The 72,089-nt window shown below is 44.7% G+C and overlaps 1 protein-coding gene across 1 annotated transcript; it reads left to right on the plus strand.

Annotated features, from left to right (window-relative positions):
• The first annotated feature begins 13,989 nt into the window (after nt 1–13,989).
• On the plus strand, nt 13,990–36,169 carry CHRNA9 (cholinergic receptor nicotinic alpha 9 subunit). The gene is made up of 5 exons (XM_063425773.1): nt 13,990–14,080; nt 31,276–31,421; nt 33,138–33,292; nt 34,388–34,920; nt 35,583–36,169. Exons 1-5 carry the CDS (start codon nt 13,990–13,992, stop codon nt 36,167–36,169), a joined length of 1,512 nt encoding a protein of 503 aa, XP_063281843.1.
• The last annotated feature ends 35,920 nt before the right edge of the window (nt 36,170–72,089 follow it).

The following is a 72,089-nucleotide window of genomic DNA, read 5'->3' on the forward strand; positions in this document are numbered from 1 at the left end:
AGTTTGTTCGGTAGATGAAATCTACCGAACACCCCGGCAGAAAAGGCACGAATAAGCCTTTCTGCAGGGAAAATACGCTTTTTAACGTCTGGTCCATAGTCCAACGGAAGCAGGCGAGCAACCAGGCTTCTCCAGTTCACAGTGGCGAAGTTGGTTTCGCCACAGTCCCTTTAAGCTGTAGTTGTTTTGGTGACTATAGTGTCCCTTTAAATGTAACCACGTAGAACTCCATCATGTATGAGCTGGTCGATGTGGTCTAGCCTCACTTCAATAATAGTAAATCAACAAGAAAAAAATTACCCAACTACAAACATTTTGCTGTTTCGAAAGTAATAAAATCAACTCCCAACTTCTGGTCTCCATCCTGAGGGGGTTAAACACCTGAGAACTTTTCTTGGATCAACAGAATGCCCCAATACACATTTACAACAATAGAAGATCCAAAGATATAATATTTATTTAATAATATAGCCGCTAATCTAAAATATAGTTACAAAAATGATGGGGTCACAACATTGGCTCACTTCCCCTGCAATGCCACTAACACATTCTAATGCACATTAAGTCTGTGCCTATCAGTGATATAACTGAACATCTCCTTAAACTCAAATTAATTCACTTAAAGACCCAGGAATCCACGATGAGCCACTAAATTGGTTTCAACCATAGTTATCTAACAGTGCCCAATTTTATCTCATTGCTAGAGTGTCTCCCTCTCACTCAATGTTAAACATGGAGTCCCCAAGGTCTAGTTCTTACTTCCCTTCCCTATCTCTGTTAACAACCTCCACTGTGTCTAAAACATCAACTGCTCCAATCTGTGCCAACAAGTGAAGTTCTGACAACTTTAGCTATGAATTCTCAGAATGAAAGACAGATTGCGACAAATAAGCCTTCTTTAAACACTGGCAAACGATTTTAATGGTATTCAGTTGAAAGCTAAAAATAGGGGCCAATAGATCAGATGTGCAGTTTATAAACCGAGGTTTATCCAATAAACTGAATTCTTTGAAAGATTTTGTGTTATGTTGTGATTTGTAGCACATGTTAAGGTATAAGGTTGGACAATAGGACATGCTTGGAGGGGCATAAGTTACGGGAAATAAAATTCATCCTTGAACTGAATTTTCTAGTCTTTTTCTCTACTAGTAATGTCCTGCAAGCACTTGAAAATAAAATGGATGATGCAGTATATACATCTGGAGAGCAAACACATCTGACTAAATGCAACATTTTGTATAATTGGTTACGTCACATTGTTCTTCATTGTCAATTCAGTACTCATCATTGCGATGTTAAAACAGTAAATTGGCTGACTATTGAATCCAGATATACTCTCTGTCTTGACTTGTTTATGAACACTTCTCTGGAAAAGTCCCACTGATATGTTTGCCTACACCCCCTACATCCTCTTTTCCACTTCCTGCTCCTTACTTTCCATTACCCACCTAAGAGGAAGTTGGTCAAGCAGTTTTCTAAAAACAGAGCACAACATACATGGCATAAATTGCCATAAAATAGTCATTACATCAGTTAATTTGTAATAATATTGTCTATTTCTGCCATCAGTTAATTTGTAATTATATTGTCTATGTCTGTATGTGCATGCCAGGATATACTTGATAACTATATACATTTCTATTTATTTTTCCTTTTAATTTAATATATTTTATAAATAAACTAATGTTGAATGGTACGTCTAGCATTTTGTTTTTGTTTTTTGAATAAGGTTAATGACAATTTAGTAATTAAGAAATACAAATACCAGTAAACAATTGGGAAACAGCGATATGAACTGGTAGATTTCTAATTATAGCTATACCAAAGACAATAACTATAGACAACTAGTTTCATATACCACCTAGTGGATCTAAAATTATACTTCTCAAAATATGGGATGTTGGGCTTCCATATAGGACCTGTAGGACCACTATAGGCACAATTCCAGTGTTGGTGGATTCTAAACTTTTAAATATTTTATATATTTTCAAACTTTCATTGCTCTTTTGTGAAGTTCTCCACACTTAAGATTCCTGCTGAAGTTCTTCTTACATTTTAATGACAGTCCCTGTATTTACTGAAATAAATGCTTTTGGAATTTTGCATACATACCCTCTTTTCTGCAAAGAGATTTTAATCTAATGGTAAAGCATTCGGATGGTAACGTGAACTTGAGGTAGAGATATTCGAAACAATTCTCCGATTGTGAAATTATCTTAGGGATATGACTTGGCAGCTAATGGAAATAGATGCATGATCCTGTAGCTTTGACTAACCTGGAAGAGCTACCACTAGTTCCACAGCTGTTCTCTGCAGGAATCGGTCTTACCTCCAGCTACACTCCATGGAATAATCACCCTGAGCAACTGTTCCAATGAAAAGCTGAAAACCTCCTCAGCTGCCCTGTAAATCACAGCATTGGCCCCTCTGACACAAGTGGTCCACGATGGCACTGCCAGAGTGGCCAATGCGGTGACCTTGGGATGTAGTGATGACATCTGATGACATTTCATGGATTAGTGCAAAGCATGCTGAGCAAGCTGAAGTTCTCTGTATACTCTGATATTACCAAAATGTAGTCAGACATCACAGATTAAATAAGAGCACTTCGCGAGTACGCAAACCATCTTGCAGAGAAGGCTAAGGAGCTTAAAGAAGATGATAATTCACTAGAGGATGTATGCACTGCAATAGATTCTAAAGTACAAGCAATTGAAAATAAAATGTATCATTATGAAACCAGAGCCAGATGTAACAATATTTGTATTAGAAGAATAGATGAGGAGGATATTAAACCAATGTATTTGGCCATGTATGCCCGAGAGACCTTTGGAGTTATTGCCTTATAGGAGGCCAAGTACACAAAAGCTCATGTAGTGTTTCTACAGGAAGCTCACTTTCGATGGGGGCATAAACCAAAATTTACCTCTCCCCAATTAGCAATATTGTATCACCCCTTAAAAAACAAAGCACTTCCATTTGGATAAGCAGAGATGTGGCATTTCTGTTAGTAGACAAAATTAGTGATAAGGAAGTCAGGTATCTGCTACTCCAATTACATATTAATAATATTGCGTAGACCTTACAGAATGTGTATGGTCCTCATGAGAACCAAACCATAATTTTGCAATCACTATTTCATCTCTTTTCTCAACACACCTTAGGACTCGTCATAATAGTAGGAGATACCAATTTTGTATAGGATACCCACTTGAACTCTGCCTCAGCACAACAAATCTCTAACGCCATGTTTATTTACCATGGGAATTAAATTCTGTATTGACATAGAAGGTCCCTCTGCTCTCCACCCACAGCAACCACAGAGCATGCACTGTGGTTGCTAGAAAAATTCCCTAGTCGGCAACCGAACGGAGCGGCCACACTTTCCCGAGCTCCGAGCTTAGGATCTACAAAATTGAGGTAAAACGGCAAAAAAGTACCAGCACCCGGCACCAAACTGTCACACTGCCACCTAAGGGTGCAATGGGTCAAAAGAACAAGAAACAGAGAGCGGACAGAGGCCCCTTCTGCCACGATATTGGAAAGATGCTGCGAGGCCCTCAGAGACCAGCATGGGATAAAATGGCATCGGGAGACGATGCCTCCTCGTACTCCTCTGAGGATCTCTCCTACAACCCTGGGGAAGGGACCCTGATCAGTCAACCAGCAATGCCAAAAGCTAAGCCACCGGTTGCCGGAGACCCGGTCACAGCCGCCCAACTTAAGGATATGCTTTCTGAACTGAGAGCGAACATAGCGGCGGAAATGGCCCATTACAAAGACGCCATAGACGGGGCCATGCACAAAATAACCCACCTGGAGGCAAAAACAGACACACACGACTCATGACTCACCGCTGTGGAAAACGCACTGGCGGAGCTCCAACAGAAACAAAAAGCCACAGCTGACAGAACTGAAGCCCTGGAGGAGCGCAGGCGGCGTACCAACTTGAAAGTACAGGGAATCCCAGACTCGGTGAGCTCGACTGACTTACATACGACGCCTGCTTAATACCCTACTGCCGCCGAAACAAGCCAAAGCGGTCAAGATTGAGGGCATGTTCCGACTGCCGAAGCCGACGTCTGCACCAGTAGAGGTGGCAGCAGACCTAATAATCAGATTTCAAACCTTACAAGACAAGATCTCGATCCGTACAGCAGCCCGCGCGGGCACACTCCTCTGTTATTCGAGGGATCAACCCTATCACTGTTCCCGGACCTCACCAGAGGCACCATCGCATGGCGCAAGACCCTACAGCCACTACTGCAGAAACTACAGGCAAAGGACATTTCCTACCGTTGGGGGTTCCCGAAAGCCCTGTCCTTCACCCATCAGGACGCGACATACAAAACCTTGAATTTCCAAGAGCTGAACTTGCCTGAACTTTAACTGACCAGCGAAGCCAGCCACAATGAGTTTGGGTGGTATGAACACCTCCACCGTACCGGAGTTCACCCCCCGCTCCGCGCAACGCAAACCGCACGCCAGGGAAGAAACCTCAAATTTAACACCCTAGTAGCTGGACTTTCACTTCCATGCCGGGCCCACAGACGGACTCCTCTGTGTACTGAACTCAGACTTAAGTTACCGCAAGTTTTTATTGTTCTTTTCTTTTAATTATTTTTTTTTTATCGCCTCTCTCCTTTATAGTTTCCAAACGTTCCTCCACCACAAATAGTTGACCACCTGTGGTCATGATCCTTTAAGGCTCACTATAAGGCCCATAATGCACCCTTAGCAACTGGGGTTAACACCGGGGACCATATTGCGGACCACCTCTACCCCTCCCCCCCCCCGCACTAGTCAAGCTGAGTAGGTATTACACTCTCACCTCTTCTCAGGATGGGGGCCTATACATTCACTCATTTAGGGGCTCTGACATACTGGCCGTCTATTTAAATGAGAAAACTTCCTGAGACCCCCTAACATGTTTCTCACGTGTAATGTTCATGTCTTTCCCAACTCATTAGCATAACCTTGTGCCCCTGGGGATCTTACTAACGGTGTCTCGTAACCCATAACCAAAGCCACACTAATCTTACTCTACCAACCCTATAAAAGTGTTGGACTATGCCTGCCATGTACTTGTTCACTTTGTATGCATTGCGCCTGTATTTGTTGTTGTGGCGAAACAGGCCATTTTGTTATATGCTACACGCAAAATAAAAATAAAGAATTTAAAAAAAAAAATTCCCTAGCCAGCGCTTCTATATCTGGCTAGGGGTACAGAAACCTTTCTGGTGAAATAGAGGAAGGCATGGAGGTGACTGTTACACAAAGAGTAATACTCACAAAGCGTGCTGAAACAGAGGAAAAGTGAGTAAATCAATATATTTTACACATCAGTGAATATGGGAGCGATTTAAGGTATGTGGACATTTTCATTTACACTTTTCATTTGCACCTTAAACAGTAATACTAAGTTACATGCCAAGCTATTAGCAAATGGATTAACCCTGCTCCTACCCCATTTAATTAACTATGATTAAATCAGTTAAGGTTTAGACAACACCAGATGGGTATTGAACACCTCCTGTCAAAGCCTTTTCCTAGCACTTTTCCTAGAAAAGGCCCTTGATCAGCTGAATTGGACATATGCATGAAACAGTTTCTTCATATGGCTTTCCACCAGATTTTATACATGGTTTTATGGCACTATATCAGCATAATTCAGCAAAACTATTTAATTGTATGTTCACTTCCACCTCTTTTTCAATCACAAATGGCACACTATAAGGTCGCCCCTTGTCCCCCTTCTATTTATTCTCACAGTTGAACCCTCCCAGACATTTTAGGTATCAAGGTCGGTCAGAAAGAACACATTTTTTTACCTTGTCTAAATTTAACATTACACTGTCCAATATAATGTCTCTACCAACAAGATTTGATGAGCTATCCTATTACAAATTGTAGATTATACTAGCTTTAGTGTAACTATAATCTTAATTTTATTAATGACAGGAGGCGAATATTTGCTTAAGTCTCTCTTTACTAGAACTCTACAGCAGCACATTAACATAGAGAGAAAAACACCAAAGACAAAAACATAAGGCATCTATAAAAGGCTCCTCCCAACCAACCATTTCCTCTTTCACGCTGCGACAAAACATAAGGTAAACAAAAATGCCAATAAACCAATTAAAGAAAGAAACATAACACAACGATGAATGCCGTCTCTAAGAAGACTTCGAATAACAGAAGGAAACTTGCTCTTCATCCAGCGAAACCGGAGATTCTATGAAATGTAGTCGAACCATTACACTGAAACGAGACAAACAGAGTCGAAAACACTGATTAGTGAATGAAATGTACTGAGAAAACATAAATCCCACGGAACAGTACTGATAGTACAGAAACATAAAACCCAGTATATAACTATCGACAATACAAATATAACAGACACCTCCCCTAACTTCCCCAGACATCACCCCAGACTACCAAATCGAGCCCAGGTGACTCTACAACCAGCAGAAAATCAATCAAACAATCAATCTAAACAAAGGGAGGGACAGAAAACCGGGTGGGAAATATTCGCCTCCTGTCATTAATAAAATTAAGATTATAGTTACACTAAAGCTAGTATAATCTACAATTTTATAACATGACAGGAGGCTTCATATTTGCTGTTTTAACGCTCCGACAGCAAAACCAAAGAAGCATGGTCCAACGGTCTAAAGTAAAATTGGCGAAAAGTCTCCTCACGGGACCAGTCCGCCGTACGCAAAATGTCCCGAAGAGAAGCACCTGCCAAGAAAGCTCCGGAAGGTGCGGCGCCTCTAACCGAATGCGCTCCAAAGGTCGCATTCACCCCCGCCAGTGTCCATAACCATCTAATCCAACGAGCCAGGGTAGGGGACGAGACCGCCTTGTGGGGTCTGACGTACAAGATTAACAACTGTCCAGAAAGAGAAGAGCGAAGTGGAGCGGTAACCGCTACATAGCGAGCCAGTGTCTTCGCCACACAGAGTTTAGGCAAATTCTCGAAGTAAGGATACGACATGGCCATCGAAGCCGACTTGGTACGTCTAACCACCTTGAAGGAGACCCCTTCTGGTGAGAACGTGAAAGCATCGACATTGAAGGCCCGGACATCAGAAACACATCTGAACAAAACCAGACACAACAAGAGGGCAGATTTCACTGAAAGCTGGCGAAGGGAAAGATCCTGATTATCTGGCCATTCTTGAAGAAACACTAAAACCATTCGTACATCCCAGAGGGCAGAGTACTTAGGCGCCAGAGGACGTGCCAGCCTCATCCCACGTAGAAGTCTGCAGACCAGTGGATCCTGGCCGATGGGAAAACCTTTTAAGCGGAACATGTGCCGCCTAGATAGCTGACCTAGCCACGTTAACCGAGCGGGATGACCGACCCAGGTCAAAGAGGTGAGACAAGAAATTCAGCACACTAGTTACAGGGCCTGTAAAGGGATCGGTATTCCATTCCAAACACCAGCGACACCAGGAACCCCATGCTGAGAGATAGCACCTCCTCGTTCCGGGAGCCCAGGAATCCCAGAGAAGGTCTCTAGCCGATTGCAATAATGCCTCGACATTCCAGGTACCCCTGAAAGAGTCCAGGCCACCAAAAGTAGGTGGCCGTCCCTCACTAGGGGATGAGGGTTGCCCCGGGAGTCCGAGAGGAGCATTCGAGATGATGGTAAGAGAAGAGGATCCCGACAGGAGAGATCCAGGAGCTCCGGAAACCAGGCTTGACTCTGCCATAGCGGAGTCAGCAACATCAAGAACACACGCTGACGTCGAACTTGTAGCAATACCCTGGGAATCATAGCGAACGGAGGAAACGCATACGCTCCCTACGAAGGCCACACCTGGAGAAACGCGTCCACCGCTGTGCACGCTGGATCCGGGAGCCAACTGAAGTAGCTCTGGGTCTGGTGATTTGTCCTGGAGGCGAATAGATCCATTGTGAATGGACCCCTCTGATACTTGAGTCCGAGAAAGACGGTCCGAAGGAGTTTCCAGTAGCTGGCATCCCTCCAATGTCTGGAGAACCAATCCGCCGTCAGGTTCGACTCCCCCGGAAGATATTCCGCTTGTAAGGTGATGTTGCGTTGGAAACAGAAACTGTAAATCTCCTTCATCACCTCTGATAGTGCTCGAGACCGAGCGCCCCCCAAGCGGTTGCTGTACTGCACCGCTGAGACATTGTCCATCTGAAGGAGGACGCAGCAGTCCGACAGGTGGTTCGCCAGGCTCCGAATCGCAAATGAACCCGCAATCAACTCCAGGCAATTGATGTGGAATTCCGATTCCTTGTCCGACCACGTGCCCCCCGTGGACCCGGTCGCGCACGTGGCACCCCAGCCCCAAAGGCTCGCATCTGATTCCAGCACGAAATCCGGGGTTGGTCCGAAGATTGCCTTGCCGTTCCAGTCGGACATATGCAGGAGCTACCAGCGCAGTTCGGTCTTCACGTCCGGAGACAGGGAGATCATCTGGTTGTAAGAGGGTCTCTTGCGTAGAAAATGAGCCTTCAGCCGTTACATGGCCCTGTAATGTAGTGTGCCCGGGAAGATCGCCTGTATCGAGGCCGAGAGGAGACCCACCACGCAAGCTAACATTCAAAGGGGAATCCGGTCTTGCTGTAAAGTCCGTCTTCGGTCATCGACTTTGAAACCCAAGAATTCAGATTGACCACGAACCCCAGGTGTTCCAATAAGGAGATCGCAGAGCGAGTCTGATATCTGAGCCTGGAGGGGTCCTCGCAAAAGATCAGCAAGTTGTCCAGATATATTATGCAGTGAACGCCCTCCGACCTGAATCGGGCGACCACAGGCTTCAGGAGCTAAAGCACCAAGGAGCCGCGCTGAGGCCGAAGGGAAGGCATGTAAATTGGCACGGAACGCCCTTCCAGACGAAGCGAAGGAATCTGCGACAGTCCTCGTCCACCGGGACGGAGAGGTAAGCGTCCTTCAGGTCCAGCCTCGTGAACCAGTCTCCCGTCTGGAGAAGGTCCCGAGGATGATGAATGCCCTCCATCTTGAAGTGGTTGTCGACCATGAAGGTGTTCAATTCTCCTAAATTGATCACTGGGCGGAACTCTCCGGACTTTTTCTTCACTAGGAAAATCGAGCTGAAGAAGCCCCCCAAATCCGGGGCCCGTTGAACTGCGCCTTTGGCGAACAGTGCCCGAACTTCCGTATCTATCAAGGACTGTTGTACTCTTGCGATGATGGGGGTCCAACCTGCGTTGGAGGGGAATGGAAATCTATGACATAACACCGTACCGTCCGAAGGACCCATACATCTGAAGACACCTCCCGCCACCTGTCTCTGCAGTAAAACAGTCTGCTCGCATGCAATGTAGGGTGATTGAAAGTGGCAGGAGTTACACTCACCTGTAGGAAATTTTGCCTGTCCTCTGGCGCGGTATCCACGACCTCTATCTGCCCCCTGAGCGTAGGGGGTACTGGATTGGTATGACGGAAAGAAGGACGGACCACGGGATCTGTCCCGGTCTGACCCGGTCGCGCACGTGGCACCCCAGCCCAAAGGCTCGCATCTGATTCCAGCACGAAATCCGGGGTTGGTCCGAAGATTGCCTTGCCGTTCCAGTCGGACATATGCAGGAGCCACCAGCGCAGTTCGGTCTTCACGTCCGGAGACAGGGAGATCATCTGGTTGTAAGAGGGTCTCTTGCGTAGAAAATGAGCCTTCAGCCGTTACATGGCCCTGTAATGTAGTGTGCCCGGGAAGATCGCCTGTATCGAGGCCGAGAGGAGACCCACCACGCAAGCTAACATTCAAAGGGGAATCCGGTCTTGCTGTAAAGTCCGTCTTCGGTCATCGACTTTGAAACCCAAGAATTCAGATTGACCACGAACCCCAGGTGTTCCAATAAGGAGATCGCAGAGCGAGTCTGATATCTGAGCCTGGAGGGGTCCTCGCAAAAGATCAGCAAGTTGTCCAGATATATTATGCAGTGAACGCCCTCCGACCTGAATCGGGCGACCACAGGCTTCAGGAGCTAAAGCACCAAGGAGCCGCGCTGAGGCCGAAGGGAAGGCATGTAAATTGGCACGGAACGCCCTTCCAGACGAAGCGAAGGAATCTGCGACAGTCCTCGTCCACCGGGACGGAGAGGTAAGCGTCCTTCAGGTCCAGCCTCGTGAACCAGTCTCCCGTCTGGAGAAGGTCCCGAGGATGATGAAGTGGTTGTCGACCATGAAGGTGTTCAATTCTCCTAAATTGATCACTGGGCGGAACTCTCCGGACTTTTTCTTCACTAGGAAAATCGAGCTGAAGAAGCCCCCCAAATCCGGGGCCCGTTGAACTGCGCCTTTGGTGAACAGTGCCCGAACTTCCGTATCTATCAAGGACTGTTGTACTCTTGCGATGATGGGGGTCCAACCTGCGTTGGAGGGGAATGGAAATCTATGACATAACACCGTACCGTCCGAAGGACCCATACATCTGAAGACACCTCCCGCCACCTGTCTCTGCAGTAAAACAGTCTGCTCGCATGCAATGTAGGGTGATTGAAAGTGGCAGGAGTTACACTCACCTGTAGGAAATTTTGCCTGTCCTCTGGCGCGGTATCCACGACCTCTATCTGCCCTCTGAGCGTAGGGGGTTCTGGATTGGTATGACGGAAAGAAGGACGGACCACGGGATCTGTGGCGGTCTGAAGACCAGCCGCGGCTGGAGACACGACCCCGCTGTCGTCCAGCCCGTCCAAAAACCCGGGATGTTTGCGGCCAAAATACCTTCTTAATGGAGGATTGTGCTTTATCCAGGGAAGTAAACAGATTGACGTGCTTATGTAGTTCCTTAATGAAGGGTTCCCCAAACAGTAGGCCTTTAGCCAGGGGGCCCAATTCTTTCGACCCCAGCTCTGATAGCTTGTTGTCCATACGGATCAAAGCCGTCTTCCTGCGTTCAGTGCAGAGAGCCACATTAGCATTGCCTAGAAGGCAGATGGAGCGTAGCGCCCAGTCCCGCATGACGGCCGGGTCCAGGCTCGTACCTTCCGTGTAGGCCTCGTCCGCCAGGGCCAACATCCTGCACAAAGGGCCCAGCATATCCAGTTGTTTATCTTGCGCCGAGCGGAGGCTACGCTCCACCCCTTTCTTGGGGTCCCGACCCGTAAGATTCAAGTACGAGGCCACCAGAGGGTCAAAATACAGGGTCGCTGCCACCTTGTCCGGCAGGACGGGCCTGGGGCATTCCGCCCGCAGTTTCTTGCGGGCCTCCCCTTCCAGAGGTCTGTGGACCCAGTAGTGCACGAATTGTGCTAAGTGGTCGGGCAGCGACCATTCTGAGGACCTGGGGTGCCGGATAGAGTGAGGGTCAAACAGAGGTTCTCCTGTAGCATCCAGAAAGGTGTTGTCCCCCGGCACCACCGTTGTCATCCTCCCAGCGCCAACCGGGGCCATCACCACGGTCCTCGTCCCAATCATCTTCTTCCTCTGAAGGAGATTGGTCTGCCCGCCACTCATCCAGCACGGCCATGGTAGGGGGGGGTAAGGAGGCCTCCTCCCCTGCGCCCGATAGACAGCGGCGCCTGGCCGGTGAGGTTGATAACCTCGAACCATGTCGCTTCGCCGCAGCCTTGCCCTTCCGGGAGCGTGGTTCAGGGCCTTCACCCTTCCAATAGCGCATCTGCACACTTGCCTGCTCTCTCTCCGGAGAGTCTGACTCAGCTGAGTCTTCTGCCAAATGAGGGGTTCCTCTCACACCCCTGTCCGCTTGTGGTTGAGGGAGGGCCCTAGCCAGGACTTTCTCCACAGAGGCGGTCACAGCCGCATTAATCAATGCCTGCAAATCCTGCTCCTGTGCAGAGGACTCCATAACGTCTGAGGTGATGGTACATGATACCTAAGGAGATAGAGAACAGGTATCACTAGCAGGCAGTAGGGGCAGCACCCCTAGTATTGGCAGAGGCAAGTAGTAAACGCATGCAGGCCCAACACGCATTGTCCAGGGCACGGAGCCGTCAGGGTAATAGCATGCGTAGTATGGCACAGACAGAGCAGGCCAAATCATGGGGCACAGACAAAGCAGGCTAATCAAGGGGCACAGACAAAGCAGGCCAATCATAAGGGCACAGACAAAGCAGGCCAGTATATGGGCACGGGTATCACCGGCCCAGTGGTATATGAGGCAGGAACGTATATCCTTATGGTAGACATGCAGATCTATCTTGACATATAGGACGAGCAGGGTAGAGGTGTAACCGGGACCCCAGGCCAGTTCCTTGGTCAATGAGAGTGTAGCTATGCCAAGCGGGTCCCATGCAGGGGGCATGTGGTGAAATGCACAGAGCCACTTACAGCCCAGGAAACATGCAACAAGAAGGTCCACAGAAAATCATGCAAAGCTATGTAAAACATGCACTGAGACAGAAAAACTGCAGGCAGCAGTAGTGAACCCCAAATATGCTAAGAGTAATCCTGATAACAAGTAGAACTGACCCCCCACACAGTGGCAAGTGAGCTGCAAGGCGAGCATACAACAACATAAAATTGGGTGTCCTTAAAAAATAAACGACAGACGCGGCAGCCGAGAGAGAGAGCCGCGCACCCCCGTGTCCGACCACGCGGTCGCGGGGGGAGGGCGCTCAGGAGCGGAGGCTCCTGCGGAAATAGTCCAGCACCCTGCGCCGCTCGGGTAACAGCCAACAAGCGACCGGTGATGCGGGCAGGGCAGGGAGGCAAGGAGAGGATTCCCGCTCAGCGGACGAAGTCGGCGGGCAAGAATCAGTATAAAGAACACGTGGGACCGCCGGAGTCTTACTCCGCGGTCCCGATGGTCGGCACGGGAAGCGGTCCGCAAACGGAAACACGAGCCCCAAGGAAAACAAATGAAACAAAAAACAAAGAAAATAATTACAATAGTAATGACACAAATGAAACAATAAAAATAAAGAAAAAAGGGGCAAAAAACAGATAGGCAAAGCAATGCCCACAATAGAAATAAGGACAGTAATACTGTAAACTCAACACATGAGAATAAAATCACAAATCATATACAATAAGACACACAGCCATCCATAAAGAACAGGAGGCAGTGGTACTCTGACCTGTACTGTCTGCGGAGCAGCAAAGAAAGAGGAAATGGTTGGTTGGGAGGAGCCTTTTATAGATGCCTTATGTTTTTGTCTTTGGTGTTTTTCTCTCTATGTTAATGTGCTGCTGTGGAGTTCTATTAAAGAGAGACTTAAGCAAATATGAAGCCTCCTGTCATGTTATAAAATGTAATACATCCAAAACCCAAGCTCTGACAATCAATCTAGCGGTTTCTCTGGTGCAAAATATGCACTGAATGTCTCCATTTCAATAGAATCCAATTATCTGGTTTACCTTATCACAAAAATCACCAAATCATTTTTGACATTATACAAATTTAATTTTCTTCTCCAAAGAAAGATCAAATTGTATCTAAGTAACTTGTTTCCTTCAATATGGTCCCTCTAATGAGTCACATGACATCCCACATGTCATCCCACATTACCTACCATTTGACTGCAGCTTCTGCATTGTGGGATCTGCATGCTTCACTAGTGAGTGGGAGTTTGTGCATGAATCTGGTAAGATTAACATAAATATATATGTAGCCTTACATGGGAGATTGGAGAAGACAAACAGCTATTTTATGTAAATTACATACTAACAATTTGCTGGCATTTTGGGTCTGGACTGCCCGTATGGGTGGGACCAGTCTGATATGTTTCAGAGAAGTTCTCTCTGTAATGGCACAAGATGAGCAAAAAACAGCTTGAGAACTGAGCGGGGACCGACCAAAGGGCAGGCTATTTCAGTTGCTGCCCGTTCTCAGTATTCTCTTGCGACCCATTTTTTCTCTACATACTAACAATAATTTCGTATTTATATTGTGCCAACATATTCAGCAGCTCTGTACAATAGAGGGAACACAGACAAATAATGAACATAAACTTAAGCAACAGAAGACCCTACCGTGAGCTTACAATCAGTACTTTTATACAAAGTGCTTAGCGAGATAACTCATGAGCGTACAATCTAAAGCTAATAAGGCAGACTTGAGACATGAGGTTGCAGAGGAGTTTGAAGTTGATGGCCAGAGATCGGGGGACATATGTAAATACCGAATAGCTTGTGAGATAGTTAAAAAGTTAGAGGCAGCTTAAGGAGCATGCTGTAAGAAGAGTAGAAGCCAGGGAGGGCAGGACATTTGTGGTAGCAAATTTTTTGAATGTTTGATTTTACTGGGAATCAAGATGCAGTTCTGAATTCTGAATCTGGAGATAGAATGAATGTAAAGGAAGTTGAGAATCCACAAACATGTATTTCTGGGATGGGAGTGGGTGGAATGTATACAATTTGGTGTGATACTGAAATATTTTGGCAAAAATACTCTATTTCTCTAAAAATTAAAATGTATATCCATTTGTTAGACTTTCACATAGCACTATATTATGATAAAATTATGAGTGCACCAAAAAAGTACTTTTGCAAGTTGCATGACAAACCACTGTAAATAACTGTGTCCCAAAATACCATAATCACTGCTATGGGTCTATCTTTCCCCTCGTAGCTCCACTCAGTTGCATACCTCCCAACCAGCAACCCCTTTTCCTTGCCCATTTACCAACTTCAGAGAGCCGGAGTAAACTATTACCGCCAGCGGGAGCTACTGGCATTTTCTCTGGAACTCCAGCTCAGCTACTGTCTATTTTCGCCCATGACTTATCGAGCGGCCGGTCAAAGGTTTATCAGGGTGGCGTTTCTTCTACGAGCATGGAATCAGGTGCTATTTTTAGGGATTGGGCGCTTGAAGACAAGCTCTCTGGGGATACTACATCTTATTGTTTTTATATTGTATCTTTGGGGTTATTTGTGTAAGCGTCCTTTGAATCCAGGAGATAAATAGTTTAACCGAGAGCTGACTCAATTATCTCCCAGACACAGAGGCGCCTGGGCAGGCTTACTGCATGTTGAATAGAGACACCATGCTGGGAGTCTGTGTATATAACCCTGTGCTTTTCCCGATAATGACACACTACTTTTCACCCTTCATCAAGTCTAGGCTGATGTTTGGGTGGGAGCTATAAACACTTTCACTCTGCGGGAATAGGGAGAACTTCAACAAATATGTGATATATATCATATATTTATTATATATTTTGTTTGCAGCGACAGCAATGGGAACATTTTATCTCCTGTATAGAAACACAAACTATTGAAAACTAATATGCCAACCAGGAAGATAAGGATGTCATCAGAAAAACAATTAAGAGAAATAATAAATCATTTGTTCTTATAGAATGGTAAAAACATAATGCTGATCAATTGTTGTCATTGCAGTCTTATTATTTTTACTGTTGCCGGGCTATTTGCTAAAGTGTGAATTCTAATTGGAGGCCACGGCAGCAGAACTGAAAACATAGGTGAGAATTTAACTTCGGCTAATTTGACTTTTGAAATTCACTTTGAATTCTCATTCTAGTGAATAACCCTGTTAAATTTCAATTGTGATCTGATCCAATACAAAAAAGCTTATTACACTTCGTGATGTGAAATATTTTACATATCCTACATATTGTCCTTATCTGAAAGAGTTAATATAGTTAAACAAGTGACTGGAGATGTTAAATAGATGTGGTTATTTCCATGCAATCGAGAACAGGATTTGGGAGCCGAACACTCTGAAGATTGAGATATAAATCAGTTTAGTATTGCTGATACAAAACTTTGTCTTAAGAGCAGACACCGCGCGAGCCACGTCGCATTCACCCATCTCAACATCCGCAGGAGAGACTGTGTGAACATCTCTCTTACACCCTTATGGCAGGAAACACTTCAAAGCAGCCACCAAGCATGTGACTCGGGGTCTCTGAAATTGTGTTATATGTGAGACACAATGTGTATATTGCGACGTGACAGGTCGCAAGACATTCAAACCTGGCTTTAACGTACATTGCTGGAACTCGCTTGGCCTTAAAGGAGAACTGTCACTTCTGAGATCCCTATATTTACCAATTATGTATTTGTGAGATGTGAAAAATAAAATTAAATGTAGAAATCGACAATTCTGCATCCTGCAATTGGGCACTATTCCCTGTCTCTACTACTGATGACAGAAAGTTAGAAGCTTCTGTTTACTGTCCGGAGCTAAGCCCTGCAGTGCCTCAGCTGATCAGTCTCAGCCTATGAGCTAAGCTCTGCACTGTACAAATGTACCCGTTTTGTGTAATGATGAACATATAGATGTGAAGGCTCTGCATCGTTGGGTAACTTGTGCTGAGTCATTCTTGAAAATCTGAATTCTATTGTCTTGATAGGTAGGGCGCTCCAAGTGTTTGCTGTCTCTGGGAATAAGACCAGTGTTGTTGATGTTTAGAAATTTAGCTGGGTCGCGGTCTAGAGGTTTTGTTGTGTTTGTCTGGGCCAAGCCTGTGTGCCCATTCAGTGATGGAAGGGGAGTCAGAGGTAATAGCAATTTGTAGGGTATCCAGTATCCAGGATTAAATGGTGGCAGTGGCGAAACTACCGCGGTCGCAGGACCCACCACTCCAGGGGGCCCGCATGTGTTGCGGCACCGGCCCACGCTGTTAGGGCCACCCAATGGCAAAGTATTACCAGGGGGCCTGGTCAGCGCTGCGGTGCTTTAATAGCTGACTGGGGCACCTGTGATTACATGAGAGCTGGGAGGAATTGACTGCCCCATCACTTCCTCCAAACAACCACTGGGAGCCACTGGGAGGAAGGGAGTCAGAGTGGGAACTCTGACTTCCATCAGGCTGAGCCACTACTGGACCCCAGGGAAGTCACCCTCCTGCATCTAAAAGGTAGGAAACAGGAGGGTGATATAATATTTTGCATATGTGTGTGTTTGTTTGTATGTATGTGTTTGTGTATGTGTGTCTGTATGAATGTGTGCCTGTATGAATGTTTCTCTGTATGTGTGTATGTATGTGAGTGTGTCTGCCTGTGAGTCTGTCTGTGTCTGTATGTGTGTGTGTATGTATGTGTGTATGTGTGTCTGTCTCTGTGTGTGTCTGTCTCTGTGTGTGTGTATATGTATATTTATGTGTATGTGTGTTTGTATGTGTGTATATGTATGTGTGTGTCTGTATGTCTGTGTCTGTGTGTCTGTCTGTGTGTGTGTGTGTGTGTGTGTGTGTGTGCGTGTATGTCTGTCTTTGTGCCTGTGTATGTGTGTGTTTTGTATGTATGTCTGTGTGTGTGTGTGTATGTCTGTATATGTGTGTCTCTGTGTATTGTTCCGTATGTATGTGTTTGTATGTATGTGTGCCTGTATGTGTGTATGTGTGTGTCTCTGTATATGTATGTGTGTCTGTTTGTGTGTCTGCATGCGTATATGTTTGTCTGCATGTGTGGGGGGGCAACGAATTGGAGGGGGAGGGTAGACGTATGGATGGTGTGCCGGGGGGTAGACGTTTGGGGAGGGGGGCCGAGGGCAATTTTTGCACCGGGGTCCTGTGGTTTCCTGTTACGCCTCTGAATGGTTGGAATAATATCAGCCAGTTTCAAGGCTTCAGGGAAGCCTACAAATATGAAAGTGTTTCTTCTACTCTTGTTTTCTACATCATTCAATTTGTCTTGTAAAGAGGTTAAGATATTTTCTTGTTGTCAAATGGTGGATTGCAGTTGGTTTAGTTCATTTTCTGTTGTGCTTTGTCTGGTTTTCAGAAAGGTAAGTTGAGTAGAGTGAGTTTGAAGAAGATTGAGTGCACTATCAATGGATTCTTTAATGTCCTTGAATTGGGATTCAAAAACTAGTTTGAGGAGATTAGAAACCTCTCAAGCTGTAGAGAGAGACTGTTGGTGTCCATGTCCGAGCCTGTTGGTAAGAGAGATGAAGTGGATGGCGGTGGAGGCTCTTTTAGGTACCGTTTCTTGGCTGATCTTTGAAGTTTACTTTAAGGTCTTTTGTAAGGAGTTTTGTCTATGCATGTATCCATGACGGTGGAGTAAAAAATATAGAAGGAAGGATATAGAGAAAGAAATATTTGAAGCTATGTTGTAGAATAGTGGTCCAGTATGTGTGGTGTTAAGGAGAAAGGGGTATGATGGTAGAAACGTAGAAAGAATTAAGGCTTGAATGTGATGCTGATTAAAACAGTGTCTTACAGAGCAAGTTCAAAACTATCATGGGTGGCTACAGGACAAATTAAATAAAATTTTCTGTAAATGTATGCAGGGGTTAATGAAGGTTATGGAGGACACCAAGGGAAGTTGCTACCAGCTAGGTAGTGGTGGGAAGAAGCAGTTAAATATGAAAAAAAATTATATATACTTGCTTTTTTCAGTCTGCAGAGTGTAGCAACGGTCTCATTCAAAGCTAAAGCTGCATGTCCCATTAAATAAAAGAATGCAGTATTTAAGCCCTGTATCTATACACACACACACACACACACAGACACATACAAACTGACATACATATATATATACTTCACTTACAAAAGAAACTTACATATACTTTCATTTCAGATGAAGGCTTCCCCCGAACACTCAAAAATATTATAAATGTTAGTCCTGATCGGAAAAATATTATACTGAAAATGATAGGGTTGCACACTCCTACTCAGTTGTTTTATGTGTCGTTAAATACTGAAAACAGCAATTCTCTGCATTAGTCATGCAATATATTTATACATCACGTAGGTTGGCGTTGCTGACATACTGACATATGTCTATATTCAGCTGCTCTCCTATACATACGGTTTTATATAAGATGCGTGTCCATACGTTGCAATCTGATTAGCTGTTTTTCTTTGTCAGATATCTTACCCAGTTACACATTGAAGACTGAGCTAAGCATCCTCTAGGTCTTGCCTTGATGATATTTATAATTCTTTCAACTGGATCAGTTGTCTATGAAGTTCTCTTGCTAAGGGCATGAACCCAGTTCCTGGCTACAAATGCGTGGTAAAAGCTATCTTTCCAGTTATTCAAAAGATTATAAAGAGCCTAATTAAAGAACCACTAATATCACCCAGACCACTTCATCTCAATGAAGTGGTCTTCATGCATGGGCGTAGGAACCGGGGGGGATCGGGGGACGCATCCCCCCCAGCAAATCATGCGGGGGGGACAGGTTATGGGGAAATCCCCCCCAGCTCTGCCGGCCCCCTTCATGCTGCAGCCGCCCGAGCGCTCTGTAGAGAGCCTCAGGCGGCTGCAGCTTTGAGGGCGCACAGCCCGGGCGCAGCATGAGGAGAGGGGCTGACAGGAGGGAAGCGCTTAGCGCTCCCTCCTGTCACTCCCTCACTGTAGCGTGGCCGAGCCCTGTATGGTCCGCGGGTACAGGGAGCATATGTCTCCTGTATCCGGCCGGACTAACAGGAAGTGCACACTGAGTATGCACTTCCTGTTAGTCCGGCCGGGTACAGGAAACAAAAGCTCCCTGTACCCGCGGACCATACAGGGCTCGGCCACGCTACAACAGAGGTAGGGGAGGGGGGAGGAAGAGAGTAGGGAGGGAGGGGGGGAGAAAAAAGAGAGTGACAAGGGAGGGAGGGGGGAGGGAGAAAAAAGAGAGTGACAAGGCAGGGAGGGGGAGAAAAAAGAGAGTGACAAGGGAGGGAGGGAGGGAGGGGGAGAAAAAAGAGAGTGACAAGGGAAGGAGGGAGGGAGGGGGAGAAAAAAGAGAGTGACAAGGAAGGGAGGGAGGGAGAGAGAGAGTGACAAGGGAGGGAGGGAGGGGGAGAAAGAGAGTGACAATGGAGGGAGGGAGGGGGAGAAAGAGAGTGATAAGGGAGGGGGAGAAAGAGAGTGACAAGGGAGGGGGAGAAAGCGAGTGACAAGGGAGGGAGTGAGGGGGATAAAGAGGGTGGGGAGGAAGGGAGGGAGGGGGAGAAAGAGAGTGACAAGGGAGGGAGGGGGAGAAAGAGAGTGACAAGGGAGGGAGAAAGAGAGTGACAAGGGAGGGAGGGGGAGAAATAGAGTGATAAGGGGGGGACGGAGGGGGAGAAAGAGAGTGACAAGGGCGGGAGGGGGAGAAAGAAAGTGACAAGGGAGGGAGGGGGAGAAAGAGTGACAAGGGAGGGGGGAGGGGGAGAAAGAGAGTGGGGAGGGAGGGAGGGGGAGAAAGAGAGTGACAAGGGAGGGAGAAAGAGAGTGACAAGGGAGGGAGAAGGAGAGTAACAAGGGAGGGAGAAGGAGAGTAACAAGGGAGGGAGGGGGAGAAAGAGAGTGACAAGGGGGGACGGAGGGGGAGAAAGAGAGTGACAAGGGAGGGAGGGGGAGAAAGAAAGTGACAAGGGAGGGAGGGGGAGAAAGAGTGACAAGGGAGGGAGGGAGGGTGGGGGAGAAAGAGTGACAGGGGGAGAAAGACAGTGACGAGGGAGGGGGAGAAAGAGTGACAAGGGAGGGAGGGAGTGGGAGAAAGAGTGACAAGGGAGGGAGGGAGGGTGGGGGAGAAAGAGTGACAGGGGGAGAAAGACAGTGACGAGGGAGGGGGAGAAAGAGTGACAAGGGAGGGAGGGAGGGGGAGAAAGAGTGACAAGGGAGGGGGAGAAAGAGTGACAAGGGAGGGAGGGAGGGCGAGAAAGAGTGACAAGGGAGGGGGAGAAAGAGTGACAAGGGAGGGGGAGAAAGAGTGACAAGGGAGGCAGGGAGGGGGAGAAAGAAAGTGGCGAGGGAGGGAGGGGAGAAAGAGAGTGACAAGGGAGGGAGGGAGGGGGAGAAAGAGAGTGGGAGGGAGGGAGGGGGAGAAAGAGAGTGACAAGGGAGGGAGAAAGAGAGTGACAAGGGAAGGAGGGGGAGAAAGAGAGTGACAAGGGGGGGACGGAGGGGGAGAAAGAGAGTGACAAGGGAGGGAGGGGGAGAAAGAAAGTGACAAGGGAGGGAGGGGGAGAAAGAGTGACAAGGGAGGGAGGGAGGGGGAGAAAGAGTGACAGGGGGGAGAAAGACAGTGACGAGGGAGGGGGAGAAAGAGTGACAAGGGAGGGAGGTCGAGAAAGAGTGACAAGGGAGGGGGAGAAAGTGTGACAAGGGAGGGAGGGCGAGAAAGAGTGACAAGGGAGGGGGAGAAAGAGTGACAAGGGAGGGAGGGAGGGGGAGAAAGAATGACAAGGGAGGGAGGGGGAGAAAGAGAGTGACAAGGGAGGGAGGGGGAGAAGGAGTGACAAGGGAGGGAGAGAAAGAGTGACAAGGGAGGGGGAGAAAGAGTGACAAGGGAGGCAGGGAGGGGGAGAAAGAAGTGGCAAGGGAGGGAGGGAGGGGAGAAATAGAGTGACAAGGGAGGGAGGGAGGGGGAGAAAGAGAGTGGGAGGGAGGGAGGGGGAGAAAGAGAGTGACAAGGGAGGGAGAAAGAGAGTGACAAGGGAAGGAGGGGAAGAAAGAGAGTGACAAGGGGGGGGCGGAGGGGGAGAAAGAGAGTGACAAGGGAGGGAGGGGGAGAAAGAAAGTGACAAGGGAGGGAGGGGGAGAAAGTGACAAGGGAGGGAGGGAGGGAGGGTGAGAAAGAGTGACAGGGGGGAGAAAGACAGTGACGAGGGAGGGGGAGAAAGAGTGACAAGGGAGGGAGGGAGGGGGAGAAAGAGTGACAAGGAAGGGGGAGAAAGAGTGACAAGGGAGGGAGGGAGGGCGAGAAAGAGTGACAAGGGAGGGGGAGAAAGAGTGACAAGGGAGGGGGATAAAGAGTGACAAGGGAGGCAGGGAGGGGGAGAAAGAAAGTGGCAAGGGAGGGAGGGAGGGGAGAAAGAGAGTGACAAGGGAGGGAGGGAGGGGGAGAAAGAGAGTGGGAGGGAGGGAGGGGAGGAAAGAGAGTGACAAGGGAGGGAGAAAGAGAGTGACAAGGGAAGGAGGGGGAGAAAGAGAGTGACAAGGGGGGACAGAGGGGGAGAAAGAGAGTGACAAGGGAGGGAGGGGGAGAAAGAAAGTGACAAGGGAGGGAGGGGGAGAAAGAGTGACAAGGGAGGGAGGGAGGGGGAGAAAGAGTGACAGGGGGGAGAAAGACAGTGACGAGGGATGGGGAGAAAGAGTGACAAGGGAGGGAGGGAGGGCGAGAAAGAGTGACAAGGGAGGGGGAGAAAGAGTGACAAGGGAGGGAGGGAGGGCGAGAAAGAGTGACAAGGGAGGGGGAGAAAGAGTGACAAGGGAGGGAGGGAGGGGGAGAAAGAATGACAAGGGAGGGAGGGGGAGAAAGAGAGTGACAAGGGAGGGAGGGGGAGAAAGAGAGTGACAAGGGGGGGACGGAGGGGGAGAAAGAGAGTGACAAGGGAGGGAGGGGGAGAAAGAAAGTGACAAGGGAGGGAGGGGGTGAAAGAGTAACAAGGGAGGGAGGGGGAGAAAGAGTGACAAGGGAGGGGGAGAAAGAGTGACAAGGGAGGGGGAGAAAGAGTGACAAGGGAGGGAGGGGGAGAAAGAGTGACAAGGGAGGGGGAGAAAGAAAGTGACAAGGAAGGGAGGGGAGAAAGAAAGTGACAAGGGAGGGAGGGGGAGAAAGAAAGTGGCACGGGAGGGAGGGGGAGAAAGAGAGTGACAAGGGAGGGAAGGAGGGGGAGAAAGAGAGTGACAAGGGAGGGAGGGGGAGAAAGAGAGTGACAAGGGAGGGAGAGAGATTGACATTCATCACACACACACACACACACACAATCACACAATCATGCAACCCTTACACACACAGAAACACACAATGCATTCCTTACACACACTCAATGCACCCCGTGCACACACACACACACACAATCATACAACCCTTACACACACAGAAACACACAATGCATTCCTTACACACACTCAACGCACCCCGTGCACACACACACACACACACACACACAATCACACAATCATGCAACCCTTACACACACAGAAACACACAATGCATTCCTTACACACACTCAATGCACCCTGTACACACACTCAATGCACCCCTTACAGACGCACACACTGCATCCCGTACATACACAGAAACACACCTTACAGCCCTTACACATACAAACACAGATTCACACAATGCATTCCTTACACACATATCAGGACATCCCCTACACACTTCACCCCCTGTGAACAAACTCATTGGTGGAACATGAAGGTGGACCCTGGGACCCAGACCTTGAGCTGTGTAAAGGGCCCCCAAAAAATGGAGCTGCTTCCCGTTCTCCCAGAACATTGATTTTTGTGACCACAGTTACAAACAGCCTCCAGAGAGCCTGTTCTACACCAGACCAGTGGAGCCAGACTGCAGCTAGAGCCCATCGTCATCCTCATTTGGTTGTAAGTAGGCAATCTAGCATATTATTCGTGGCACTAATCTCTAATTTACCTCACATTAAAGAAACACTATAGTCCCCAGAAGCACTGCAGCTTAATGTAGTGGTTCTGGTGTCTATAGCCTGTCCCTGCAGGCCTTTTAATGTAAACACGGCGGCACTCCAGCACTGGCGTTAGTTAAAATGGCAGAAAATTATTGGAAAGGGTTAGGGGGGCTACTAATAAGGATAGGGGGAGAGGGGTAGGTAGAAAAATAATTGGAAGGGTTTAGGGGGGCTACTAATATGGATGGGAGGAGGGGGGAGGTAGAAACATTATTGGAAGGGGTTAGGGGAGTACTAATATGAATGGAAGGGGTAGGGTGGGTTCTAATATGCATGGAAGGGGTTGGGGGGGTACTAATATGCATGGAAGGGGTAGGGGGTTAATATGCGTGGAAGGGGTAGGTGGGGTTCTTTTGTGCATGGAAGGGGTAGGGGTGGTTCTAATATTCATGGAAAGGGTAGGGGTGGTTCTAATCAGGAGGATCCCGGCGCTGTATCCGGGTAAGTAAAACCCCTTCCCTGTAGTGACCCTTTAATGTTATTATTTAATCATTTATATAGCGACTGCAAATTCCGTAGCGCTGTACAATGGGATAAACAACTCCTAGTTTACGGAATAAGAATATACCCGGCGAGTAAAAATGCTATCCCCCCCAGATTTTTTGGGGTTCCTACGCCCATGTCTTCATGCAGTGGTCGTGTCATTTTAATCCTGCAATGTAAAACATTACTTTCTATAGCAACTATAAAGCTTAAATTGCAGGGTTTAACATACCTCTAGTGACTGTCTTCCATACTGACTGCAGAGGCGCTTCCACTGCACTGACCAAGTAAAACTTGGTTATGTGATGCGGCAGCTCATAGGTAAGCATTGGATTCCCATGAAATCCATTGGATTGAATGTGGCACTCATCGCGCATGCACATCAGCTCCCCAATGCTCCTCTACGAGATGCATTGGTTTGAACCATCACGGAGGAGGCCATGACTAGTTGATGCTGGAAGAAGAGATGCAAACAGTGCCGAGAGAGCCTCAGCACTGGGAAAAGGTGAGTAAAACCTTTATTTTATTAATTATTACTACACACAGGAAAGGGGGCACGACTGTGATTAGAGATAGGGGCACTATAGTCTTAGGAAGACACTATTTGTCTTTGGCCACACCTCCAATCACACCTCTGAAATTAGAGTGTCCTTCTTTGTCACTTGAAATGTAGAAAGGTCTGGATTAGAATGCAATAATCAAACTGATTATCCTATGCTTTCTTTAAACTTCAAAAATGATTTGTTGCTAGGAATATGAGCATACTTTATTCAAGTCTCAGAAAACAGGCACATCAATGTAAAATCCGGATATTCAGGACAAGAATCCTTGATAAAAATTCCTTTGGGACACACTTTAATGGGTTGCATGGTGAACATTTATAATTATGGATATTAGAGGAAGTTAAAATCAAATTAAATAACAAAGGCATGGGTTCCCTTAAACAGGAAAATGCTACAACTGAATGGCACACAATTTTTTTTCCCCCCAAAACCATTTTTATTGTGAATGCATGGTAGAAGAATATAACACAAGTGACATTATCATTTATGAGACAAACCTCTGGCCGACATGATCCACAAAAGGCCGGAGGGTGGCAAACCTCTGGCCGACATGATCCACAAAAGGCCGGAGGTCCCACTCTCCGCCCACACCGTGAAAGGGTGGTGAGAGCCTGGGGAAAAGTCTGGGTTGTGAGTTAAAGGTAGGTGAATAGTATGTATTGGGTCAACACCCAGTTTGGGGCAGACTGTTTCCATGCCCTAATAGGGGTAGCCAGGAGGGGATTATATAGGATATAGTCAGGGAGTAAGTGGTGTGGCCTGTGAAGGAGAGCCACGAGTGGGTTTGGTGATGCCAGATAGGACTCCAAGGACAAGTTAGAAAATCTGTTTTGAGATTGAATCCAGTCTAGCACATGTCTAAGCTGTGCTGCCAAACTGTATTCCACAGCATTAGGCAGGTTTAGACCACCATCAGCCCTGTGTTGGTTTAATTTGGTTAGGCTAAGGTGTGCCGTATGCCCCTGCCAAAGATATTTTCTAAGATATTTGTTCAACAAACACTTGTCACTTTTCGAGAGGAGTATTGGGAGCATCTGGAGGGGATATAACAGTTTAGGAAAACTGACCAATTTGTATAGATTATCCCTTCCAATGTAAGATAAAGGCAACTTATGCCAGTGTTCAAACTCTGCAAAGATGGCCGTTAAGATTGGCGGAATATTTAATTTATATATGAGAGAGAGATCTCTATGGACCTTAATGCTAAGATATTTAGGGGCCCTCGATTGTCACCACAGAGGAAGTCCTCGAGGGAGTGGTGGCGGGGGCGCCCACTCAAGTGAAGGGCACATGATTTGGCCCAATTGACCCTTAGGCCCACCATTTCGCGATGGCACACGATTTTAAACATTAATAGGGTTATTCACTAAAGGATAAATTGCTAGGAATGCAAAGTGAATTTTAAAACATAAGCCAAATTAACTTATTAGAAACATTCTCCAAGTCAGTTCTGTGTTTAGTTTGATTATCTTGGGCTAACGTTTAAAATTCACTTTGAACTCCCAGTCATTCTCACTTTATTGAATAGCTCTGTAAATCCCTGTACTGATCACGGTGCTTTCACATGGCTGTTGGGGATATTTTTACAGCAGATGCTGAGTAAGTGGGGTGGTTGCTTAAATATTGCATGAGCGTCTTTCTTTCAGGTTACAAGTTTCAAGTCACTTAATGTAATGCATGTTTCATTAACAAAACCAAATTAAAATCCAAACATGTAGTCCTTACTATGATACACAGCCTTACAGAACAGTTTGAAACAAGAGAGCGTGGTTGTGTAAGCTGAGTGATCATCGAACCATGACATTGTCAGGTCCCTTTTGTAGGATGTCTGCTCTCTATTGTATCTGCTCCTCTCTGGTTACATATCACTGGATACTATTCCTGCTCATGATTTTTCCATGTTGGATACCTAGAAAAATAGTAAGAACTATTATAGGTAAGAAAAGAGTCTACACATCTGTATTCATATTGTATCTTCTTCGTGGAAGAACATCCAACTGGACACATAGATTATCTCTAGCATATGAGGACATTTTTGGAATTTTCGGCAGATATAATGAAGTTTTATTCAACCCTTCTGTACGGTTCCTTTTGGCTTTTTACAACAGTTCTGGATTTGAAAGGTGAGAGTTACTGAGTTTTTCTTAAACGTTCTCTGAAATCATTAAAAATTATAAATTCTTTAGGCAAGTGATGAATACTAAAATTATAAAAATATTTTACTATCACATTTAGATGTATCTTACTTTAAATTAGCCTTTTAATTTTCTCTATTTCTCTCTCCTCTTTTATTTTTTTTTTAAACAACTGTGTATATGTAAATAAGAGGCCCGTGCAAGTCACAGGATTCTGTCATATTATTTTATTTTAACAAAACAAAATAAAATCTATCCCCATCCCCATCAGACTGTTTGCAGGAAAGAATCAACAAACTTCAAATATTTTGGGTGTTTTCGAAAGGCATGTTTAAATGTAATTTTTCTTTTTCAATATGCACAATATTTAATAGGTGAAAAAATTTTGATTGTACAGAAAATCCTTTTAAAATCCTTTATCGGACAATGAGGTTACGCATTTAAATTTCCCCCACATATTTTATTATCCTCTCATGTATACATTAACCCATATACTCATACAGCAGATAAACACACTTATACATGCACACACACATACATACATACTCACTGATACACACACATACATACACACTGATAAATGCATATACATTATTATTATTTGCATTTATACATACTCAGATATTCTGACTGTGTGTCTTGCAGTGTTTATCAGTATGTGTGTGTGTGTGTGTGTGTGTGTGTGTGTGTGTGGCATTGTGTATATGTGCATGTGTGTGAGAGTGTGTGTCTGGCAGTTCCTGTATGTGTTTGTGAGTGTATGTGTATGTGTATCTGTGTGTGTGTGCATATAGATGTGCTTCTCTATGTCTCTGAGCATGTGTATCTTTATGTCTGAGAGAGTATATTTGTCTGAGCTGTGAGAGGTGTGTTGTATTGTTAGGGGGGCTGCTTGTGGTCTTGACATATGCGTGGTGTTTATAGCAAGGCGGTTGTGCATGACTGTGAATGTATTAGAGCGATTGTGTGTGCATGGTGGGACTGTGTAGGTATGAGGGTGACTGTGTGTATGGGAGATGAGTGTGTGTATGGAAGTGGCTGTGTATTTGGGGGATTGACTCTGTGTATGGTGGTGACTGTGCATATGGAGGGTGACTGTGCGTGGGGTGACTGTGTAGAATGTGATTGTGGCGGGTGACTGTGGAGGTGTAAAAATATGTGGGGTGGCTGCATTTATGTGTCCATCCTGCCTGCCAAGTATAAAATGTATATACTTTGCCCCCTTGCTAGTTAACTTTTAGGCAGCAAGAGGGCAATGTGCCCTGGTGATCCAAAGAGTGTACCTGAGGGTCTTTTGGGCTTTAAACTTTATTGGTTTAGGGGTCATGTGCTGCAGGTCTGTACCATAAGGTCTGTGACCATAAGGGAGCACTGGCAGTGATCTGCACCTGACAGAGGTGCAGGCCAGCAGCTCCCTCTCTTTTGCAAGAGCAGAGCTCAGGTGAGTAGGATTTGTTTGCATCTAATTGGTAAAGTTTAAGTGGATCCACCACTTTCAGGGATTTCGAGTGCAACGGCCATTGGGCGCAGTGGAAGTTAGGTATACTTGCCTCATGACTGCCATCACCTTATTCCTGTGGATTGCTGTAGAATATTGCATATTGCATGTTTCTATCGATTATGTATGGATGTCTGGATTGACATACGTAACAGATGGTATTAAAAAGTCACATGGTTTTCTTGTATTAGTACTCTGGAATGTGTGTTGGGGGTTTTGTCCTTATATGGCTAGGGTTAAATTCTGATGTCAGTCTGGTCACATCTATATAGTAACTGAACAAAGGGACATGAGATCTCTCTCTCTATTGGCTCTTCTGTCTGTACAGCTATGTAATGATGTAACTCTGCCTTCAGAAGTTCAGCAATTGCCATCTGCTGTGGAACATCCATGATCACGTAACATCCTTCGTTGTTTTATTATGTATCAGTGACTAAGAATAAACCATAAGAAACTGTAAGTCAGATTGCGTATTAGGACTTTTCATTAATATAAATGTATATAGAACATAGAATGTGACGGCAGATAAGAACCATTCGGCCCATCTAGTCTGCCCAATTTTCTAAATACTTTCATTAGTCCCTGCTCTTATCTTATAGTTAGGATAGCCTTATGCCTATCCCATGCATGCTTAAACTCCTTTACTGTGTTAACCTCTACCACTTCAGCTGGAAGGCTATTCCATGCATCCACTGCCCTCTCAGTAAAGTAATACTTCCTGATATTATTTTAAACCTTGCCCCTCTAATTTAAGACTATGTCCTTTTGTTGTGGTAGTTTTTCTTCTTTTAAATATAGTCTCCTCCTTTACTGTGTTGATTCCCTTTATGTATTTAAATGTTTCTATCATATCCCCCCTGTCTCGTCTTTCCTCCAAGCTATACATGTTAAGATCCTTTAACCTTTCCTTGTAAATTTTATCCTGCAATCCATGAACCAGTTTAGTAGCCCTTCTCTGAACTCTCTCTAAAGTATCAATATCCTTCTGGAGATACGGTCTCCAGTACTGCGTACAATACTCCAAGTGAGGTCTCACCAGTGTTCTGTACAATGGCATGAGCACTTCCCTCTTTCTACTGCTAATACCTCTCCCTATACAACCAAACATTCTGCTAGCATTTCCTGATGCTCTATTACATTGTCTGCCTACCTTTAAGTCATCAGAAATAATCACCCCTAAATCCCTTTCCTCAGATGTTGGGGTTAGGACTCTATCAAATATTCTGTACTCTGCCCTTGGGTATTTACGTCCAAGATGCATTATATTGCACTTATCCACATTAAATGTCAGTTGCCACAACTCTGACCATTTTTCTAGTTTACCTAAATAATTTGCCATTTGGCTTATCCCTCTTGGAACATCAACCCTGTTACATATCTTAGTATCATTAGCAAAAAGACATACCTTACCATCAAGACCTTAAGCAATATCACTAATAAAAACATTAAAGAGAATGGGTCCAAGTACAGATCCCTGAGGTACCCCACTGGTGACAAGACCATGCTTTGAATATAATCCATTGATTACAACCCTCTGTTGCCTGTCACTCAGCCACTGCCTTACCCAGTCAACAATATTGGAATCCAAACTTAAAGATTGCATTACCGGCCTATAGTTACCCGACTCCTCACAACTATCTTTCTTGTGAATGGGCACAACATTCGCTAACTTCCAATCGTCTGGGACTACTGCTGTTAACAATGATTGGTTAAATAAATCTGTTAATGGTTTTGCTAGTACACCCCTAAGCTCTTTTAATAACTTTGGGTGTATTCCATCAGGTCCCACTTACTTATTTTTCTTTACTTTTGACAGTTGAAATTGAACCTCTTCCTCTGTAAACTCACATGTAACAAATAAGTCATAAATAACCTGACCGCCTTCGTAACGAACTCCAATTATACACATCCTCTAAAATACTAACCAAGAGGATGAGTTTGCCTCCTTTGCAATTAAGCAATGTAATAAACAGCTAATAATAATAGTAATAACAATAATAATAATAATAATAGGTTGATGAGGAAGGAGAGCACCACCTTGCGGTGCACTGCTTCTAAAATATCTTTTTCCAGTCAGTGACATCACTGGTTGGCACTTTTATACATCCAGTCGTTCCTGTAACTTGCGACCGGAGCCACCAGTCAGGGCAACCTGGCTCCTAGCCTAGCAAGAGCTCACATTCTAATCTAATCAATCTAACCTGCCCAGAGACAGCTAAACTACCCAGCAGCTAAATTCTGCCAAGAAATACATTGTAACCTAACCTTATTCCTGCACGTATGCATGTACCGTCCTTGAGATTATTGCTTGGTGCTTTACAGAACTAACATAAACATGAGGCAAAAAGGAGAACTGACTGAACAAACAAATATATAGGGAAATAAAACTTAATGTACTATTGGTGATAAAGGTGGAACCTAACACAGCTGCATGCTGGGAATCATTGGTCTCTAATAACAAGTGACAGGTAATGAAAGGGAGTTAATTAATCATATTCACAATCAAACCAATAAATAATATGAAACGTCGACAACACAGGAGCTCTTTGTGATGGCTGGTGAATCCCAGGTGATTTTACCATCGTAGCGTAGGACAACATTCATGTTCACTGGCTCAGAGAACCCATCATCTGCCCTTTTAAAATGAAGGAGAATAAACTTTAATTATATGCCTTTTCATCTTGTCTATAACAAAACTCAGTTTATTTGTTATTTTAACTGTAAATTTCTGTATTATTTAAGATGTCAAACAATCCCTAATCACATTCTTCCATGTTCTTAGATATACTAAAATGGTCCATGGTGGATTTTTATAATTATTAGTATATAGATATTTAGCGCCAACATATTTGACTGTGATTTAAACAATAGATAAACATAAGACTACGCAACACTAGACTATGTCCTTCATTTATTTTGTTTGAATCAACATCAGAAATTATTTGAATCATATAAAAAAAAAACTTTTCAAATAATTTATCTTCAAAAAACTTTTTTCTTTTTTTTTTTACTTTTTACTTTTCAAACTTAAGCAAAGCTTTAAAAAAAAAAAGCCAATACCTAGTCAGGGAATAAAAAGGTATGTCCTTTTGAAATATGCCACGTTATCCCATCTCCATCCTTTAATATGAAGCCCACAGGCTTCCCGGCTTGCTCACAGTCAGACGCTGCTACCTGTACTTTCTTAATTAAATGTTTTTCTCAGCTGTTTTTTCACCGTCTAAGTTCCGTAATCATATTTACACGCATGGCCCTTGTTTTACACGGGTTCGACAATTCTCTAAATTGCTTTACTTTCACTTCAAAGGTGTTGAAGCAGCAAAAGGAAAATTTGCTCAGATGTTATTTCGGAATTTGTTTGAGGATTATTCCAATGCACTAAGACCAGTGGAAGACACTGATAAAGCACTCAATGTTACACTTCAGATCACTCTCTCTCAGATCAAAGATGTGGTAAGTGGAAGTGAATAATATCTAGTCTGTTTGTCTATCTAGTTAGCTAATTACTTGTCATTCAGACTCTACGGAAATAATGACAAAGGTAGCAGAATCAAATTCCTGTTACTCTACCCCGGAACAAATCAATGGGTCCCGCAGTTACCTGTGGAATAAGACTCCACAAATAAATCTGAGATGGATCAGTTTGCATTTGCAATGAACATTACACGATTTTTGGGATGAAGCATTCAAAATAATGCCAGGAGGATGTTGAAATGATGTCTAGACCCTATATGTATGCACAATACAATTCGCACAATATTATTATTATTATTATAATTATTATTATTATAATTATTGGTATTTATATAGCACCAATTAATTCCGCAGCGCTTTACAATATTATGAAAGGGGGACATTTACAACAAATGAGACAATTACACAATGACACAGGAACAATAGGTAGACGAGGGCCCTGCTCAAACGAGCTTACAGTATAGAGGAGGTGGCGTACAAATACACAACATTGCGGCAACGGTGACAGCCACCAAACAAGGTGGAAAAGTAGCAGAGCTGGAGGTGAGAGTGGAGTGTGGCTCTTATAGTAGAGCAAGAGACAGATTTGGATAATTACAGATAAGTTACTCTGGGAGTCCATAAGCATTTCTGAACAGATGTGTTTTCAGGGACTTCTGAAAAAATTGAAGACTAGGGGAGAGTCAGATGGGGGTAGGCAGGCTATTCCAAAAGAAGGGAGCCGCCCGCAAGAAGTCCTACAAGCGCGAGTTAGCAGTAAGGGTGTGAGCAGCGGACAGGAGAAGATCACCGGCAGAGCGGAGAGACCGAGAAGGGGCATATCTATGAATAAGGGAAGAAATGTAAGAGGGGCTAGAGTTAGTTAGAGCTTTATAGGTAAGGGTTTGTGTGGCGGAACCACCGCTTGTTCAGGTGCTTTTTACTCGTACTGTGTGTTTTTCCCTTGCCTTATATTGTACCCGCTCCCCATTCGAGAGCGCTCCTCCGAAAGGAACTCCTTCATCTCCTGAATGGGCACCACCCAATATCTCATTTAGAACACTAGTTAGAATGTTTAAATGTGAAACCCCAAGGGAAGCAATCAATGAGTGCTCCCCTGGGTGGCCGCCATTTCATATAGGCAAACGCCAACCAGGGGGAGCATTCGTATCCCAAGAGGAGATGCTTCCCTTGCAGGTTTCAGCACAAGAACCTCATGAACGGAGATTGGTCAGGGAGTGTGCCATTCTGGGATCACCTGAGGTTGGTGGGGACACTTTTGTGGCACTGGCTAGTTTGGCAGGCTTTCTGTGCCTGGGGGACCAAGGGACGGTCTCTTTTGCCGTGCTTTGGCTCCCAGGCCCAGAGGCTCCTGTGATAAAGGCCTCCCTGTTGCCCTGCAATATGTGCAGTTACCTGGAAATTGCCAGGTATCGGTGCAATACAAGACCTAGAACTCTGTGATAAGCTCCGACGGTGGGTTTTCCTGTACGTTTTATTGCTGCAAAGCTCCCGCATATCTCAATCCTGTATTACTAAGCTCCACAGCAACAAAACCAGTATTAAAACATTCTGTTATTCACAGCACTGCCACAAAATTTGGCTGAGCCTATCCCAAATGTATGCTCTCAATTCATTTCTGGTATGAAGCAATCTAAAATGCTATAAAATAAAATCAGCTTGGCACGTCAATCCAATGTCGTTAAATCCTCCTAGGATGAGAGAAACCAGATCCTGACAGCATATTTATGGATCCGGCTCAGCTGGTTTGATGCGTATCTGCAGTGGGACAGAGATGAGTATGACGGGCTGGATTCCATTCGTATCCCTAGTAACATGGTATGGAGACCAGACATTGTGCTGTATAACAAGTAGGTACCCAGAGGTGGATTATTTTTTATATTTACACGTCCAGGGAAATGGGGGGACTGGTTTTTGTTGCTAAATTCATTTTGTAACTCTGGCCCACGTTGTGCGAATTACTTTCAAAATCAACATTGGAACACATGAGAATTAACTCTATTTCATCTGAGTTCAAGTTCTAGAACATATTATAATAGTCATGTATGGAACACGTTATATACAGGTTTATTCGCTTTAGTGAGATTTCAAAGATAATTCAAAAATATTTTCAGATTGAATGCCAAAAAAGTCAACTTTGCTTTCAAGTTGGCTGCACTGGTCTTAAATTTGAAATGCACTTTGAATTCTCACTTCAGTAAATAACGAGGATAACGGCATGAGTTTAGCTAGATATGACCTCTGATGGTTAATGATGACATTGATAAAGCCTGATGCTACTTCCAACTGCCCACATAACTTCTAGCAAGGTGAATGTGCACTCACTATGACCTCGATTTAATATTTTCGGATAAGCTTTTCAAATGATTGAACAAATACTAAATCATTTAAAAAGGTTATCCAAAAATCTTAATTTGAGGGCTATATTTGAAAAACATTGCTTGATTTCCCTATTCACATAGACAGATGGCCATAGACATTCATTTGTGGACTTATTAAAATGTATTATTTTAGATCATAGGAACAAGCTGATCATTTTTAGAGAACAATCATTTTTGTAGATAATTTGAAAAGTTTTTTCCTACCAGATTCGAATAATTTCTGATATTGATTGAAACAAAATAAATCAAGGCCATAGTCTTGTGTTGAGTATAACATTTTTGTATGTAGAATAGAGTATTAAATGTTTGTAAGCTCGTTTGAGCAGGGCCTTCTCCACCACTAACTTTCCCTATCTATTTTGAATAGCTCAGGAGAATTAGTAGATGCTTATAATTAAAATCAACCACAGACCATTTCAGTAAATATAATAGCATGTAAGCCTGTGATTAGGGATTTTTTGATGTCTTACTTGATACAAAGTTAAAATAATGAATAAAATGATTTGTATTATACATGAGATTAAAAGGCATATTATTAAAGTTTATTCTCCTTCATTTTGATAGGGCAGATGATGAGTTCTCTGAGCCAGTGAACACGAATGTTGTCCTACGCTACGATGGTAAAATTACCTGGGACTCACCAGCCATCACAAAGAGCTCCTGTGTTGTCGACGTTTCATATTTCCCTTTTGACAATCAGGAATGCAACCTCACATTTGGTTCTTGGACCTACAATGGCAATCAGGTGGACATCATAAATGCTATGGACACCGGGGACCTGTCTGACTTCGTGGAGAATGTAGAATGGGAAATGCATGGCATGCCAGCAGTGAAAAATGTCATTACATATGGCTGCTGCTCTGAGCCTTATCCAGATGTCACATTTACTTTGATTTTAAAGAGGAGATCTTCTTTCTACATATTCAACCTCCTTATTCCATGTTTGATGATATCCTTTCTGGCTCCATTAGGTTTTTATCTCCCTGCGGATTCCGGAGAAAAGGTCTCTCTGGGAGTTACAGTCCTCCTAGCCCTTACAGTATTCCAGTTAATGGTGGCAGAGAGCATGCCCCCTTCTGAGAGTGTGCCACTTATAGGTGAGTACAATTTGCGTTACAAAGTCCATCATCAGGTCTTCTTGATCTCTTAGAATGTTGGTGTAGTGATTTAAAACCATTCTGGAAGACTCAGATAACAAATTCTCCAATAGAACTGAATATGGATATGGGTCTATAATGCCAAACAATATTTGTTAGAAGTTTATGCAATTATACAGGTAAGCTGTCCAAGTGATATTAACCGTATAATTTTATTAGTTATAAGACACCCACATATTCTGCAGAAACACGATTTTGGTGCACTTTGAAAATAGATACAAAACTCCAAGTAGACTATACCAAGCATGCCAAAATAACCCAACATAACCAGTGCTTGCGTGGATGTACTCTTCTTGTATTTTAAATATAGTTGTTTTTTTAATGAAGATATCTGTGTTTTCTTTATTGCACAAAATTATAAAGTATATATATATATACATATATATATATATATATATATATATATATATATATATATATTGTTAATTATGCTTTGGATCTTACATAATTTAACTTTACTTTGACTTTTTTGTGTTTTTTATGATGTCGCAAAATTTGTATAAATGTGTCAATTCTTGTTCTCTTCTTTGCTGTTTAGTGAATAAACCATTCAGAGTTGTGAAGACCTGATAATTTTATGTTGTAATTTTTGTTTATTTTAGGAAAATACTACATAGCGACTATGACCATGATCACGGCTTCTACTGCATTAACGATTATAATAATGAACATTCACCTCTGCGGAGCAGAAGCCAAACCCATCCCACAATGGGCCAGGGTTGTGATTTTGGACTATATGTCCAAAATATTTTTTGTTTATGATGTGGGTGAGAACTGCACCAGCTCCCAGAATGATGACTCTGACTCCAAATCAGAAGACAGTATTCATTCTTACGATGATTATGAGAGAGAGAATGACGTTTATGGGAACTACAAGTGCCCTGCCTCAGGGAGCGAGACTTTTGTCTGTGACTTTGACATTCAAAAAAAGCTGAACAGCCAAGTGGCTGGGAATTTTGGTGTCCAATGTGAAATGCCAGAGCGCCCGTATTGTTTTCACTGCATCCACTATAAGGTCCTGGTTAGTAACATTGAATACATCACTAATTGGTATAAAGAGCAGAAGGCAATAAGTGCTAAAGGAATTGAGTGGAAAAAAGTGGCAAAAGTGATGGACAGGTTCTTTATGTGGGTATTTTTTAGTATGGTATTCTTCATGAGCATTTTAATCATTGCAAAAGCAGTGTGAGAATTTGTCACACCCTTAAAATAATTTAATTACATTTTAAATGAATCATTACTTTTTGTTAATGGAACACTCTATCACCATTACCACTATAATGTGATGTAGTGGTTATGGTGCTAGGAGTGCCCTGGTGCCGCTTCAATGTAAGTTTTAAACCATTTTCTACCAGTGTGACTTCTTAACTGGGGTCCACTGGGCACCACCACTGTAACGGACCGTTTCACTTACAAGAGGATAAAACCCAGTTTAGGCGATAATCCCCTTTCTAGATGCACAGGCAGCTACGGCAAACACCATTCTCCCGACTGGAACCACACGAACACTGGGACAGCTGAACAAGAAAAGCAGACATCGGCTTACACTCCTGGCAGTCAGCAAACAATCCCATTCCCCCAAAGACCGAGACGGCACATCGCTTTGAGGGTTAAGCAAGAACTGAGGACTGGGACACCCAGTCTGGCTTTTATTACAACCAAGTACATACAGGACACTCCCAGGGGGAGGATGAATTTAACCAATCACATGGAGGTACCTCCCACCCATTTCCTCCCCTTAGATTAGCACTTAACATAATTAACAGGGACACATTTTTACCCAAGTTTTGGATGTACCCTAAATACTTGGGGTACATCCACAAATCCAATATCTCCAGATAGCCCTAGTCTGGAGGGACAACATATGTTAAAATCAGCCCATTCGGATAAACGGTTCGGGAGTTATGGGACTTTAAAGTATTGACCGACCGCATGGGTAAAGTATCCGAAAACAGTTCCATGCATTTTGGCCCTGCGGTCGGTCACAAACAAGGGAACGCAAACAGACGAATTACTTGGGTTATAGAGACTAAGGGGGATTCGCATGAATCCCCTAGTTCGTATGTTTCTTTCTACCGAACGACGGGTCATTCGGTAGTTTCTATACGAAATCCTGGACGTCTGGAGGTCTCAGCGGTGTTTGCCTAGTCGAGTGTCCGATTTCAGTTCCAGACACTCGACGGCAAAACACCGCTGTTCGGCAGTTAAAGATGGCCGCCGCCACGTGGTTGTTTCCTGAATGGCGGCCACCCAGAGGACACGGAACACATTACATGATTGCCAATTACCCGTTTGCAACATTGTTGCAAACGGTAATTGGAGGCACACTTAATCCTGGGTGGTCTGGTTGTTCGGTAGTTTCCTCAATACAATGAATGGAGTGATTCTACCGAACAATCAGATGAAGGCTGCATATATATATATAACCCAGGTTAGCTGCATACAACAATACATACATGACATTTAAAGTATTAAAGGCAGGATTACTGTACTACGTTCCACAGTCTTAAAGGTACAGTAGTCCCAAAAGTTCCAATATGTCCATCGCTGCTTTTAAAGGGCCAGCAGCAGCAATACAAATTATACCTGCCCAAATATAGTCTTTAAAGTGCAATATGTCCAGGGGCCATAGTCAGCGGGCAGGAGGCTAGCAGCCAGGCCTCTCCAGTTCACAGTGGCAAAGCTGGTTTCGCCACAACCACCTTCCTTCAGAGAGTCAGAAGCTCTCCGTGTGAGCTAAGCTCTTATTTGTGTAAGTTACTTGAAGGCTTCAAGCTGTCCGGTGACTGACTGTCCTTGGCATACATATATCATGCCTCATAGAATCTACCCCTGTGTCACTGTCTGACAGGACAGCAACAGAACTCTCACTATAGTAACTTAAATCTAGTTCAGGTTTTGGCAACATTCGGCACTCCAGATGTTATGGACTACATCTGCCATGATGCTCTTATAGCTATAATGCTGGCAAAAGCATCAGGGGAGATGTAGTCCACAACATCTGGAGTGCCGAACGTTGCCTACCCCTGGTCTAGTTCATACACTCTTGCTCCCAGGAGTGGCATAGGTGAGCTCTTATGGCCTGAAGGCTGAGCACTGAGCAACAGACTAAACACTGCAGACACTAGACATTGAGACCCTCTGCTTGTTTGTGAACATCACACTTGTCTGCATTGCTTTTGCTATGTCTGTGTGTCACCTCTAGGGTATAACTCCAGCCCGCACTGCCGTGAGTGATAGCTGTATAGTCTAAGGAGTCGCACAGGGGGAAATAGCTCCTATAATAGCCAATGGTGGTGTGGCACAGTTAAGTGAGTTGCATGCCACCAACCCCAGCACCCCCATAGAATCACTAATTATTGGCTGGGGTAACTGATAGTCCGACTCGACTCATAACGATGTCTGTCAGAAAGGGGGAGTGGGAAAAGTTGGCAAGTGATTTCTTCATAATTGTTAATATACACAAATTAAAAAAATAGACCGTATATTATAACATAAAGATTATATTATGGAATTAAACATGTTTTAATAACAGTTGATGTAGAATTATTAAAAAGTCTTTATTGTACTTGTATTGAATTATTGCACTAACTCCATTTCAGGTCCATATGGTAATGTAAGCTTGTCTATTTATGATGTCCCTCCGAAGAACTAAGAAGACTTTAAGAACCGTTACTTCATAGGGTTTTGTGCCTTTGGGCTAACCTGTCCTCTGAAACTAACCAATAAAGTTTTTATCTCTTAGAATTTAACATTTCATAGGGGGGACTGATGTAGAATTATTAAAAAGTCTTTATTGTACTTGTATTGAATTATTGCACTAACTCCATTTTAACCTGATGCTGTGACAAATCCTCCATTTTGTCCTCATAACCTGACTTCTCCATATGAAAACTACATTACATGACAGAATTGCTCAGCACATCTAACACAATAGACAAAGACTGTATTTTTCCATAAAGATATGACTAACCCAGGAACTGCTGAATTTCCCCTAACTCGCAACATAGTATAAATTGAAGGCCATGAGAACACTGTAGTAATGAAATGTTCTATTCATAAGAGACCTTGCACCTGACCACGAGATCTGACATCACCGACCGTGTAAAATGACGCTCAAGACCCCCTTGTCCCCACCCGTGTCCAAAATAATACCACCTCTTGGTGGGTGGACACGAAGCTAACCACTTAGTTTTTGATCCAATTAATAATATTGATGGGTGGACACTGATATAGTCACATAACATTTAATCCAATTAATGATGTTTATTTGTTATTATCTGATATTCAATGATGATGTCATTTTGCCTTTAAAAAGATCTGCATAACTGTTTTCCAGCCAGATTGCATTAAATTTTCTGAAGTGCTTTTAACCTGAACTCCATGTGTCAGTGTGAGCTTACTTCTGCGTATACGCAATTTAATCATCTCAGATTTGGACAGGAACAGATAGACATTTAAACATATTTGTTTATTTCTAAATTAATCTACATCAATTTGGCGCTTTCCAACGTGGGGCATCGGGCTATGGCCTCTGGCCGGTGAGCCGTCCTAAGGAAGACGCTGTTGGACGGGGGAATCCTGGGGGTAGGAAAGGAGACTGATCACCTCCAGGTACACGGTAGAGACTTCTGCAGAGCCACCGGTATGTTCCGGCCCCTTTGATTGACCCGTCCACGTGTCTGTGACTGCTTCCCGGGAGGACATCAAAGACAGGTAATATCTTGCCCGGTGTCTCGTTACTCACTTGTTTACCTGCATTTTAGTCTATCTGTTGCCTGGGTGTGTTTGAATTGTTTGCCTGTTTCCCCATTTTGAGATAAAGGGGGGGTGGACCTGCGGGGGATTTGCCTGGGGTTCTCTGTCTTGCTTGTTTTCCCCTTTTTGGGATAAAGGGGGGTGGACCTGAGGGGATTTGCCTGGGTCTTCAGTTTGTTAGTCTATCTGTTTGTATTTTACCCCTTTTTGGGATAAAGGGGGGTGGACCTGAGGGGATTTGCCTGGGTCTTCTGTTGCCTGTTTTACAGCCTAGCTAGCTTTTTGGTAACCCACAGCTTCGGCTGGGGGGAGTCCGGTTTTGGTAACCCACAGCTTCGGCTGGGGGGAGTCCGGTTTTGGTAACCCACAGCTTCGGCTGGGGGGAGTCCGGTTTTGGTAACCCACAGCTTCGGCTGGGGGGAGTCCGGTTTTGGTAACCCACAGCTTCGGCTGGGGGGAGTCCGGTTTTGGTAACCCACAGCTTCGGCTGGGGGGAGTCCGGTTTTGGTAACCCACAGCTTCGGCTGGGGGGAGTCCGGTTTTCTTTGGTAACCACAACCCTGAGCGCTGGGGCTGGTGGAATTCCAGTTTTCTGTTTATTTGTGAGGGGGGCTTAGTCTTGTGGCAGGGGACTCTGTTTCCTGGTGGAATTCAAGTGGGCATTGCTTGTTTTCCGCATCACGTGGTAGTGAGACTTATACGTGGGTTTTATAGGGACACTACGGGAGTGAGGATAGAGGTGGCCACGTTCTTGTGAGCTACTGTGCAGAGGGAGGCTGACGGAACTCGGACCGGTGTCAGTTGTTTTCCGTGGCCGCTGGTAGTGAGACTTATGAAAGTCGTTCTCCGAGCAGAGACACTACGGGGTTGAGGGAGGTGACTTTGGAGTAAGCACACGAGTAAAGGAAAGGAATTACTGTTGATTTCATTTGAACTGTGATGCATGCATTGTATTTCAATTGTATTGTTGTCTTGTTTGTTTAATTAGGAGTCTTATGAACTCCTGTGTCTGTCTCTAAGGATTTTCCTTACCTTTTTATCTTTTCTACACTTCCTATACTATTACACTATCCTCTACTATTTCTCTTGTGAGAGAAGTGATTGGTCACACACTTCTCACCCCACTCCAATCCGTGGCTACCACCTCGGGTACACGGAATTAGTGACTAGTCTGCGTTTTGGGAAGATGCACTTGGAGGGACCCACCCTTTCTGAGTGGCAGCTGACCATTGTAGATAATCTGTTTAATCTTCTTTCCCCTATATCTGGGATGCCTGGGGAATGGAACAGGGTTAGGAAAGCCCAATAAGGGCTGGCTAGCGCGTGTGATCTAGTTGAAAAGATTGCTAAAGTGTGTAAAATTGCTGTGCCTTCATGTGGTAGATTGCAGCTAGAATTCAGCAGGAAGGTTGGGCTGAGGAAGAACTAGATCACAAAGGGTTAAGAATATATGTATATTATAATCATTGTTTTTGTATTTTGTGTTAGCCGTTACCCTGGTAGAGGGTGGGGGTTTTGTATTGAGTTCCACTGAGAGTATTACTATATCGTGATTGACCTGACTGGATCAGGGATTATTTCAATTATTGCTATAAGTATGGGTACCCTAGGTGTATTGTCTAAATGTTGTGTTTTTGTTTCTCTTTGCTTTTGCAATAATTGTAACGTAACTGTCTTTCCAGCACTGACATGGTTAAAATGTCATGCTTGCAGTCCCCCTCCCTTTTTGCCTTCTGTGAGACAAGGGAGGGAGGAGGAGGGGGGGGGGCGTGATTGCGACTCAGTGCGATTCAGATTTGCGTTCCGTAGAGTTATCCAGAACTTAGCAATGGAATTTTTTGCTAGAAAATATTCTAATTGTGTATTTTGTTATTTCAATTGAAGTTGATAGGATCGTGTGGGGGATGTAGCTCAGTGTTTATTACGAAGGTTAGGAAAGTGAATCTGATGCAGGAATAGAGAATTATTTGGACGAGTTAAAAATGTAAAGGCAAGTGTGATTTGTTGCAATACTATGCAATGTGGATAGAGGGAATATGCAAAGTTGTTACGTTAGATTATGAAGAGGAAAAGTGAATTGGTAATTGTTTGAATCCCGTGAGTTTATTTTTTTTTTTTGCACCATGTTATTTCAAAGCTTCACGGGCTGTTAAATGTATAATGCTTTCATTTGTCAGCTGAAATGCCCTAAAAGAAAATGGCCCCTAGAACAAAAGAAGGTTGTCCTTAAAGAGACACGTCAGTCCTGGCTCCTGCCCTCACTCTGCCCTTAGTGAGGTCATATCCGCCCATATATATATCGTGAATCCTACTATTAGTTTCCCTATATCAGGAAAGTGTCTGTGAACAAGTGTGTTTTAACTTTGTATAAAAAAATAAATAAAAAAATTGATAACATGATGGAAGAGGGGTTATCTTAAAGAACATTTACTAAAAGAAAGTTCTAATAAACAAAGATTTCTTGAACAAATGGTAATACAATTAGGGATTGGTTTCAAAATGTTTTGATTTAATTGAAAAGGAACCAGTTAACATTCTAAGCATAACTATTAACAAATGAATAAGGTGGGAGTGTGTTCCAATCTGTTTTTTTTGTTTTTTTTTTACTGGATAATGTTTGCCTCCAGATTAAAAGACTGACTAACATAATTTTTGTTGTAAGCCCAGATATTTTATTATTGCATATGCATAGGAATTGAGACTTTGGGCATTATAGTATATTAATTCTAGATCTGTTAGTAGCAGCAAGTGCTTAGCCTTATGCCTATCCCACGCATGCTTAAACACTTCTACTGAGTTAACCTCTACCACTACAGTTGGAAGACTATTCCATGCATCCACTACCCTCTCAGTAATGTAATGCTTCCTGATATTATTTTTAAACCTTGGTCCCTCTATTTTTGAGACTATGTCCTCTTGTTATGGTAGTTTTTCCTTCTTTTAAATATAGTCTCCACTTTTACTGTGTTGTTTCCTTTTATGTATTTAAAATGCTTTTATCATATTTCCCCTGTCTCGTCTTTTCACCAAGCTATACCTGTCAAGATCCTTTCACCTTTCCTGGTGAATTTTACCCTGCAATCCATGAACCAGTTTAATAGCCCTTCTTTGAACTCTCTCTAAGGTATCCATATCCTTCTGAAGATATGGTCTCCAGTACTGTATCCAGTACTCTGCACTTCCCTCTTCCTACTGCTAATACCTCTCCCTATGCAACCAAGCATTCTGCTAGCATTCCCTGCTGCTCTATTACATTGTACATTGTCATTAACAGCCAGAAACTGGAGAACAAGAAATGTGAATTAATGTATAGCCATTTATAAGCTTAACAAAATCTCCATTATCTTTTCCATTTATTTTCCAGAAGACAATGTTATTTGTCTATTTCGTATGTTTTAAAGATACATTATCAGTGAAGAGTAGAATAAATTTTATCCCATTTGCGAGACATAAAAATTGTGATAATGTATATTTGTGATATAAGTAGGAATTACATTTTGAGATGTTAGATATAAATTATTAAATTAAGAACGAGAGTCAGGGATAGCGTCTGTTTCCGCGGGCACAAGACCCCGTGTGGAGAAGTGGTGGGCAAGCCATCATGGGCCACCCATGGGAGTGAAACGTTCGAGGCTTGTGGAGACAAGATGAGCATGTTAGCCTTTTATTATTTTTCTCTAGGGAAAGCTTAGGGCCAGTTAATAGTTGTTGTACATGGGCTATTTGCAGCCTCCATTGCATTTCTACCTAGTCTTGATTTCTGATGTATCCTCCATTGCTACATCACCTGTCTGCTCCCTTACCTGCCCACCCCCGCTTATTCCTCCCACCGATCCCTCCCCTTCATCTGCAGTCCCCCACTTTCCCCTACTGCCCCTCCCTCTACTCCACCTTCTCCTCCTCCTACTCCTTCTTCCTGCTCTTACTCCTCCCTCCTCTTCCTACTCCTCCCTCTACTCCACTTTCTCCTCCTACTCCTCCCTCTACTCCACTTTCTCCTCCTACTCCTTCCTCTACTCCACCTTCTCCTCCTCCTACTCCTTCTTCCTGCTCTTACTCCTCCCTCTACTCCACTTTCTCCTCCTACTCCTCCCTCTACTCCACTTTCTCCTCCTACTCCTTCCTCTACTCCACCTTCTCCTCCTCCTACTCCTTCTTCCTGCTCTTACTCCTCCCTCCTCTTCCTACTCCTCCCTCTACTCCACTTTCTCCTCCTACTCCTTCCTCTACTCCACCTTCTCCTCTTTCCTCCTCCTTCTCCTCTACCCCCCCCTACCCCTTCCTCCTGCTCTTACTCCTCCCTCCTCTTCCTACTCCTCCCTCTATTCCTCCTTCTCCTCCTCCTACTCCTCCCTCTACTCCTCCTTCTCCTCCTCCTACTCCTCCCTCTACTCCACTTTCTCCTTCTACTCCACTTTCTCCTCTCTCCTCCTACTTCTCCTCTATTCCTCCTTCTCCTACTCCTCCCTCTACTCCGCCTTCTCCTCCTCCTACTCCACCTTCTTCCCTCTCTCTCTATCCGCTACTCATTCTTCCATCTCCCCACCACCATATCTATATCCTTTATATGCTTCCTCCCTTCTTATTCCTTACCAATTTCCTCCGCTCATAGACAACTCTGCCTCTACCTGACAACATTATATTTTGAAGAAAGGTTGCTCTGGCCACTCTTCCGCCACTTCCCAGGGGGGAATACCACACTAACGAAAAATTAAAATTATTCAGACATGAAAGAACTGTTTTGGGCACTCTCAAGGAAATAGTGCGGTCCTGACCCAGATTCCCATGGAAGTAAGACACCTATAAGGGAGGTGGCTGTCCCTCATGTTTTTTCTTCACTAAGCCCCAGAAATCTCATGAAAGGAACACATGAAACACTAACAATCAATTTGCAACTCTCTACAGAGGGGGGTCAGCAAGAGAACTGTAAATAGAAAGACAAATACCCCCAATCTCACACAGAAATAGGTGAGGAAACCTCTCCTACTGCTCCTCATGGTTGCTTTGAACAGATGAAAGAAGAAACAAGACACCTTTCAACAGAGCATGCAGTAGCTTTACCAGATCCTGACTCCACTCTGTTTGCGGATAATGAGGAAAGGTACCATACTGGATTTGCTGTTGCTACAGAAGATCAGGTACGTCAAGCATCTTCACTTTCCTCACTCACATTTGCTCAAGACGCTGAACTGACAGCCTTCTCAGTGGCATACAAAATGCCTAAAGGAAGACATGCCAATACCTACACTGACTCAAGATATGCCCTTGGTGCAGCACATTATTTTGGATCAATCTGGAAGATAAGAAGCACCACTCAGCTGACTAAAAGCTGCCAACCAAGCCACAAGTGCACCAAGGGAAGTGGACAGAATGGTGTCCGCTAAAGAAACTTCTATACTCACCATGTAGATCCTACCTACAGATCTCAAGCTTCTGAAAGAATGACAAACAGCTACTGACCCTGAAGAAATACAAAGCTGGGAAAACAGAAAGGGGCAACCCTTGAAGACGGGCTGTACTCCAACGCTCTCAAGCTCTGTTTACCCAAAAAACATGTACTGGGCAGTGAGCCCATGGAACTTTATACCTATCCAAGACCCTCATGAACTCTTTGATCTCTAAATACTCCTAAGCACGTAGCTAACTCTCAATATCCCTTTCAAGAATCCAGGTGACAAAGAGCTACTGGGTCAAATATGCACTAGTTATAATAGACATTTTGTCAGGATGGCCAGAAGCCTAGCCGGTCATATATGTGACAACCAAGACCATATACCCAATAGTGCATTGTGAAAGTTGCAGAGATCACTCAGTGGATTCATTGTTCCAGATTCAAGACTCTCTCTCTCTCTGCAACATGAGAAGTAACATTTGTTGATTTTGACACACTTTTGACTCTAAAGAAAAAAAGATACCAACAAGTAGGTGTTTGATGGCCATAATAATGCCTGACCACTTGCCATCGATGGAAAGCCGAGGACCCCAAAAGGAGACCTCGTGAAGCTAAAGAGATCCAAACGCCAAGCTCCCTCAGGATTATTTGCCCATCCTGAGTTTGTGGTGATATTAATATTGACTAAATGATCCGAGTCCACCAACGCTGATGTAGCGTGGGACAGGTTTAATACTACAATGCATAAGCAAATGCGCCCTAGCCAAGGTTATTATGTCCATACACATAATACATGACAAGGTACTCTTGACACACCACATTCATGCTTCAGAACATAAAGAGGAGCACCCCTCTAAAGGGAAAGTTTGACACACATATATATATATATATATTGATGCCATAGGTGTGCCAAGGGGGGTACCAGATGATTTTGCAGTAAAAGGAAAGTTTGAGTCCATTTTCCCAACCGTCACTGCTAATAATAATAATATTTTGATTTGCATTTATTATATCTATTGTAACCAACAACGTTTACCTGTCACCATGACTTGTTGTGCCTATATTCCAGATAACACAGGTCCATATGGTAATGTAAGCTTGTCTATTTATGATGTCCCTCCGAAGAACTAAGAAGACTTTAAGAACCGTTACTTCATAGGGTTTTGTGCCTTTGGGCTAACCTGTCCTCTGAAACTAACCAATAAAGTTTTTATCTCTTAGAATTTAACATTTCATAGGGGGGACTGATGTAGAATTATTAAAAAGTCTTTATTGTACTTGTATTGAATTATTGCACTAACTCCATTTTAACCTGATGCTGTGACAAATCCTCCATTTTGTCCTCATAACCTGACTTCTCCATATGAAAACTACATTACATGACAGAATTGCTCAGCACATCTAACACAATAGACAAAGACTGTATTTTTCCATAAAGATATGACTAACCCAGGAACTGCTGAATTTCCCCTAACTCGCAACATAGTATAAATTGAAGGCCATGAGAACACTGTAGTAATGAAATGTTCTATTCATAAGAGACCTTGCACCTGACCACGAGATCTGACATCACCGACCGTGTAAAATGACGCTCAAGACCCCCTTGTCCCCACCCGTGTCCAAAATAATACCACCTCTTGGTGGGTGGACACGAAGCTAACCACTTAGTTTTTGATCCAATTAATAATATTGATGGGTGGACACTGATATAGTCACATAACATTTAATCCAATTAATGATGTTTATTTGTTATTATCTGATATTCAATGATGATGTCATTTTGCCTTTAAAAAGATCTGCATAACTGTTTTCCAGCCAGATTGCATTAAATTTTCTGAAGTGCTTTTAACCTGAACTCCATGTGTCAGTGTGAGCTTACTTCTGCGTATACGCAATTTAATCATCTCAGATTTGGACAGGAACAGATAGACATTTAAACATATTTGTTTATTTCTAAATTAATCTACATCACAGTTATTCTTTTACAAAGAGAACAGAATTGTTTGACTACTCATCTTTCTGAAATGTAAAAAGTTATGAATAAAATTAAGAGGAAAATACCAAATAGTAAAATATATCATAAAATATAATATTAACATCAGGGGGAATTACACACAATTGAGAACGATCAATGGAAGAGATAAAAATGACGAGCCAATTAACCCTGTAATACACAACTAAGTGACAAATGTTAACTAAGTTTATAATGTTTGTTAGATTCACGTATGTACTAAATACAAAAAGAAAAACAGACGGTTACCAAGACAAAAACAATGGGCTTCTGCGTAAGCCAAACAAAGCATATGTCATATTATGTAACTGTCTTTACCAAAATAAAGAATTGAAAAAAAATATATATATAATATTAACTAATATCTAACATGAAATACCTGTAATATCGCTATGAAATTAATAAATAAAGACTGTAACATTTTATAAAGACTGTTGTTCAAAATAGGACAGACTCCTTTTTAACACTTTAAGAACTGCTTGTTACAGTTGACTTGTCGTCATCCCAGTTTGGTCCTTAAAGAGCATGGAATTCCTTTTTTTTTAACTCAGTTCTGTCTTCTATTTACAGTATGTAACAGTATGTAACAAAAAAGTGACAGTGTGTATAAACCCAAACCTCTAGATGTAAATTTAACAAAATAAAGAACTTATATAACAGCTTCTACTTAAAGCTCCTAGATCTCCTGTTAGCGGTCCTGTGTAAGATGCGTTATTTGGGTGAGTGGTGATGTATGTTAATCCAAATAGATACACTATGGCTGGGAATCATGGAGGGTAATTAAGCAATCCTTTGGTAAGTAACCCTTTTAATCTATATAGTTGCTTGAGCTACAGGCATCAAAACGTATCGACTAGAGTTGTACGTCTTTAATTAAACTTGTGGTTATTGAACAAAAATGCAAACATTAATTACAAGTACAAAGAAAATGTATTGCCTTTCTTAGGGATTTCTTCAAAGTATATTAATGAGAATTTTGTCCTTTTTCTTTTTACGAGCAGCTGTGTTCTTTTTGAAATTTTTAACAAAGAAAGGCTTAATAAAAGTGTTGCTGAATAATTTCTTTCAAATTCTAAAAGCGTGTTTTTGCAACATTTTTAGAACTTCATCTCACTATTTTTTGCAATACCTTTATAACTTTCTCATTGTCCTATGTGTTGGTTGTGACACCTAGAGGCTATATGTGGTTACTACTGTTTTGTATTTAGTAGCATTTGTTGTATCATGAATACTGGGTCACTAAGTTGAGTGTACTGTGTGTGTTATTTTCTTTGTGAACAGTTAAATTCAGGTGATAATTAAAACTCTTTAATGCTTCAAAAACCGAGTTACATAAGCAATTCAATGATGTTACACGTTGACAGCACACCCGGGTGTCCCGTTACACAGCCGATGCCCTTTTTACACACTTCACAGACAAAGGAACCGCAGCGCAGGTCTGAGGCCTACAAATTGCCCGCCATCCCCAGACTCTAGTCTCTCCTCGGCGGATCTCTGGAGGGAGACCTATTCGGTCCAGCCAAACCACCTGCACTAATCTCACAGGCAGCGGGAACAAGTATGGGACGCCGATCCAAGAGACCTGCAGCAGCCACACAAGAGACATCGGCACTCTCCTGCAACGCCAGCTGCAACACAAAATGGCGCTCACAAAGAACAAGGAGGTCTCTCCCTTACCAAGCTTTGCAGAACCTGCAGCTCCAATACTACAGCCTGCAGCCGAACCAGAGCTTACAGCACCCTCGATAATCCAAGGAGAGCCTGAACTAGCTACAAAGCAGGATATTCAAACTTTCACGCAGGATATCCAAAAGTGGCTGTAATCTGATAATGCAGTTATAGGAAGTTCGGGCAGTGACAGACAGGGTTTGCACCTCTGAGGAGGACATTTTGGATATACGCATGGACATGACCACGATGCAAGACACCATCAGGCAAGTTCAGACTTCCCAACAGACAATCAACACACAAATGTCTACTATGGAAGATCTTTACAGGTGGCAACATGATAAAATTTGTGGCATACCCGATAATGTCCCACTGGAAGAATTACCACATTACCTCAAGAATTACCGCAAGACGACTGCTCATGGTAATACTACCTCAGACTTTGTCAAGTATGATAACCCTTGATGGGGCATACCGCCTTCCAAAATCCCCTAATGTGTCTCCTAAGGTAATGAGGGATGTCGTGGCTCGCTGTTCCTCATTCCACGACAAGGGATATATCATGACAGCAATTCGAGACAAGACCCCTTACTCACTAGGTCCACGCTCCAGTGGGACAGATCCCTCAAGCCAGTGACAAACCAGCTGAAAGAATCTGGAGTGGCCTATAACTGGGGTTCTCCAAGGTCCCTCATGGTGACCCAACAAGGGACTGTCCATCGGCTCTCGACCATCACCGAGGCCCCCGCTTTCTTACAAGCTTTGGGACTGTCAGCCCTGCCTCCATAGGCAACACACACGGCCCCAACCTGGGATCCAAGCCAAGTGGTTCCCTTTGTCCTGTAAGATCAAACGGAGGTTCGTCCGTACAACTGACTCTTGACAAACCTGAAAATGTCTTCATTATCTTCATTGTTATGATTTGTTTCATGTTTAACACTGTTCAGTATTTATTTTTTTTCTCTTGCCGCACCGTAGATTGACATCTTTATAAGTAAGTCACCCAAGTCGGGGCAGCTCACCTTAACTGCTCAAAAGAGCACAGTTTTAGCCCTCTTTAGCCAGAACATAAGCTTAGCTACATCCTTCAACACCCCCACCCCCTCAACACCCCCCACTCCTGCCAACCCAAGCATCCATGAGCACAGGTGACAGACCTTCTGTAATTCTCACAATTCCCTAAGTTCAGTTCTATGTCCACCTTGCCTTTATCTTCCGTCACTCTACGCTCATGTCATATATAGCCTATCAATCGTGCCCTATATAGCCCCCCTTGTCAGGATCACAGCCATCTAGGTCAGTCACTCGAGTTTAAATTATCCAGCATGACACTGCACAGGAATGCACATATTGGCCTGTACACTCAAAGAATCGTGAACCACATGCAGACGCTTACCTGTGATGGAAAATCTAGGGAGCAAACCAATTATGCATTTCAACTGTTAATGTTTCAATATATAAAAAAAACATTCCTTATGCTCTCAATATGTGGATGATGACATAATTCTTGTAAATGCATGTTTACTTTACCCAACATCTGCCTGTGTCGTATTTACATGTGTAGTGGAAAAATGAAGAATTAAAAAAAAAAAAAAGAAAATCAATAATGGAACAAATGTCTTAACCGCCTCCTATTCAACAAATCATTAGAATCCTTTCTAAATGTAATCAGCCAGAGAAAAAAACAACACATGTGAGGGAGGTTGGTTTAAGAAAATAGCATAGCTGTTCAATCAGATTACATAGAAACATAGAAACATAGAAACATAGAATGTGACGGCAGATCAGAACCATTCTGCCCATCTAGTCTGTCCAATTTTCTAAATACTTTCATTAGTCCCTGGCCTTATCTTATAGTTAGGATAGCCTCATGCCTATTCCACGCATGCATAAACTCCTTTACTGTGTTAACCTCTACCACTTCAGCTGGAAGGCTCCATGCATCCACTACCCTCTCAGTAAAGTAATACTTCCTGATATTATTTTTAAACCTTTGTCCCTCTAATTTAAGACTATGTCCTCTTGTTGTCCTTATTCAGAAACAAAAAGCATATGTGTCTATAATGCTGCTAAGTCTCAATGAGAAGAGACCAATCTTGAGTTGAATTGAAGGTGCCCATATTTTCCTGCACTAGAACCCTTACCAACTAGTTCCAGTATTTAGAGTGAAGGCAAGGGAACCCTGCAAGACAAATTGGTGCCACTAGATGCAATGACCACTCCAGTATTTTGTCCTAAATATTTGTCACTCATTGTGAACAGGGCCGGCCCTGATTGTGACATAGGATGTTTCATAATAATTCAGGGGGATTTAGGTGCTTGGGATGCAATGAAATTCAAAGAACCGGTGTGGGTGAGGTCTTTCTCTCATTTTACATAAATCTCTACTTCTTTTTTTTTTTTTCTTCTTTATTTTAGTTGTGCATAGCGATACAATGAAGCCTGCAGTGCCACAACAGCAATGGCAAGCACAGTATAGAGCATTAACCTGTGACAAATCGATTAAACTGCACCTTTTTGTTTTAGTATATATAGTCAGGTTAAACTGGCATGTCCAAGTATTAGATACACTCTTAGATTATAGGCAGTTAGGTACATTCAGACATGTAGATTGATCACTATTTGTAAATGCTGTAGACGCAAGCTAGTATCTCTTGAGGATTATTGGTGTGTAACATGAAGTATTAACAAACCTGTTAGAGATTAGAGATTAAATCTGGCATGGTATGCACAATTAATAAAAAAATAACTAAATTCTAATCTAGAACACATGCAGTATGTCATAACATAGGCTGGTGACATTTAAGAGTAAAGTTCCACTGGGCGAACAACACCAAGGTTGGAGGACTGTAAGCAGCGAAAGTCCCACTCTATCCGATCCCCAGCATGAAGGTGCCTTTGGTACCTGCAGGAAGACAATCCAAAGTCCCTTTTCATTCAGCGGGCTGAGCTTGATTTCGGGGCCCAGTAACAGGCTTCTGCAGCGCTTGCTGAGTAAGAGGTTTCTGAGGGTGTGAGTGATGGACTTGATGAGCTGTGGCCCAGAGAGCGCTCGCCTCACAGCCGGATTGTGTCGCAGGAATCGGCGCCTCTGTAGCGGTATAAACAGAGATTTGTCTGTATTACCAGCACCAGCCAGTAGGGGTCACTGTGTGTGGAGACAGGGATAGGAAGTTACAGCATATCCCTGCCTCTCTCTACTCACTGATCTGTGGGGGAGCAGCTACATAGCACAGAGAGTCCAGACAGCAGCTCCCAGTCTGCAGAGACAACCTACTGCTCAGGGAAGTAAGGGATGGGGTCAAGGCTGCAGGGAGACATGAGGACACTAAGATACTAGGGGACACTGAGACATGGGGACACAGGGAGACCTCTGGGGACGCTGAGACACTTGAGGACACAGACTCAAATGGGGACACAGACAAACATGGGGACACTTGGGGACACAGACATGGGGACACTGAGACACTAGGGGACACTGAGACCTGGGAACACATACACTAGGGGACGCTGGGAGACATGGGGACACAGACACTTGGGGACACACACACACATGGGGACACTGAGACACTTGGGGACACAATGTCCCTAAGTGTCTCAGTGTCCCCATGTCTCCCAGCCAGTGTCCCTAGTGTCTGTGTCCCCATGTGTCTCAGTGTCCCCATGCCTCGCAGTGTCCCCATGTCTCTGTGTCCCCTAGTGACATGGGGACACTGAGAGACATGGGTACACAGACACTAGGGGACACTGGGCGACATGGGGACACTGGGCAACATGGGGACACAGAGACATGGGAACACTGGGAGACATGGGGCACTGAGACTCTATGAAACATGGGACACTGTGATACATAGTCTCAGTGTGCCTCAGTGTCCCCAAGTGTCTCAGTGTCCCCTAGTAACATGGGGACACAGACAAACTGTAAGTAGTTTTTTGGTGATTTTATAGAAGTGTCTTATGTCACTCCTTGTGATTTATATCATGTGATGTCACGCATACATAATTAGTTATGCAAATTAGTAAGGCCTGTATTTCTTTACAAGAAAGGTGGCAGCCCTAACTACTCGTTACATACTCTTGCTTAAGTATGGAAACTTAAGAGGGATATATGGAAACAAAACTTGTGTGGACTAGCTGAAATGAAGTTAGTTAAGGTAATGCTGACTTTGGTCTAACACTGTGGCATATTCCCTTTCTTCTACACTCACTATATCCACCTTTTCTCTGTCTCAGCGTCTTTATGCCATTTGAGAAAGCCTTTTTGGTGAAACGAATAATGGTTATTTTAAATTGTGTATTTTAGATCAATTAAAGGTTTTTGGTTACGTTACTTTGCCAATTCTCTTTTTATTATATTTCTATGCACTTCTACTATTTTTACTTTCTTGGCTTTTTATTAATGTTCCTGCACTTAAAGAAATCCCAGGTGGGGATCATACCACCAACGCTTTATTAAAAGAGCAGTATTTTCTGCTCTATACCTGTAAGTATTATTCTAGTTACTTTTTCTTACTTTTATCAAATTGAGAGCACTATTGTCGTCTCTTTCTATTTCCCCTGGAGCTTCGGATGACCAGACAGCTCTGATAGACGCATTTCCTTTAAACATCCCAGCAGCAGGGATTATACCGTTGTACACTGTTCACACCAGAGCTGGCCATAGCTCTTTTAAATGTGAGTTTTCTACCTTCTACTACTATTTTACCCTTTGGTTTTTAACCGTATCGCACTACTGGTTGTTCCTATTTCTCTGTCTTTCACATATGTGAATACCCTGAGACACTAGGACCCCTACTGAAACAACTACTCATCTATATCCCATCAAGCATTGTTGCTCTAGTGAGATTCTTTTGGACTCTTTTGGACTATTTTACGTTATTTTACTTTTCCACTGGCGCAGCCCTACTCCATCTCTTTGTATTATAACAGGAGATTCTGCCTGCTATTAAAAAGGTAAGGAGACAAGTGGACATGTGAGTGCTAGGGGACAGTCCTTAGAAAGCATGGATTGAGTGCAGGGCCGGCCTTAGGCCTTTGGGCGCCCTGTGCGAAAAATCTTCACAGCGCCCCCCCTTCCCGCCCCTTCTCACACACCCTGTCACACACACACACACAGACAGTCACACGCACACACAGACATAGAAACATAGAATGTGAAGTCAGATAAGAACCATTCGGCTAGTCTGCCCAGACAGTCACACATAGGCAGTCACACACACAGAGGCAGACAGCCACACACAAACACACAGGCAGAGGGCCACACACAAACACACAGGCAGACAGCCACACACAGACAGCCACACACAAGCACACAGGCAGACAGCCACACACAAACACACACACAGACAGCCACACACAAACACACAGGCAGACAGCCACACGCACACAGACAGACACACACACACAGACAGCCACACACACGCAGACAGCCACACACAAACACACAGGCAGACAGTCACACACACACACACAGGTAAACATAGAGACATAGAATGTGACGGCAGATAAGAACCATTCGGCCCATCTAGTCTGCCCAGACAGTCACACATAGGCAGTCACACACACACAAAGGCAGGCACACACAGGCAGACAGTCACACATATACACACACACAGGCAGATAGTCTCACACACAGGCAGACAGTCATACACACAGACACAGTCAGACACACAAACAGTCACACACACAGGCAGACAATCATACACACAGGCAGACAGTCAAACACAGACAGTCATACACACAGGCAGACAGTCATACACACAGGCAGACAGTCATACACACAGGCAGTCACACACCCACACTACACACAGGCAGTCACACACACAGGCAGATAATCACACACAGACAGTTAAACACACAGAAAGTCACACACACAGGCAGACAATCATACACACAGGCAGACAGTCATATACAGACAGTCACACACACACACAGGCAGACAGTCATACACACAGGCAGTCACACACCCACACACACACACAAAAAGGGCAGACAGTCACACACACACAGGCAGACAATCACACAGACAGTCAAACACACAGAAAGTCACACACAGGCAGACAATCACACATAGTTACTTCTGTTCCTTGTGGAAGCAGACAGGCAGTGCAGCTCCTTGATTCTGGTTGTTGGGGGAAGCAGAGACTCCTTCCTGCTTCCCCTGCAGCAGTTACACGGCACTTATAGCTCCGCCCTCGCCGGACGGTAAGCCCCGCCACAAATAATTATTTATTTTTTTCCCAGCCGGCCATGTGTGAGCCATGTCAGCCACACTGCGCCCCCTGCTCCATGGCGCCCTGTGCGGCCGCACAGCTCGAACACCCCTAAGGCCGGCCCTGTGTGAGTGCATCATTAGACGCATTTATGCCAAGCTCAGGATGCTGTTGGCAAGCATGCATGATTGGCAGGCAGCCTGGCATGCATTCATGCGAGGCTAGCCTGGCAATTCTTTGGGCAGACACGTCTCCTTTTTGGGCATGTTAGTCCCTTTCGGGAGTTCTGGTTACATGATCCGCGTCAGTGGCCCACCCTTTTACACCGCCCATTGACTTCCTGCTTCACTGGACACTGCTGTTAGGGGGTATGGGTTTACTTGAAAGATGAAAGCATGAATTAGAGAGAGATTAGCATACTTTAAGGTAATCTGAGTTTCCTTATAGCTGCACACAACGTGTTTCCCTCCGGCAACATCTCCACCAGATACATGCTTGAGAGGTATAACTGCTTTAGTGTTTTTGGTGGATTAAAAAGGTCCCCTTCTATGACAGGCCCTCCAGATCAACTTGGGCTTGTTGAGGTTGTAGCGCGTCCACCATCTTAGGTGACCACGTGGTCTCAGACACGCTGGGTTTGGTGGCGACCCTGCAGAGGTGTAGGTGTACCCAGGGGGGACCGGGATATCCCCTGCCTGTCCAGAGAGGGGGGGGAGGGGACAGGGCTGCACAGACTTTTTTGTCAGGCCACCTCTCCCATCCACCGGAGGTACGGTATGCTTCCATCAGAGCACCCAGATTTAGGTTTAGTGTGTAGTAGTGTATAGTAAGGGTGATCCCAAGTAGCCTAGGGTTGTGTCCAGCTGGGTTAACCGAGGTATTTCCCCAATTTTAGTTCAAGTTGTCAGGAGCTAACAGAATACACGTCTGGCCATCTTGTCAGACCCAGCCCCCAAATCTCTACTTCTTAATGTCACAAGATGACACGTATTTTATAACTTGCATTTTCTGAGTAGTGAAAGAGAGGTTAGTTTTGGGTTTAAGGTACATGGATAGTAACTAGTTTTGTTTCATTCTTTTATGTAATTCTTTTATAGATATACATTTCTGATTTATCATTCAACTTGTTTGTGTTTGTATTGTTAACCTGTTTTTGGATTGTCTATGCCTGAGGCTGCAGGGCCTTATGTACACTACTGTGTAAAAGTTTTCGGCAGCTATTAAAAAATGCTCTTAAGAAAGAATGCTTTTTCTTGATAAAATTCCGAGCGCGACTTTGCACAAATAAAGGAATTATTGCTCAAGACTTTATGCCCTCTGCGTGCATTTCTCGGGGATATTATATATATATAGATACATATAAAATTTAATTCTAAGTGTATTTTGAATACGAATATTTATGTTAATATCAAAATACAGTTAGAATGAAATATCATATATGTATATATAATTTTTTTTATATTTTGAATTATTTTATGTATTTATTTATAATTTTTATTTATTTAAAATACATTTAGTATGACATTAAATATATATATTTTTTTACTAATACTAATACATTTTTAGTTCCTTTTTCAGCCATGAGGGAGACTGCTTTACAGCCCAGACAGATCCCATACAGGCACAGCATGGCCAGCTATTGAACTCAGCATCCTTGTGTAAATTTGCATTTGTCTTTTATTATACCCTTCACAAGTGACCTCCCAACATTTCAACTTTTGGGTCTGTGGCAAAGATCCAACAGGGTCTAAACCAGGGGTACCACAAAGGTAGATTCCCCAGATGTTTTAAAACTACAGCTTTCATGACACTTTGCCATTCTTAGGGCAATCCAAATGCATGCAAAGCATGGAGGTAGGGTGTTGTGTGTGAGTGATGAGTGTTGTGTGCAGAGAAGGTTGCGTGTGCCTGTGTGTGCTTGTTGAATGTGTGCTGGTTAAATTTTGTTTGTGGGGAGGCTGTGTTGTGTGTGTAGAGGGAAGTCTAAATGTGGATAAGTATTGTTGTGTGTGTCTGGGAGGCCTGATGGTTGTGTGCAGGCCCGTCGCTACCCGACAGGCAAAACAAGCAACTGCTTGGGGCCCCGAGCTGGCCCGGGGCCCCAAGCAGAGCCGGCAGGGGCATGCGGTCCTGGGGGGCCCGGACTGCTCAGGTCGTCCGGGCCCCACATTCAGTGGGAACATACCGGGTCGCAGGGGGCCCTGCGACCCCGGTATGTTCCCACTGGGCCAGCCTCTTCTCCTGGGGGGCCCAGCAGCCGGTCACCTCAGGGCCCCCCAGAGGCTGGCCCTGCTGACACCCGGCGGGCGCGCGAGGGAGCACTCTCCTCTGAGTGCTTCCTCTTCAGCTCCCTCGCGCACCGTACTGATGCCGGAGCCGGAAGATGACGTCATCTTCCGGCTCCGGCATCAGTACGCGGCGCGCGAGGGAGCTGAAGAGGAAGCACTCAGCCAGGGAGAGTGCTCCCTCGCGCGCCTGCCGGGTGTCAGGGACAGCCAGTTGGGGGAGGACATTTCAGTGAGTGGGGGAGAGGGAGGGAGGAAATTGGAGGGGGGAGGGGGGAGAGGGAGAAAATTTGAGTGGGGGGAGGGAGAAAATTTGGGTAGGTGGGGGGGAGGGAGAAAATTTGAGTGGGTGGGGGGGGAGGGAGAAAATTTGAGTGGGTGGGGGGGGAGGGAGAAAATTTGAGTGGGTGGAGGGGGGAGGGAGAAAATTTGAGTGGGTGGGGAGGGGGGAGGGAGAAAATTTGAGTGGGTGGGGGGGCGAGGGAGAAAATTTGAGTGGGTGGGGGGGAGGGAGAAAATTTGAGTGGGTGGGGGGGCAGAGGGAGAATATTTGAGTGGGTGGGGGGGGAGAGGGAGGAAATTTGAGTGGGTGGGGGGGAGAGGGAGGAAATTTGAGTGGGGGCGAAGGGAGGACATTTGAGTGGGTGGGGGGCGAGGGAGGACATTTGAGTGGGTGGGGGGGAGAGGGAGGAAATTTGAGTGGGTGGGGGGGAGGGAGGAAATTTGAGTGGGTGGAGGGGGAGAGGGAGGGAGGAAGGAAATTTGAGGGAGTGGGGGGGAGAGGGAGGGAGGAAATTTGAGGGAGTGGGGGGGAGAGGGAGGGAGGAAATTTGAGGGAGTGGGGGGGAGAGGGAGGGAGGAAATTTGAGGGAGTGGGGGGGAGAGGGAGGGAGGAAATTTGAGGGAGTGGGGGGAGAGGGAGGGAGGAAATTTGGGGTAGTGGGGGGGAGAGGGAGGGAGGAAATTTGAGGGAGTGGGGGGGGGAGGGAGGGAGGAAATTTGAGGGAGTGGGGGGGAGAGGGAGGGAGGAAATTTGAGGGAGTGGGGGGGGAGAGGGAGGGAGGAAATTTGAGGGAGTGGGGGGGAGAGGGAGGGAGGAAATTTTTGGGGGGAGAGGAAGGGAGGAAATTTTGGGGGGGAGAGGAAGGGAGGAAATTTGAAGGGGGGAGAGGAAGGAAATTTGAGGGGGGAGAGGAAGGGAGGACATTTGAGGGAGGGGGGAGAGGAAGGGAGGACATTTGAGGGAGGGGGAGAGGAAGGAAATTTGAGGGGGGAGGGAGGAAGGAAACTTGAGGGGGGAGGGAGGAAGGAAATTGGAGGGGGAGAGGAAGGAAATTGGAGGGAGAGGAAGGAAATTGGAGGGGGGAGAAGGAAGGAAATGAGAGGGAGGGGGAGAAGAAGGAAATTGGAGGGGGGAGAAGGAAGGAAATGAGAGGGAGGGGGAGAAGAATGAAATTGGAGGGGGGAGAAGGCAATGAGAGGGAGGGGGAGAAGAAGGAAATTGGAGAGGGGGGGAGAAGAAGGAAATTGACGGGGGTAGGGGGAGAGATTGACATCCATCACACACACACACAATGCACCCCTTGCACACAGAAAAACACACAATGCATTACACACAGACACACATACACAAGCAATGCATCCCTTACACACAGCAACACACAATGCACCCCTTCCACACACTCAGTGCATCCCTTACAGCAGTGTTTCCCAACCCAGTCCTCAAGGCACACCTACCAGTCCAGGATTTGGGGGTGACCCAGTTGTGTCTAAGGTGTTTTTTCTTTTTTTTTCTAAAAACCCCTTAGACAAAACTGGGTAATCCTTAAATCCTGGACTGGTAGGTGTGCCTTGAGGACTGGGTTGGGAAACACTGCCTTACAGACACACACACTGCATCCCATACATACACAAACTCACCTTGCAGCCCTTACACATACAAACACAGATTCACACAATGCATTCCTTACACACATCAGGACATCCCCCCCCCCCCCCCCCACAAACACACCCCTGTGAACAAACTCATTGGTGGAACATGAAGGTGGACCCTGGGACCCAGACCTTGAGCTGTGTAAATGGCCCTCAAAAAATGGAGCTGCTTCCCGTTCTCCCAGAACATTGATTTTTGTGACCACAGTTACAAACCGCCTCCAGAGAGCCTGTTCTACACCAGACCAGTGGAGCCAGACGGCAGCTGAAGCCCATCATCATCCTCATCTGGTTGTAAGTAGGCAATCTAGTATATTATTCGTGGCACTAATCTCTAATTTACCTCACATTAAAGGGACACTATAGTCCCCAAAACCACTGCAGCTTAATGTAGTGGTTCTGGTGTCTATAGCCTGTCCCTGCAGGCCTTTTATTGTAAACACGGCGGCACTGCAGCACTGTGTTAGTTAACATGGCAGATCATATGGGTGGGGCACTGTGATGTCACATGGGGGGCGGCAAACTTTACTTTTGCCTAGGGTGGCAAAAATCCTTGGCGGGGGGGGGGGGGGGGGAGGACCCGGGTGCAGGCGCCGGGGGAGGACCCGGGTGCAGGCGCCGGGGGGCCCAGACCTTGAGCGTGCATGTGGGGGACTCCATGTCCGTTTTGCTTGGGGCCCCCAAATTCCTTCAAACGGCCCTGGTTGTGTGCATGTATTGGGGGAGGAGGTTTACTGGGTTTGGAGCAGATTCAGCACACATCTATCACTTTTTTTTTCATTTGAACCCCCACTGCTTACCTTTTGGAAGGTGAAGTGTATTCTCTGGTAACAAAGTAGAAAGCACAATACAGAGCAGAATCCCTGATGGTTCAGTGGGAGATACCCTGGAACTCAGTCAATGACTCAGAACACTGGCTGCTATGCCCTGGGTTATTGAGAAGTGCTGGGATCGCAAGGGAGCCATTAGGGAGATCTGTACCTAATGCAATCCACAGTGTTTGCTCTAGGTAGTGGTGGGGAATTGGGCCGAGCAGGGAGATCTTTTAATCTCCTTACCGACTCAGAGTGGGCCACCTCACAGACAGAGCTTGAGCTCCAGACCTGGCGCCTAGGTGGCTGCCATTATTGCATTATGGCTAATCTTTTAAACAGGTCCAAACTATCCGCAATATAAATGTTTAGTCATTTTCTTTTATTTATTATGAAATAAGCAGCTAGTACTGCAGTGGTGCATTACTCGTTACGGGTTCCTAGCACTACACCAGTACTGACCATGGAAGCTGGGTTTGATATTGTGTGCTCAGACTCAAAGCCAGATATGTGACATCACAGACCCACAGGCGGGAGAGACCAGGGGTAGATTTACTGTATGTCACACGCGTGTCCGTAATTACCATAAAAATTGAAATGTAACTTGGCCTTCTTTAGAAGGCTAACCAATTTGTTTGGTTCCTGGCCTTCAAAGTCCTAAATCCAGCACTGCTGCCCCAGCATTAACTTCAAGCCTTAAGAAGGAAGTCTGTGGAATAAATACCTTTCTTAAATAAACAAGGTGTGAACTGTAGCAGATATTTTTAAGGTTATTCACAAATTCCTTCCTTGTTTATAGATACAGTTTGTATATGGGCCAATAGTATGCTTTCTCCACTAGAGGGCTCACCAGCCCTACTTAAAGTGATGCCATAATCTATGAAACAACAAAAGAGTATCAATCCTTACACGTTTTATATAGTTTATGCTATGGAATATGGTATTTCCTTAAAGGCAAGCTCTGTTCGCTCTGACTTCCATGATAGAATTGAAAGAAGCAGGATCACAGATCATTGCACCCAGATTATTCTTTTGCCTTGTGCATGGGGACATGGAGGAAATTATCCAGTGAGACCTTGAGCATTCATACACTCTTTCCACTTTGGGAGGAGGGAATTATACATCCTACTCCCCTCTAACCCTCTAGCCCACATAAGAAAGAACAAGTAGCTATGCAGACCCCTGACCAGGGCCGTCTTTAACGCGGGGCAAACGGGACAGCTGCCCCAGGCCCAGGTACTCCTGGGGGGCCCAAAGCAGCTTCCCCGCTGGCCCCGCTGCCCTGAACTATCCCCCCCCCCCTTGCTTGGGCCCATGGCACGCTAAGGAAGCCCACCGGGTGACCCATTCATCAAGGGCCACCCAGTGGGCATTTGTAAGCAGGGGCTCTTGCTTTCATGTAGTCGGCTGGGCGGCGCGTGACACTCTGTTCTCTATGGGAGGAAGTGACTTGCGCCTGTCACTTCCTCCCACAGAAAGCCGATTGTGAGACAGCAAGGAGGCAGAGAGGAGCGGGGCTGAGCCCGGCAAGGTAGGAAACATGTACAAAAGTGTACATTTTGTGTGTGTGTGCATGTCTGCCTGTCAGTGTATGTGTGTGTCAGTATGTCTGTCTGTCAGTGTATGTGTCTGTGTGTGTATGTCTGTCTGTCTGTGTGTGTGTCAGCGTGTCTGTCAGGGTATGTGTCTGTGTGTGTCAGCATGTCTGACTGTCAGTGTCTGTGTGTGTGTGTGTCAGTATGTCTGTCAGTGTCTGTGTGTGTCAGTATGTCTGTCTGTCAGTGTCTGTGTGTGTGTCAGTATGTCTGTATATGTCTGTATGTTAATACAGGGAGTGCAGAATTATTAGGCAAGTTGTATTTTTGAGGATTAATTTTATTATTGAACAACAACCATGTTCTCAATGAACCCCAAAAACTCATTAATATCAAAGCTGAATATTTTTGGAAGTAGTTTTTAGTTTGTTTTTAGTTTTAGCTATTTTAGGGGGATATCTGTGTGTGCAGGTGACTATTACTGTGCATAATTATTAGGCAACTTAACAAAAAACAAATATATACCCATTTCAATTATTTATTTTTACCAGTGAAACCAATATAACATCTCAACATTCACAAATATACATTTCTGACATTCAAAAACAAAACAAAAACAAATCAGTGACCAATATAGCCACCTTTCTTTGCAAGGACACTCAAAAGCCTGCCATCCATGGACTCTGTCAGTGTTTTGAACTCTGTTCACCATCAACATTGCGTGCAGAAGCAACCACAGCCTCCCAGACACTGTTCAGAGAGGTGTACTGTTTTCCCTCCTTGTAAATCTCACATTTGATGATGGACCACAGGTTCTCAATGGGGTTCAGATCAGGTGAACAAGGAGGCCATGTCATTAGATTTTCTTCTTTTATACCCTTTCTTGCCAGCCACGCTGTGGAGTACTTGGACGCGTGTGATGGAGCATTGTCCTGCATGAAAATCATGTTTTTCTTGAAGGATGCAGACTTCTTCCTGTACCACTGCTTGAAGAAGGTGTCTTCCAGAAACTGGCAGTAGGACTGGGAGTTGAGCTTGACTCCATCCTCAACCCGAAAAGGCCCCACAAGCTCATCTTTGATGATACCAGCCCAAACCAGTACTCCACCTCCACCTTGCTGGCGTCTGAGTCGGACTGGAGCTCTCTGCCCTTTACCAATCCAGCCACGGGCCCATCCATCTGGCCCATCAAGACTCACTCTCATTTCATCAGTCCATAAAACCTTAGAAAAATCAGTCTTGAGATATTTCTTGGCCCAGTCTTGACGTTTCAGCTTGTGTGTCTTGTTCAGTGGTGGTCGTCTTTCAGCCTTTCTTACCTTGGCCATGTCTCTGAGTATTGCACACCTTGTGCTTTTGGGCACTCCAGTGATGTTGCAGCTCTGAAATATGGCCAAACTGGTGGCAAGTGGCATCTTGGCAGCTGCACGCTTGACTTTTCTCAGTTCATGGGCAGTTATTTTGCGCCTTGGTTTTTCCACACGCTTCTTGCGACCCTGTTGACTATTTTGAATGAAACGCTTGATTGTTCGATGATCACGCTTCAGAAGCTTTGCAATTTTAAGAGTGCTGCATCCCTCTGCAAGATATCTCACTATTTTTGACTTTTGACCCATTTTGCCAAAGGAAAGGAAATTGCCTAATAATTATGCACACCTGATATAGGGTGTTGATGTCATTAGACCACACCCCTTCTCATTACAGAGATGCACATCACCTAATATGCTTAATTGGTAGTAGGCTTTCGAGCCTATACAGCTTGGAGTAAGACAACATGCATAAAGAGGATGATGTGGTCAAAATACTCATTTGCCTAATAATTCTGCACTCCCTGTATGTCAGTCAGTATATATTTGTGTGTCAGTGTATGTCTGTGTGTGTGTCAGTATGTATCTGTGAATGTCTCAGTATGCCTGTCAGTGAATATATGTGTGTTAGAATGTCTGACTGTGTGTGTATGGGTCAGTATGTCTGTCGGTGAATATATGTGTGTTAGAATGTCTGACTGTATGTGTATGTGTCAGTATGTCTGTCAGTGTATATGTCTGTCTAAGTATGTCTTGAATCGTTCCACTGTGTTGGGGTGAAAGGCATGGTTGTGTGTGTGAGGGGGGGAAGGGGAGGGGGAGGGGGGGAGAGGTGCAAGATCCAGTGGGCCCAAGAAAATGCTTTGCCCATGGTCCTATTAATATTATAGATGGCCCTGCCCCTGACCATTATATTTCCAGGGCCAGTGGGTCAGCAAGTTCCTGGGTCCCAAACTTGTGCTCTCTGCACTTCACCAATCAGGACCCCTGCTCCTTGTGAATGTCTGCCATATTTGTGTAGCCAGGAGGCCTCAAAATAAAAAATAAAATATTATTAAACCAACCATCTAACCTTTATCTATGTATAGGATTATTTGCCATAATTTACCAAGAATATTCTCTGTTGAAGCACATCTGGTAGATGTCTGTGCCCTTCTCAACTGACCAGCACCTCCCACAGGCTGACCATGTCTCCACGTACCACAACTCCTTGCTGCTGATTCAGCTTGTGATGGTACAGAATATGCTGGTCTTCCCCCGGCCCCTACAGGAATAGATTGATCCAGGTTGGGTCCATGTTATGTAGTAGATTTGGGCACTGATGTAATTTACATTTCATCCAAACACATTCAGACTAAAAAAATGTGTTTTCAGAAGAAATTTGCCCATTATTTTACTTTTAGAATTTAATTCAGACAAATGAAATTCCAATCAGTGCTGTGGGCAGCATCCTGCAGCTGTTTAGAAGATAACTTCCTAAACTAGTACCCTATTGGGAATGCCATATTTAAGAGTACAAAATTAGGGAGCTTGTGACAGACCACTCATTAGGGACCCGAGAGTCACAGCCAAGGCTCCCGTTTCCTCTTCGAAGAATCCCATTCAGTGCAGTAACCAGTGATTGTAGCTCAGTAGAAAAGCTGTAGTGAATAGCAGTGTTTTAAGCCTTTTACATTTTACAGTAGCTGAGACTTAATGCTGGGAGAAGAACTAATTTTATTGACAAAAACACAGTTATTTATACACGGACCTTCAGCATGGGGTTCCTATTCTACTCCAACTGTCCCCGCCCTGGTGCCTCTGTGTCTGGGAGATAATTGAGTTGTTTCTTGCTAAACTAATTATACAGAGGACACAACACAAAATACCTGCAAAAAAACCATAACTAAATCAATAACCCAAACACATCATATATCCCCGGATAACTCTGACCTGAAAACCCAAGTCGTCAAAATAGTGCTCAAATCCATGCAGAATTGGAGAATCGCCACCGGGGTAAAGATTTAGCTGGCCGCTAGCAATGTCAATGCTTAAACGAGTTCCATGACGACTGGGGCTTTCGTCAGTCAAATATCGGGAGCACCTGTGGACTGAAAATGGCGTGCTCCCCCAGGCTCTCAGAGAGTGATTGTTCCTCATATTCCCTTGTACCTTCCCTCCAAAGAGCTCTCTCCTGGCTGGGTGGGAAGTGGGAGAAAATGGGGGTGAAAGTTGGCCAGATATGGAGACTAGTCGTGGCCGGGCCAGAGTTCCATAAGATTTGTGCGTAAGACCCACTATAGTCTTTGCACCTTTCTGGACTCCTGAATTCAAAAAAGGAGGATACCACACTCACACTTAGGAATTTCAGGTGCTTATCAGGGCCAGAGTTGACAAAACCCAGTTTAGTAGATTGCTTAAAGAAGGCAGGTTTAGTGAACCAAAAACTGCCAATGTTTCAGCAAACACAGAGGCATTTATCAAGATTCATATTGTGCTTGATACAGGCCTCTGTGTATGCCAAAACATTGCCATTTGTGTTCCAATAAACCTGCCTTCCTTTAGCAATCCTGAGTGCCTGAAATTCCGAGATGTCAAAGTGCCGAAGTACAGTATTGCCTAAGTACTAATATACTTACCCAGTGAAAGAAGAAGAATGTTACATTGTATACAATTTCAAATAAAAAGTATACAAACATAGCCAGTATTCAGCTGTAAGCGTTTGCAACACTTACGACAATCAAGTAACATACATTCATATAAAATGTAAGTTACTTAGCCAGTCATGTAATGACAGGAATGAATAAGTAGATAACTCCCTACTTCCCACGGCATTAGGGAGCTATCTACTAAAAGGCTGAAAGACCTGAATTGGTCTTTCAGCCTAATTTACTAATACTAAGTAAAGATTACTTAGTATTAGTAAATTATGCCCCTACTCGCAATACCGCGAGTAGGGGCATGTCTATTAAACAGTGAGCAGCCTGTGGGGCTATTGTCCTCCCCACAGGCCCCCACCCCTGAGCAGTGGGTGGGGGCCCTAAACAAGAATAAGGGGGGTACCTAATGTCCTCCCTCCTGGCCTCTACCCCTGAGCGGTGGGTGGGGGCCCTAAACACAAATAGGGGGGGACCTAATGTCCTCCCCCTTGGCCCCCACCCCTAAACGGTGGGTGGGGGCCCTAAATTAGAATAAGGGGGGACCTAATGTCCCCCCTCCCTGGCCCCCACCCCTGAGCGGTGGGTGGGGGCCCTAAACTAGAATAAGGGGGTACCTAATGTCCTCCCCCATGGCCCCCACCCCTGAGCGGTGGGTGGGGGCCCTAACTACAAATAGGGGGGGACCTAATGTCCTCCCCCCTGGCCCCCACCCCTGAGCGGTGGGTGGGGGCCCTAAACACAAATAGGGGGGGACCTAATGTCCTCCCCCTTGGCCCCCACCCCTAAACGGTGGGTGGGGGCCCTAAATTAGAATAAGGGGGGACCTAATGTCCCCCCTCCCTGGCCCCCACCCCTGAGTGGTGGGTGGGGACCCTAAACTAGAATAAGGGGGGAACCTAATGTCCTCCCCCATGGCCCCCACCCCTGAGCGGTGGGTGGGGGCCCTAACTACAAATAGGGGGGAACCTAATGTCCTCCCCCCTGGCCCCCACCCCTGAGCGGTGGGTGGGGGCCCTAAATTAGAATAAGGGGGGACCTAATGTCCCCCCTCCCTGGCCCCCACCCCTGAGCGGTGGGTGGGGGCCCTAAACTAGAATAAGGGGGGGACCTAATGTCCTCTCCCCCGGCCCCCACCCCTGAGCGATGGGTGGGGGCCCTAAATACAAATTGGGGGGGACCTAATGTCCTCCCCCCACGCCCCCACCCCTGAGTGGTGGGTGGGGGCCCTAAACTAGAATAAGGGGGGGAACCTAATGTCCTCCCCTGTGGCCCCCACCCCTGAGCGGTGGGTGGGGGCCCTAAATACAAATTGGGGGGGACCCAATGTCCTCCCCCCTGGCCCCAACCCCTGAGCGGCGGGTGGTGGCCCTAAATACAAATTTAACCCCCCCTCACCCCAGGTGACTAGGGGTCCCCAAACCCCTAGTCACCCCCTCCCCCAAAAAATAAACCCCTACCTACCCCCCTCACCCTAAAACTAATGAGGGGGGACCTTTAACTAAGTACCTGTAAAAATAAAAATAAACTTACCATTTGATGTTTTCTTTCTTCTAAAATCTTATTTTTTCAGCCCCAAAAAAGGCCAAAGAAAAATCCCTAATAACCGACGCAATAAAAAAAAAACGCAAAAAAACATAATCCATCTTCACCCAGTGAGGGCTCCGCGCAGACTGAGCTCTGCAGGGCGGGGAAGACTTATAAAGCCCAGCCCTGCAATTAGGCTCAGAGCACTCTGATTGGTGGGTTTAAGCCATCCAATCAGAGTGCTCGGACAGGTAAATGAAGAGACTGACAGGTAAGTCTCTACATTTACCTGTCACAGCACTCTGATTGGTTGGTTTAAACTCCACCAAGCAGAGTGCTCTGTGTCATTTTACACAGCGTGGGAAAGTTCTTTGGAATTTTCCCACTCTGTGTAATTTGACTCATAACTCTCTGATTGGTGGATTAAGTAAGGCCCCCTTATTAGTGTAGGGCCCCCACCCACCGCTCAGGGGTGGGGACCAGGAGGGAGGACATTAGGTCCCCCCCCAATTTGTATTTAGGGCCCCCACCCACCGCTCAGGGCCGGTGGGCAGAACAATAGGTCCTCCCCCCCTTTTTTACTTTAGGGCCCCCACCTGCTCGCTGTTTAATAGACATGCCCCTACTCGCAATATAGCGAGTAAGGGCAAAATTTACTAATACTAAGTAATTTTTACTTAGTATTAGTAAATTTGGCTGAAAGAATCAATTTAGGTCTTTCAGCCTTTTGGTAGGTAACTCCCTAATACCGTGGGAATTAGGGAATTATCTACCAAGCGGCTGCAAGAGAAGTCCCGAAATGCCAGAGTTACGAAGTTACGAAGTTGCCGAAGTTCCAAAGTGTCTAAGTTCCGAAGTGCCGAAGTTGCTGAAGTACCGAAGTGGCAAAGTGTCGAAGTGCCGAAGTTGCCAAAGTTCCGAAGTGTAGAAGTGCCGAATTGCCGAAGTCCCAAATTGACGAAGCCCCGAATTTCGGAATGCCAAACCGAGCCGAATATTTTCCCCATGCACATGCCTAGTATGTGTGATTGGGTGTTCTGTTGTTATGGGCATATGCAAATTACAAGTTTTTAGAATGAAAAGTTGTATTTCTTAAACCGTGTACTTTGTCTTTAAGAGGTTTTGCAAACCGACAATTTGTTAGAAATGGAAAATATTGTTTTTCATACAATGTTTCTTTAATAAGTGACCTCTTACCCTTATTCAGTGAATATAGTGTTCAGACTTTAGGACCATTTTGTCCTAGGCTAATGTAACAACAAGTCAGGGAATTTCCCATGTTATGTGTACCATTACGTTTTAGTCTAAACATAGATAAGATGTCTAGTAAATGACAACAGACTGATCAAGATGTTCCAATGTGAAATGACCAAGTCATGGACCTCGTATCTTTCACAAGTCAAGGTGGGTCTTACCATGACCTAATTGAAAATCTAAGGTATAAATATATGTACTTATTAATTTTAGGACACAGAGGAGAGAATTTTGAATGCAGTGACTTTGGTCCATTTTATGACTGAAAGGTTGACTTGTTCAAGAGGGTATGTTTTTCTATTTTATTGATATTGTAAGCATATACTTTAATCTTATAAACTCTGCTATAATTTAATGTAATGGATTATTACGTTTTTATATGTCTATATTTATATTTTTATTTTTCGAAAATATTTGAAAAGACAAAACTTTATTCCTTTCAAGAAAATCCCTAGTTTTATTTTATTCTCAATTATTTATATATTTTAAATAGAGGAACTCTTGATAACTATATAATATTATAGCAAAGATATTTATACAATTACCCCTGCTGAATTCTATGCTTTAAGAAGTTATAGTGGTAAATAGCGGAACCAGCAACGGTTACACTGTCACAAAGCTGTTTAGTGGATACCGCAGTGCCGCGAATCGTGGCTGCTCATAAAAAAAGACTAGCAACTTGGCAGCTATTGCTGACTAGTCACTAATCCAATAAAGGAGGACCTCTTATAGGTCCCCCATAGTGGGGCAACTATTAACATTATTCCCTGTGGGGCACATAGTGTCTTCCCTGTAATCCCTGAGTGGGAGCAACGTAAAAAAAACCTGCGGTCTCAAGCTTTTACCCATGTCGGCAGGACCTATTTCCCCCCCCCAGCCACCACCCACTGGATGCAGATGGGGGCACGTCCGTCTTTAGCACGGGGCAAATGGGGCAGCTGCCCTGGGCCCAATTACTCCTGTGGGGCCCAAAAGCAGCTGCCCCCTTGGGCCCCCTGCCTGCAACCATGACCTGACAGCCCACCGGGATCCTGAGAAATTTTCCGGTAGGCTCCAGCAGGTGAAATAAACAGGGACCCCTGGCCCTTTAAGAGTGCTCTGGACAGGGCCCCTGTCTTTCTGCCTGCTGGAAGGAAGTAATGTCTGATCACTTCCTCACAAGTAATAGAGTGCCACTGGGGAGAAAAAAGGCACACATGGAGGAGGAAGAGGAGAAGGAGGCACACACCAAGGAGGAGGAGAGGGACTGAGGTTACCAGGTTCTTCAGACTCCCATGAACCCCAGGGAAGCCACCCTTCTGTAAAGGTAAGAAGACAGGAGGGTGGCTAAACTATGTAAATTGATACTTATATGTTGTGTACCTGGATCTGAGTCAGTGTGTATCTGGCTGTGTGTGTGTGTCAGTGTGTGTATCTGGCTGTGTATGTGTGTGTGTGCACCTGGGTCTGAGTTAGTGAATATCTGGCTGTGTGTGTGTGTCAGTGTGTGTATCTGGCTGTGTGTGTGTGTGTGCACCTGGGTCTGAGTCAGTGAATATCTGGCTGTGTGTGTGTGTCAGTGTGTGTATCTGGCTGTGTGTGTGTGTGTGCACCTGGGTCTGAGTAAGTGTGTATCTGGCTGTGTGTGTGTGTCAGTGTGTGTATCTGGCTGTGTGTGTGTGTGTGCACCTGGGTCTGAGTAAGTGTGTATCTGGCTGTGTGTGTGTGTGTGTGTCAGTGTGTGTATCTGGCTGTGTGTATACCTGGGTCTAAGTCAGTGTGTGTATCTGGCTGCATTTTTGGATATGAGCTTGTAATTTACCCCATAATTAAATAACTGAAGTACATGGGGATACTAACACTACAAAATGTAAAAATGTCCAAGTAAGTGAATGCATATGTAAAACACAATACAACATGAGACCTCTGTAATTTTCTCTTCTTCACATCTGCTGTCAACTTTACTTGCAAAAGTTTTTATTTTCATAAAGAAAGAGATAACAGGTCAGTAATGACATGATGTAGCGTTGTAAAACAAAATATTCTGGCAAACAACTGTACCATAAATATACGGTAATTCATTCCTCAAGCATGTCTCATAAAGTGAAAGAGTGTTAGTACCTGGAAACAACAAATAAAAAACATCAAAAACATGAAAAGCCCATATACTGAAATGGGCAAAACTGACTCACAATCAACTATTTTGGATCCTAGGCAAGACCATCTTCTTGCACCCCCGCCTACCCCCCACAAAAAAAAAGAAACAAAAGTGTAAACTTTATGCGTCTCTTTCAACCCCACCTCCTTTGTGTGAATCTTTGTCTCTCCCCCACACCCCATCTCTTTGTGGTTTCTTTCACACGCTTACAGCTCACCTTCCTCCTTCCTCCTTGTAGGTAGATAAGTTCCTGTAACCTCTCCCCGGGCCAATAGAAAGCAGTTCGGTGCTCCCTGTGTGCCCTTTCTGTCAGACTGGATTGAGGATGCAGAAGCTCCTCTACTGACGTCTACGGCTTGGTCACACTGCATGGTGTAACTGGCTGGAGGAGAGTGCTGTGCTGTGTCTTACCCACCTGCCAGTCACCCGGAGGCTGTTCACCTCGGGCCAGTGCACACTAGGTGTATGCCTAATCTGCCTAGCGGTTGTGCTGTCCCTGCATGCAAAAGAGGAGAGAGAACTAGATGGCTGATTTTCCATGCCAGGCATGATATTTTACTGCGAAACTGAGCCGCTGCCTTAGAGAGTCTGGTGTAAGTACCAGTTAGTGTTTCGAAAGATTTGTTTCATGGAATGTTTTAACAGTATGTTTAGTAAGTTAAAGGGTTACTCCAAGCATCATAACACTACAGCCCGCTTTAGTGGCAGGGAACCGGAGCAAACTGTTTAGCTACAATTCTCCCGCTTACCTGGGTCCCGGCCAGGCTCTGAGGCTCCCTAGTGGTCCCCTGACATGCAACTCTGCAAAAACCAGAAGACGTGGGCAACATTCATTTACTGAAAGCATCAGCTGACCACTGTCAGCCAATGACTGTCATTCTGTGACTCTAGTTCCGGGCTGGCTGAAGACACCTCTGTGACGATGCCAGAGGCGGAGCTACACCTCCGGCTACAGAGGGGTTAATCTCTCTGTGTGCAGTGTTTCAAAGTAAAACGCTCCAATTACAGACTCCAGGCACCAAGGCAACTTGTAATCAATGAAGTGGTCATGGTGCTTGGTGTAACCTTTTTATGAATGGTTGCCAAGTCTGAATAAAATATTGCTGGGCTTTTTTTCTTACGAAAGCTTTACCATTCTAACTGTCTCTGTCTCAGCTGAGCTCTAGGATCTTTTTTCTTTATATTGAAATAAAACTGTTCCAGCATGACATTTTATAAGCAAACGTATCAAAGAGAAACAAACAGTAAGTCTGGGCAGCCCATGCAAAGGTACAAGTTTGTTTTTTGTAGCTGAAGCAAGAAAGCACATCCATTGCTTTCTTTGTGGGAGTCCTAGTGAGCACAAAATTATTCTTTTTTTGCCTAGACTTTGTCATTTTCCCACTCCCTATATGCTTTCACTTTACAAAGATATATTGCCCACTTCTTTCTTTCATAGGGGAAAAAGAGGTTAAACAAGTGAGGACACTAGCACAGTCAGTTTAAGTTATTGAATGTTGAAACATTCTGACATCTGCTTTATTTACCTAACAGCTGAAGCGGAACTTGGCAGAACAGGGAAGAACAATGAACAGGATTTTGAATGACATGTGAATACTGGAGTTTCAGTTTGTTTCTGTTTCAGCCTGACCAGTTTTACCATG

This window comes from Pelobates fuscus, chromosome 6, assembly GCF_036172605.1.
Source record: "Pelobates fuscus isolate aPelFus1 chromosome 6, aPelFus1.pri, whole genome shotgun sequence".
NCBI classification, from domain to species: domain Eukaryota; kingdom Metazoa; phylum Chordata; class Amphibia; order Anura; family Pelobatidae; genus Pelobates; species Pelobates fuscus.

Excerpts from the sequence above, each read along its gene's own strand:
- CHRNA9 (XM_063425773.1), top strand. The coding sequence starts at position 13,990 with ATGAGCGTACAATCTAAAGCTAATAAGGCAGACTTGAGACATGAGGTT. Across the intron at positions 14,081-31,275 it reads CCAGAGATCGGGGGACATAT|GTGTTGAAGCAGCAAAAGGA; the intron begins GTAAATACCGAA and ends TTCACTTCAAAG. Across the intron at positions 34,921-35,582 it reads TGAGAGTGTGCCACTTATAG|GAAAATACTACATAGCGACT; the intron begins GTGAGTACAATT and ends TGTTTATTTTAG.